The following is a 72089-nucleotide window of genomic DNA, read 5'->3' as shown; positions in this document are numbered from 1 at the left end:
ATTGTGATTGCTACTGCTGCTGTTTTTAAAATCCACAGCAACTCTTCGGGGCAACGGTTCACCCTGTTTCCTGGAAACCATAGATTGAGAACGCCACAGCTTGTCCTTCTCTACCCTACTGGGAAAGATGCTTCCTAGAGGATCAGAAGAGTCATGGTCCCAGTGATCCCTGAAGCTTGACCTTTCTTTTTCCTTGTCGCGGTGATTTCTATTAAAACTACTGTATGCATGCTTTGCAGAGCCATTAGTAGAACTCCTGCGTGAATTTGATGAAGATGCCCGGTCCAGAAAAGCAGAACGTGGGGCATCAAAATCACTTACGCCCTTAGAATTTCTAGTTCTTGTGTGATGAGCCAATGAAGGACCATCTGTAGCAGTGAGAGCACAATTATTAAACATGCCTAGGACTCTGAGCTTTTCCAAAGATAAAAACTTTGAAAGCACCAGTTTACAACATGTTTAAAAGTACGTAGTAGCATACACATGAACATATATATGTATGCAAGCATATTGGTGCATATATATTCACACACACATAAACTCAAGAGCATGCGATCAGAAACATAAACATGCATAGACATGTGTATATTTTACAAAAGCAACATGATTGCAAGTACAAGTTGGCAAATTGAAAAGTACCTGAATGAGCAGCAGTTGACGCAGAATGGTGGGCTGAAATGCCACCCCCAGTAACACTTCCAGTATTTCTCAACCATTCTGGAAATAATGTGGGTTCACTTCTTTCCATAAGGAGCACTGAACATGATCAAAAATGGAACAAACAACACTTCTCACCTTCACCAGCTCCACTCTTTTTCCACAGTTTTCAACGCAAAATAACAAAGTTTTGACAGCAATTCTGCAATTTCCTCACCCTAAACTAAACTTAATAATTATGGCCAATGAAGCCAGTCAGTTCTCCAAACACACTAACCAATATATGTATGACCTTGATGGGCTCTTCTATACTTTCACAACTAGGTATGTCCGTAGAATGTTAATCAGGATAAGAAAAATTTCACAGCGGGGTGGACCCAGAGAACGAAAACCGTCACCCTTCTGCACAGATACTAGGTTGTATCCCCAAACAAACAACCCTGCTTCACAACCACGAACCACCACCACTTCGGGACGTTACTGCCCCAACTTTACTCACCTATATTTTTGTGAACTCAAGAGATCCTTCATCAAACCCAGGCTTAATAGCATCTATTTTTCAATCAAGAGAAGAAAATTTTTCGCAGGTGAGAACCCAGAGCACGAGAACAAAGGCAATGCAAGAATATTGTATGGAAGAAAAAAGCCTATCTACATCTCCATCTTTAATTAAAGATGGATTGGCAGATGATAACAACACGCTCAGAAGACCCTCATCTCTACGGAGAAAAATCGAACCGATTCACAAAAACAGAACTAATTCAACAATGGAAGAAGAACAAGAAAGCCCAGGGTTCTTAAACAGGAGTTCACTCCCATGAAACAGAGAAGAAACCCTAACGAATAACAGAATTATAGTTTGAAGGCCAAGCAAATATGTAAAAAATAGAAACCCTAGAGCCTCCACATGTATCTGTATTACTATCAGGACCTAGGGTTTGAATAGCACAAAATTCTTACCCTAAATACAGGGAATTTCAGAGAGAGAAAGGCACTCGCGGAGGGAGCGATAGAGATGGAGAACTAACCCTAGCCTCCGTCGATGATAATTACGCCAAAACGTAACCGTCTCAATAACCGCCTCAGTCTATTCTCAACCAGAACAATGCGTCTCACAGAGAGAACCAAACAAGAATTTTTGGGACTGTGGAAAGCAAAAGCGGTAGAGAAAATTGGAACAAAATGAATTTTGGGTTTCAGAATAGGGATTAGGGTTTTGGTTTCGTACGAAAGGAAATATGTTATCGAGAGAGAGAGATAGGAGATATATAGAATGGAACGGGTGCGAGATTTCAGTTAGTTTTGTCCAGTGAGAATGAAACGTATGAAGAACAGCCTCTTCTTCTGTGAGAGAAAATTCGTGAATTTATATTTTCCTCCCTTCTTTCTCTATTATTATATATATATATGTATATATATATATATATTATTTTTCTTTTCGCTACTTTGGACCTCCCCCAACCCTATTGCCTTAAAGTTTTTACTTTATTTTACTTTCTTTTCTTCTTTTCTTTTTTTCTTTTTTTCTTTTTTTTATTTTTTTATTTTTTTTATTTTTTTATTTTTTTATATGGTCTATGTTTTTATCTTCCCACAACCTAAGGTCTGGTCCACTTGGGGGCATGGGGCCACATTATGCATTGATTTTTTTTTTAACTACTTTTGTTTTTAACAAAATGATCGAATTTAAAGAAAAAAAATGCATATTAAAGAATGAATTTTTTTTCATCAGTCATATTTACTATTCATTATTTCATATTCTATAAAAAATAATTCTACACTCTATAAAAAATAAATTATAAATATAAAATATGAGAATAAATAATCACTGATGTATAATATTCATTTTAAATAAATATTAGTATACTTTTTACATTATTCGTAATCTTAATAAGAAAAATCTCATCAGGATTTTGATAGCCATATTAATGATAGATAATTTTATTTAAAAAGCATTTACATCACACATAATCTATATTACATTATTTTTCTTTGACTGAGTGACATATATTTTCACAGCTTATTGGAGTAATGCTATATTAATTTTAGTGTATACAAGTCTCGCACATTCTCGTTAAAAAAAATATGATCTCCATTAAAAAAATTTTCTTTTCACATGAATTTCAAATTTGTCTAATTTTTTCTTAAAGAAAGTGCACTCCTTACAAATTATTTTCCTTTCCACGATGCTCTTTTTTTAATGAGTAATGGTACATAAGTTGTGGAGTGCACAAACGTCGTGCAGTCACTTTGAAAAAGAGTAGGATCAACTATTAAAAAATTAATTTCTTTTCACGTAGATCTCATATTTATTCACTTTTTTCAAAGCAACTGCACGACACTTATACACTCACGACTGCAAGTATCATTTTTTTTTTTAATTATGAAACACTCTGTATTTATCTTTATTTCATTCTATCTCTGTTTTTATTTGAATTAAATTGGACATAAAAATAATGAGAAATCTGACCACAGATATTGTCTCTAATTCCTAGTTTGAATTGGAACATCTGAAAAATTTATAATAGGTAAATGCTAACTAAACTTCATAAAAAATTATAAAAAATTTAATTCTCTACGTATATGTTAAATATTATAAAATTTTAATTTTAAATTTTAAATTTTTTTAAAAAAATGATAAAAGATATCTTATAGTAAAATTATAAATAAATATAACATTACTATTTATATTCTAACACGAACATTAAGTATAATAAAATCTATCTAGTATCTTTTGAAAGGGAAAGTCATAAAATTGTTTATCCAAAAGTCAAAACACAAAGTTAACCCCTCGTACGGTCATAATTGATTACATATTCTCCCTTGGAAAATTAATTTCCCTTTTAAGTTACATGGCCTTACATGATTGATTTAGGCTATGTTTGGGTGATTACGGCTATCTTTGGGTTGAGTTCAGTTCAGTTTATCTCAAAAATAAATTATTGATGAGATATATTATTTTTTGATTTTTTATTAAAAATTAAATATATTTTAACTTATTTTATAAATTTAAATATATATTAATAATATTTATAAAATATTATTATTTATATATTAATTTATATTATCTAAAATCATTTCAATGTTCAAACGCATGCTATATCTTCCTGTCTAATCACGGTAACATGGTTGTATATTTCTTGTTGAGATGAACGAGTCAAGTGACATTGACAGTGGCTTATGTTAGAGAAATTATAAGAATAACTGAATTTAGTCAGAAAAAGGAAACAATTATTTATTATTTAATTTATTTTTATGAGCAGGGAGGGGAAGACATTAGTTGTTGCAACTTGCGAGAGCCGTGAATATATTACAAAGAATAAATATATTTTCCCATGATAACTATTATTTCTACACAATTATTTTTAATAAAATGTAGGTATACTTAGCAAACATTTAACTCATGAGAAAACAAACACATCGGCCTGTAAAATTATTGAGAAATTGTATTATGCTCCTTAGTTTATATCATTAATTTTGTCTCTTGACGTGACACTACAATTTAGTGCTACGCGGTTTTTAAAAAAAATAAAAACATAAAAACATAAAAATAGTAAAAAGAATCTAGGGTTTTAATCTTCATCTTGTTGTTCCCTTTTATTTTGAATATATATTTTTTATTTTTTTAATATGTCATGTAACACCACATTTGTAGTGCCACGTCAAGGGAGCAAAGTGGATGGTAGGGGTGAAAACTGACGCCTTCGGCACGGTTTTTGAGCAAGACCAACGTCGAACGACGAGAGGAAATATGGAGGAGCAACCAGCTGTAACCGGTCGATGGAGAGGAGATAACCAGCCGTATCGATTATGACGGTTCTCTGATGGTTCACGATCGGTTTCTCAGTTTGAGCTAGCGACGATGGTGGTTTGAGAGAGTTACAGAAGAGAGAGAGGATGAGAGAAATTGGAAATCGATCGGGGAATAAGAAGGGAGGTTGAAGATATAATATCGAAACGATGCTGTTTGATTTAAATCAAACTGCATCGTTCAAATATTTTTTTTTCATACGTTAAGGCTAAAACGACGCCTTTTAATTTAATACCAAACGACATCGTTTCACTTAAATTTAAGTGGAACAACGTCGTTTCATATATATTAAGACAAACTAATATACCATTGACCGGTTCGGCAATTTGACAGTGGTTCAAAACTGGACCGAACCAACCAACTTTGGTTTGAGCAAATAACCACCACACGTCGACTGGTTCTCCACCGGTTCTTGACGCGGCCGATCAGTTCGCGTTGGTGGTGGTCGGTTGCGTTGGTTTCTTTTCAGCCCTAGTGGATGGTATGAATTACGAGACATAGTAACATTACTCAAAATTATTTTATATCGCCTATAAGTAAACGAAGTAATCTCTTTCCACATTCTCCAATTATAAGTATTTTTAACTCTTACACTTTACCCTTCAAATTATCAAAACTATTGAGTCAAATTTTTTTAATAGTTGAAGAGTATAATATGTCAATTTTAACAATATAGGATATAAAGTACAAAATTCAAGATAAGAGATACAATCTATGTCTACAATAATATATAAACAAGTAAAATAAAGATTGCATTTCCAATGATTGTAGTCATCTTGTTCTTTGTGTGAAGAAAATAGTGTTAGATATTAATATAGAGAAAATATATTTTTAAGTCTTATTTTTTATACACCTTTTTTTTTTTTTTTTTTTTATAAACAAACTTTCATTAATAGAGAAATCAATACATAGCAACTTGATCAAACCAAAGTGCATGATCCACAAACGTGGAGACATGTTTCCACCACATAATAATATCATCAATATTCCAAGCAAATCGAGCCAAACTATGTGCTACCCTGTTTCCGAACTTGCAAATCTGGAACATGCCTCATTAGTTCCTTAGCATCCTTTATCAGATTACCATTTGAAGAGAATAACTCCTGAGTAGCTTGTAAGTCTTGTACCAGAGATAAACCATTTGACTCCACCACCCAAATTTGGGATTCCCGAGTGGTAAACAAATTTGTAGCCATCTCAACACAGCTACCAATTCAATAGTAGCAGGTGCATATACAACATCTTCAATTTTAGTTGCTACCATGACTACTTTACCACCTTCATCTCTTAAGATTAATCCTACACCAGCTTTTTTTGCTTCTGTAAAAATAGCACCATCTACATTTAGTTTTAAAAAACTTGGAGGGAGTGGTTTCCATCTGCAGATCTATTTTCTCTCATTGGCACTAGAATTCTTCAGTTATATAAAAACTCTATGGAGGGATATCGCATGGTTTACTATAGCCATAGGTTCTATCACAGTTTTCTCCATTACCATCTTATTACATCTAAACCATAAGCTCCGATTGATCAAAAATAATAAGGCAAAATCCTCCACACTCCCTCTTTCCATAACACACATACCCATTTCCATACACCTAACACACTGCTAATGTGTAAATTTTTACATTAGCAATATTAAAAAAGGACTGGTGTGTTAGTTTTCTAAAATTATAATGAATCTCACTATAAGTAATGTATTAATACACCAACTTATGTGTAGCAAAACTTATCAATATATTTATAGAAAATATTATTTATATTTACAATTTTATATATGTAATGATATGTGCTAACGCATCAGCTTTTGAAATGGTAACAATTTTAAAATTCAAATTTTTAATTAAAAAGAAAAAACTGATAAAGTGGGGGTGGATACTTAGTACATATAATATTGTGTGTAAAATTATACGCACATGTAGCACTACTACTCTATATTTATTATTAACTAGCTTTCTCTTTGCTTAATGAAGGTGAGATTTTCCTCGAAGGAAAACACTTAGTTCAGTCGCCTGGGGGAAGCGCCGCGGCTGCTGATGTGGCAATTAAACGAAACACACCGTTTTGATTTGTTTGATTTTCCGTTCCCTCATCCACATGTTTCAGACGAAACAAGTTTCCCTCTCTACGATTTTCTTCCTCCTGACTTCCCTCCCTCTCAACTCCCTCTCTACTCCTCACGAGACATCTTTCTTTGACCCATCGAAGCCAAGTCCCTCCACTCAAAGCTGCCGCTTACGGCCTCCCTTAGTGTCGAGATTGAAAGTTTAAGACCACCCACACGAACGAAGCCTTAGATTCCTCCTTCCCTCAGCCACGTCTCCTACCGAAGGTAGCAATCCCTCCGTCATCCTCCCTTCGTCTTCATCTTCTGGGAAGAGCCCCTTCCCCTTCATCCTGAAAAATCCTAAGTTATTCGTTTCCATTCATCCCAAAAAACCCTAACTTTCCTTCCCATTCATTTCGAAAAACCCTAACTTTCGAATTTCTGGCACGCAGCTCTACTTTCGGCACGCAGCTTCATTTCCGACGTCTACTACCACAAGGTCCTATTTAAATGTGTATATTTTCTATTAACATTCCATAATTTTCTCTTAGGATTTTTTTATCTACAAAATGTGTGATTTTTTTTTTTAAATCTACAAACTGTTAGGGTTTTTTAGGTTCTTTCTCTTTGTATTACTGAATGGTATTTTCATTCTTTGGTTTGAAGGTGTGGTAGATATCTATTTTCTTTCTATTACCAAAAGGTATTTCCCATTTCATTTTGGTCCAGTCCCGTTAGTGGGGATTATAGCTTAGTTGAGTTGACTTTCTGTATTATGGTAGGTGAAAAAAAATATATTAGAATCGAAGATTGCTTCCCGTGTAAATTGGTATTTTTCTCTAATGTACACGAGTTGAGGTGACAGATTTATCAAGCTCAATTAGCAGGCATAGAATAAAATAAACGGGGAAGTGAGTACATAACATATAGTGCCATCTTTCTAAAGCAAAAGAAAGCCGGTAGAATAAGGTTATTTTTTAGTAGACCAAACAAATGTATAAAATTTATGGACCTTTGGGTATTAGCATCCACATGTTATTCAGTTTAGATGAGTAAATATACCTTTGATGCACTTTAGGATTGTTTATTATTTTTTCCCTACATTTATGTGAAAAGGTAATATATTAATTAGTAGAATGTGTGTTTTTATGAGTTTTTTGTTTCAAATGAGTGGCCTAAGAGACTGGAACTACTTTTTTCCTTGTTGGCAGGACTGGCATTCTAAAACAAATGGAGGTGATATATGGCTGCAACAATATAGTATATGATTATGTGCAACAACATATTCGCAGTTGTCTTAAACTAAAATGTATGTTACAGCTGGCGGGGCTACAGTTAATGAAATGGGTTATGCAATGAGTAGACTAGATATAGAAGCAGACCTCTATGATGGGGGGAATACCATCCATGAAGACACTAACAGATCAACGCCTTCTTGTATGTCCCTATATTTTGGCCCTTAAATTTGAAACTCGTGTATATATATAGACACACACACATGGTTTCTAAACTTGTCGAACATGATCCAATGTCTTTTCATTGCTGTAATTGGTTAATCAATTTATGTTATGATATTGCAGGTTTATGCTAGTATGTCACCTATTGTCCATATTGTTAATGTTGGGTCCCCTGAAACAGAGTCTTTAGCAAATATTACGGTATGAAGCCAGTTGTGTTCCAATTTCATTAGATTTTGTAATTACTGTGTTAATGCACGTTACACTGTGGAGTACTAGAATATCATGCCTATTAGTTGATACCATTTGCTTCTTTTCTTATGACAATCCTGTGGACTTATATTAGCTTTACATGAAACTCTTTCGCGCACTTGTATTTGGAGCCATGAAATGAAAAATAAGCCAGAGCTATTTAGGATCTTGAAATGAGGCAGTAAAAGATTCATATGATTAAAGATTCATTGCACTATTAAACCAAGAGATAGGATTTATTGGCTATACAAATTTGGAAATTAAATGCAAGTTTATATCCATGAAGATACGTGCATGGTTTGACAATATCAAAACATAACTCTACTAGGCTGTATAACCAATTGTTTTGAGAAGTTGCACGTGCATGCACTAGCAAAGATGTCAAGAGTGATATAAACTATTAAACAAACCATTGTTTTGGATGATTGCATTTATTTGTGTGAAAGTGCATGCATTGTATGAAAAGAAAATGGAAGGAAAAATTTATTGTTATGAATCACATGGCAATTGTAAAAAACATCGATCACCATTTTTGTTCATTGTTGTACCGGTTTAGGCAGGAAATAGTATATGTATTTGCTGTTTTTGCCCGAGGAGGCTTTACTCTTCTCAAATCACCATACTCCTTGACAACAGTTTCTTCATCCCTCCATTCCCCTCTCCATAATTCTTGCTTGACATTTGGAACCTATATGTTATGCACAGGAGATCCATGAAGGTTTGGATTTTTCTGCCGATGATGATGGAGGATACTCTTTTGGAATCTTCTCTGTCAAATTCTCAACAGATGGACGAGAAGTCGTTGCTGGAAGTAGTGATGACACTATTTATGTTTATGATCTTGAAGCAAATAAGCTTTTCGAAGGTGATTTGTATATTATTACCATCACCTGGCAAAGAAACTCTCAATGTACACGTATATTGCATATTTGGGACCTTCCAAAAGACAGTTTGTATGTAGATTATTGCTTTACACATATAGTTTTTGGTCATTATGATGGATTTTGTTATAGTTCAGCTATAAGGACTTAGTTAATAAAATTGTGAGTATCATCCTCTTTGACAGCCCTGTATATTTTTAGTAAAATCACATTGATACAAGAGCATAAGTAGGTAATGTCAATTCCTTTCAAAACAAACTTATTCAATCAAGAGCCAAAATTGGTGCATAAACAAACTGGTGCATAAGCAGGTAATGTCATCACCTAAACAAACTTTTTAGGTTGACTTTCTCACGTACACCAAGCAGCCAAAATTATAGGCCTAATTAGTGATATCCAAGTGGAGCAGAAACATCCTCAACTCGCATCCATGAAAATGCACATCCAGTAGTTCAATATTGTAGCAAATTAGAAAAGATCATAAGCCATGTAGAATAGGTAAAGCGGGAAAAATCAACCTAAATTAACTGGCTAACAATTCTCAAAATCGAAGTGCCCTTTCATCACTATGAATATGCAATTCTAGCTAATCAAACTTTTCACTCAAAACTGGTGCATCATCACAACAACTCAAAATGTACCTATAACTTGCATATCTTTCTTCCCACACAAATAAATTACAATTTTCACTTGTGTCATGCTTTTTTCCCACAAAAGTAATTACAACAATTAGAATAGTACTCTTGCAAGCTTTCCTCCCAGGAAAAAAAAAAAGAAATACAATTTTCAACTTGGAAGGCTTTCTTCCCACAAAAATGTACCTACAACAACTATAACTTACCAAGCTTTCCTTCCCACAAAAATAATTACAACTTCCACTTGTGTCATTCTTTCTTCCCACCAATATATTTAAAATTCAACCATATCATTTGGGCAAAGGTTGTGATCCATCCACTTCAAGTTGCATCTGTAAAGAATAAATAGCAAATATTAATGTGACATCAATTTGATGATATTAAAAATATCAAAAGTTTAGAAATATTACACTTTCTTAACTCCCAACCATATTTTGGAATCCACTAATATAAAAAACTGAGCTTATGGAACAGTCTAGTGATACATAGATAACAACAAAAATATGGCAAATATAAGTCTATCGCATGTATGTGGCAAATATTTGTCCAAGTAAGGTAGCAATTTGCAACAAAAATATATATATCTGCACGTTTTCTTCAGCAGCAAGATCTATCTCGAATGGGCCAAATAAATTCCTACACATGTTTTGGGCTGACGTATCTCCTCCATCTCGCTAATAATCAAGTAACAAGTAAAAATTCTATATCAGCACAATATTTGCATAAATAAATCAACCCAAATAAACATGTATGTGGCAAATACTATTGTTATTAAAGATATCGAACCTCTTTACGTTTTCCCTTTACATTTGCTTTTTTCGTCCTCGCTTTAACTTTCTGCATTTCTTGCTCCATCCTGGATGCTCTCTTCAGAGATGGAGGTCTGTCTTTTCCGCGTACAGCTCGTGGACTGAGTACTTACTGCGAACTATCAACTGTAATTGTGTCCTTTGTCGTAAACCAACATTGGAATCCGTTTGGGTCATTGAAGGAGGTTCTTGGTTGTCATAATATAAATCAATCATTGCATATAACTTCTTAGTTGCATTTTCAGTATGCTCTTTTGAACCTGCTGCATGAGTAATCATTCGATAACAAATATTCAACAGACTTGAATATCTGTTAGTACCTTCCCGTTGATTTCCTGTGTCATAGGTACTTTGGATTAACGTGTATCTCCGTTTGATATCCTTTATCCATCGATCTAAAATGTACCTATCTGGCAAGTACTTTATCCCGTTATATTTGAATATGGCCAAGACATGCTACACAATATCCTCTTCATCTGAAATAACCCACATGAACACTTAACTTTGCAGTCTTCCTCATTAAAGTCCACATAATATGTAACATGTTTCATGAACTCCTCAACAAAAATTTCATCTTCTACCAGGTATATCTTCTTCACACTATCCCGTCTAAGTAGAGATGTATCCATATCGAGCACACCCATAACTTGCTGCTAAACTTCATTGAATTTTGCATTCTTGTACAACTCTTGGAATCTCTTCTCGATTGGAGATCTAGATATGCATGGAATTGTAACGCTAAATGAGTGGAAGTCTGAACTGATTTCATTCTCGATTTTCTTTCTCAAGGCATTGTCAAACTGGTCGACAAACTCCTTTAAGTTTGTCTTCGCATGAACATATCCGTCGAAAAATGCATTCATGCTTTCGCTCCGTTGTGTTGTACTCATGCTAGCCCGAAAATACTCCTTCAGAAATACCGGTACCCAATGTGTGCGCGCTCAACGTACAGAATTTACAACCGGACATTCTCTTGCAAGCTGTACGTGCTAATTAACTCTTCCCACGATTTCTCAAACTCTTCAATAGTTTGAGTGTCATACACATATTTCATTAGCTGAGTTTTCAGGCCATTTTTGTAGGCACGATGGGAGCCAAGCTTCTCGAGAACTTTTTTCAGTATATGTCAAAGGCAAAATCTATGTCGACTTTTAGGAAATACAATAGCAATTGCATTTTTCATTGCTCTATCCTAGTCATTAATAATAGCTGGCGGGACTATACCATCCATACATTGCAGCCAAGTCTGAAAATAACTATGTAAAAATCTCTGTGTCCTCACTGAAAATTAACCCTGCTCCCAAGAGAATCGACTACCCATGATGGTTTACACCAACAAAGGGAGCAAAGGGCATCCTGTATCTGTTTGTCTAGTACGTGGTGTTAAATGTTACCACATCACCAAAATCTTGATAAGCTACCCTACTGCGTGGATCTGCCCAAAAGACATTCTTTAACCTCTCATCATCATCTAAATCCATCAAGGCAAAGAATCTGGGGTTCTTGTACTACATCCTACAAAAATAGTCTCGAAGCGCTCCAACACCACCTGTTCCAAGTCATAAATGTCTGGCCTTATCGATGTAATCACGACAATATTTTTCCAAAAATGGGAGGTTCTCAAATTCTTCCGCACCTACCATAAGAGATCCGAAACTCTTGTTCATTCGAATGCCAACTAGGTCGTTAGTATCTAGTACCCTTTTTACAATCTCACTAACTTCGCGATTACATCGGAAGAAGCAAGATTTCTATGGACTTAGTCCGTGATTGTGGGTATTATGAATTGTGGTCAACCATTATGAACTATAATCAACCGCATCTTTCCCTCAACTTTTAAGGCATTAATAATTGCCTTACAGTCAGTCTTTCCTGTTTGGCGTGGTTTGGCGACATTCATTGTCCTATTTCGAGCTTTCACCCCACGGGTACAACCAAGAGTGACATATCTGACACTCCCTTCGTCATCCATTTCACTCTTTTGTGTCATGGATCAAAACCCGCATTTCTTCGCATATAGCTTATAATAGCTCATTAATTCCTCAAAAGAATCAAACTCCTTCCCCGCTTTTGGCTCCTCAATCATATCACCACCATCCATTCGGTCTAACGAAGGTGTCTCGGCAGTGCCATCGCTAGTTTCCCCTGAATCTGGCCTATCCTCTTCACCTTGTTCATGAACCCTAGAGGAGGAATATGGCGCTTCAGTTTCCCTACACCTGGGTGTATCCTCTAGGAATATTTTGGTTGTTCCGGAGCTTGTAGCCATGGAAGGAGTCGGAGGTCTCATCCCATATTGAAATGGGTAACCAGTATTCTGCTAAAAAAGAACGCAATTAAACTTAAAAAAAAAACAACGAAGTTGCGTCACCATCTGAATGTTGCTTGGACATTGGTATGCATTTGGATATGTGATAAAAGCTTGTGACCATGCAGGCCCTGGTCCGTAGCCGTGCATGTAATTTAGAAAGATTGGAGCAGTTGTTGGGATGTCCTAACATAATAATAATAATGATAATTAGTAAGTACGAGGTTGACAAACTCCTAACAAATATTAAGAATCATATAACATACCGCAGTTGAGAGATTTGAGCTACATGGTGTTGAGAGAGATGAGTTTTCTTTTCCTTTTTCCATGTTGACATGCTGCATTAAAAAAAATTGTACAACCATTTTTATAGGAGCAAAAAAAGATCAAAGAATTAAACATGTTTGAAAAATAGCGGATTTTTTAAACTTTGTGCAACAATTCAAACATTTATTTTACTTCCAGAACTAATTATTTCATGTAGACAACCATAGTAGGATAGTTAAATAATTATGCTACAGGAGTTGGCAATCATCCAGATGAAAAGATAATTTATAGAGTTTTTCGTAACTACCTGTGGCGGGCACGTGCCAATACTAAAAAGTAAATTCAAAAACGTTAATGCTTTATGTGTGTCTCCTTAATTAGCATATCAAAAACTGACAAAAATCATTCAAGTTTACATGAATACACATTGCTTATTTTAACACACATCAGTACTATTTTAAGCTATATATATATATGTTTACCAGAATAGCCTCCCTCCATATATATAGCAGCTTGGACATAACATGCATGCACAAATTTCTCTGTTTTTTTTTTTAAGAAAGAAAAAAGGAAAGAACACAGCAAATTAAACCAATCCTAGTATTATTAGTATAGTGTTGGAAATATCTCTCCACTATCCGATTAAAAGAGAGTGCAATTTGATGAATCATTAAAGCTATCTCATCCAAACACCCTTTTTTCCTTTGAGCTCGTATGTAGAGGTTCTTCTTTTGACTCACACAATGGACAAGATTGTTGTACTACGGTGATGAAGATAATAAAGAAAAATGCAAGCAGCAAATCTGATAAAAACATGTAAAGATTCTTTAATAAGACGCCATGCAATATTGCATTTTCCATGTGAGGAGTAAAAGTGAAAGTAGCTCATGCAGGGCGAAACCAAAAAAAAAAAAGGAAGGAAAATTCATCCCATACATTTAAAGCACAATCTAATGTATGATTTCTTATTTCTTACCACACAGTGAAGAAGAAATTAACCCAAGTTGTACATAGCAAAACTAAGATCCCAGATCCATTTTTCCCAAAATTGTTACCATTTAATCACACATATAATAATCTATAATCACAACTAACGTGAGTACTATAAATTAAAATTTTACATAAATTTAAGAGCATAGAAAACTTACCAATTCAAGTCCTCAAAGCTTGCGGGTCGGTATATATATATATATATACACACCTGTTGGAGGATATGGTTTAAATGGTAGGTGAAAATTAAAAAACAAAAAAATTAACAAGGGATTTGTAGACCTAAAATTGAGGGAGAAGAAATAAAGTGTAAAGAAGAAGAAGTAAAGGAAAATGGAGGCTATGAGCAAGTCTTTCTGGGCAATGTGTCAAATGGAGGCTATGGGTAAGTTTTTTCCATTTTCAAGTCTGGGTAAGTTTTGCCTTGCTAAGATCATTTTGGAAGAAACTTGAAGAAGAAGCTAGCTTCTTTTATGTTTCCTGCACTTATGCTTCTTTGGTTTTTTTTTTTAAATTGACGTGACAATTAAAAAATATTAATTTAAGCGTCGATTGTGCGCTGTTTGCAACTACAGACTGCCTGTAGAAGAATTGTTCCTCAAAATATTAGGTCAACCAAGTAACCTTCCTAACAAAACAACAACCAAACACTGTAAATTCGGAGTTAATGATTTTCATTTTAATTCCAAGCATCACTTTTAAAGTCAAATGTAAAAGATTTTACCGTGTTAGGTCAAATTGGAATTTGTTGCTAAGCATTGTAAATATAAAAGATAATAAATACTTAAATTTAAAAATAATAAATGCCAAGGTAACAAAAGAACAAGTTTCATTTTCTTCACCTAATTAATTAATTAATTAATTTTTCTACACACGGTATAAGCATTTAAATTAATTAAATATTCTTGGCACCTTTCCTTCTGCTGACCGATACTTGGAAAATTATGCAAAAAAATACTTTCTTTTTACTTTGGTAACTTCTTTGCCAATACTTTAATATTTCATCAATTTCTTTCTTGCAATTTCAATTTTCAACAAACTCATGGTAATTCAATAAATTAACTCTAAAGAATTTTCACCAATTTAGCTAAGAGAAATTAATTACTACTTTATTTAATGCCATCAGGAAAAAGAACCACACAGCTTTAAACAAAGAGCACTGCTCAAGTGACCCTCAGGACAAATTGGCCTTTGTTTTTAAAATTTTTTTATTTATATTTTCTTATCATTTTAAAATAAAAAAAAATCAATACACTAATAGTTATTTTCTTAACTATTAAGTAAAAAAAAATTAAAATAAAAGAAGTGTCAAAGTAGCATTTTCCTTAAACAAAACCATGCTACATATGTGAGAATTATTTAATTAATGTTGGGATAATCTCGAGTTTAGTATGTTTGGTTTGGATAGCAAGAACCTCTCATCTCATCTCAATATCCAAATATCATAAACATAAATATTTTAAAATTTTAAAATTTTATTTAATCATTATCTAATCATTGTAACTTTTTAAAACTTTCAAATAAAACACAAAAATTATATTATAGTAATATTTGAACTTAAAATTTTTATTCAATTTTTTCTCTTTCATTAATCAAAATCTTATAAAACATCTGAACTCAAATTATTTCATTACTATTCACATACCATTCCACTACTATTCATAGATAATCTTATCTCATGCCACTATCTAGACGAGGCTGGCCTGGTTTGGATAGCAAAGTCTTCCAAACTTATTTTATTTCATCACATCTCATTTCAATATTCAAACACCACAAACCCAAATATTTTTTAATTTCAAATCTTCAATTTTCTCATCTACTTATTATCTAATTATTACAATTTTTCTAAACATCCAAACAAAATACAAGAATAAAATAAAAATAAAAAAATTCAACTTGTTCAAATCTTAAAATAAAAATTAGATTAAAAATTTATATTTTAATAATATTTTAACTTTATAATATTTTTATTTAACTTTTTTTTTATTTTTTTAAAATATCATAAATCATATTAATACAAATTATTTTACTATTATTCACAAACCATTTCATTTCATTTCATATCATTAACTAAATGTGACCTTAGAGTTTGGTACAGCAATACGTAGGCTACATAATTTAATTAATTCCTAGTAAAATAAATAATTTTCGTGGAGAGTAAAAGTTAAAGATATAGGATTTTTCTTTCAAAATATATTTATGCGTTTTTCCTCCTTTCTTTTTGGCCGAAAATTCAGCTCATTAATGTTATTTTTTTTAATGGAAAGTTCTAATAATATCATGCATTAATCTTGTTTTGACATTTCTAATTTCAGCCTTTTCAGGAATTTAAGGCCCTGAGAGTAAAAGGCTTCAAAAACTTTCTAGAACCAGCTAGATGCGCCCCACTATTTTCGAAGCCACGACATTCTACTGCATGCAATATGGACTCATTTCTTCTCTTTCAAGTAGTCAAATTTAACATTTTGTTTTTTCTTTTTCATTTTATTTTTCTTTACTTCGGTTTAGATTTAGATCTTTTTTAACATTAAACATTCAACTATTACATCACTAGACTCAAAATCTCTTTACACATGAGATCCACAATTTTTTTCAACTAAATATTTTTTTTATACACGAGATCCACAATTTTTTTCAACTTCTTATAAATATATCTTAACATTCGAACACATCTAAACTCATCTTAGGTGGGCTACACAGAATTTACTCTACCATCTCAACTCACTAATATTCGTAGAGAATTCAACTCAATATCCAAACGCAGGCTAAAGTCGACAAATATAATTTTACACACTATTAACATAATAAAATTTGATTCGATATAAAATAATAAAAATATTGAATTAGGAAGATTTAATTTAATATAGTAGCAATGCGGAACGATATGTAAAAAGATTTTTATAAATCTTCATATAAATTAAAAAAATAATTTATGCATAGAAACACAGAATATTTATTAGATAATGTTGATATTTAATTAATGATCTTATAATCTAATAGTATTTATTTATTGAAGATATTCAGAGATAGGATTCTCATAAAAAAAAATCATTAAAGTTAGCCATATCAAAACCTCATTAAATTAAAAATATTTATTAGATAGTTGCTTTTTTTTTTGAAAAGAAAATAGCTGCCTTTCATTCATCTTGACAAGTATTCAGTACATTAATTTTCAAATGGAATGAGATTAACGATACTAGTTGGTTCCTCTTCTAACCAGACTTCCTCTTCTTCACATTTTATTGCTAACTTAGCTAATTGGTGAGTTACATTGTTACTCACTCTGGATGTATATTGCAATTTCCAGCTTGGTCTATCTCTAAACACTGACTCCATGATATCTTCTATTGCTTGTCCATCCATACCACAAGCAGTACTTTGCCTTTGATCTTTTAACTTCTCTGATCACAGCATGAGCACTCCCTTCGAACTCCACCTCAGTTATGTTTGTTAAGAGGTAGCTTGAATCTAGTTGAAATAGCGTATCTGGTGTATGTTCGCTCGAGCGGTGTTTCTTCAGCTTGAGCGAAATGCAAGTTTGAGACTCTGCTCGACTGTTCGCTTGAGCGGTATACAAGTCCGAGACTTCACTCGACACCCGCTCGACAGTCAGCTCGAGCGGAATGCAAGTCCGAGACTTCTCTACGACACCGCTCAACTGTTCGCTCTAGCGGTATACAAGTCCGAGACTTCGTTCGACACCTGCTCGACAGTCAGCTCGAGCGGAATGCCAAAACACTACGTTCGCTTGACACACACTCGACTGTTCACTCGAGCCAATGTTCTCAGCAATGAATCCGCACGGTTTTCTATAAATAGGAAGCAGCGCCTCTCACTTTTTTTTTTTTTACTTCTTCAGTCATTTTTGTGAGGCAGTGATTTATTTGAGAGATTTAAAACGTACGAGAGTTAACTTCTTTGAGAAGAAGTTTTGTATTAAATCTCATGTACTCCATCTTTATTTTATAGTGAAAGCTCTTATACTGACCCCGCCAGTAGACGTAGGCTCACATTGAGCTGAACAACTTAAATCTTGGTGTACTATGTGTGATTGTCATTATTTTTCTTGTGTTTATTTCCGCTGCTATACTTATAATTAGTTTTCGATATCCGATTATTCCCAACAATGCTTATGCCAATTTCCAAGCTGAAAATTAAAACCCTCCATAGAACATTTAGTTCAGCTAAGATTGGCTGTGTAACAGATAGCTGGGATTTGCATAAAGTTGCTATCAGATCACCATCAGAATTCCTGATGGCTATTCCTCTAGGCTCCACCCAGTTTGCTCAATTCTTCATCTATTGCTGCATCCCAGTTAACCTTCAAAATTCTTCTCTCTGGTTTCTTCCATCTCCCTGCTCTATTGACTGGTCTTGTTTTTCTATCTGCTGCAATAAATGGATCAACTTGAGCCTGCTGGAATTTTTCAAACTATGTAAGATCATTGCTATACACCTCCCTTGGACTGTCAAACTTTCTTTCAAAAATGAACTTATTTACTCTTAAGCCATATTTTCCTCAGCACACATGCAACCTCACCCAGTTTTTGTATCTGCAAATTTAGGGACATTCTTTCCCAGACACTGCAGAAATCTTCCTCTGTACATTGCCACTTTTGTAGCACACTAAAATGCTCTGCCCATACATCAGATGCTGCCCCACAATTCCACAATGCATGGCAAGTAGTTTCCTCTACTTGTTCACAAATGGGGCAAAGTGTTGGAGTGAAATACCCACTTGTGAAACAGTTTTTTTTTGTAGGAATGGCCTCATTAACTGCTTTCCATATGAAGACTTTAACTGTATTTGGCACTCTCATATTCCATATACATTGCCACCCTAGTTTAGCTTGATTATTATCTGATTGTTCTCCCTCCACCTGCTTCTTTCTCTTAACTGCTAGATAATATGCACTCTTCATATTTAAAAGTCCACTTCTACTCATCCCCCAAATTAGTTTATCCTTAGAACCTAACCTGCTTAGAGGTAAACTGCAGATAACCTTTGCTTCTTCTTCATTCATCACCTGGTGAATTAATTCTGCATCCCAGCTCCTGTTATGGTGATTAATCAACTCACTAACTGTTCATCTTGGTTCAGAAGCTCCACTGGCAATTGCATCTTAAAAGTGCTAAGAGTAGGTAACCAGTCATCCCCCCTATCTTAATTTTACCTCCATTTCTGACTCTCCATCTCATACCTGCTTGACTTGAATGTGTAGGTCTCTCGATATGAGTTCCATCCATTTGCATAATTTGCTATTCATAAGCTATCTTATTTAGTATTCAAACACTATAAACACAAACACTTTTTAATTTTTAATTTTCAATTTTCAATTTTTTAATCTAATTATTATAATTTTCTCAAACTTCTAAACAAAATACAAAAAATAATTCAAAATTTTCAAATCTCAAAATAAAAATTATATTATAACAATATTATAATTTTATAATATTTTTATTCAACTTTTTCTCTCACATTTTTCAAAATCTCATAAACATCTTAACTCAAATCATTTTATTACTATTCACAAATCATCTCGTTTCACTATCCAAACCAAGCCTAGAGTTTAGAGTTAGAGTGTCTAATTAAGAATAAGAGTTCTTTTTATTTGAAATTTTAAATCGATATAATTTATGTTTCTAATTATTTCTCATTCTAAGTTTTAGTTTTAGAATAAATATATTATATATTTCATTAAAAAATACAAATTTTGTAATGAAAGAAAAAAAGTTGGAGCAACTTGGAGGTTGTAAAAACTTGTTTTAATTAAATGGACAAAAAAAGTATAGAGATAGAAATTTCTTAGAATTCATTCAATATAATTTTTTATTCAATAGATAATCACTGAAAACCTAACATTGGAGGATGCAAATGTTATGGCTAAACATATGCCACGCACGTACAGCTTAAACCAATGGATTTGTCACGCTATAAATGAAAATTTTCTAAATAAGTTTTAAAGATGGAGAAAAAATGGAAATAAAATATTCCTTGTGCTCCAAGTTTGTTAATTAAGGTCCCGTTTAGATAGTGAGATGAAATGAGATGGTTTTATATGAAAGTTGAAAGTTGAATAAAATATTATAGGATATTATTTTTAATATTATTATTTTTTTGAGATTTGAAAAAATTAAATTGTTCATTATATTTTGTGTAGAAATTTGTGAAAGTCATAATAATGAGATAAAATGATATGTAACTATTTTTATATCCAAACGGGACCTTAGATTTCATATTTAAATAGATAATTAGGAAATTTTGTTTCAATAAGGTTAGGATCTCTTAAAAGTTTATTTATGATTATTATAGTCTAAACGATGACGAGTTCAATAATATTCATTATTATCAATGAAGCCGCCGGACAAATAATCTTGTTTTGTTTAGTTGGATTAATTTAGATGAATAAAAATTCATGACAACATTAATTTAAAAATTATTGGCAGTAATTATGTGGTTCCAATAAATGTCTTTTCGTACAGTTGTAAATATTTTTTAATATTATTATTATTTAAATAATTTTACGTTTAAACGTTGAATTGAATTGAATTGAATTGAGATGAAAGTTAAAAATTAAATTAAAAATTATTTTTTAATATTATTATTATTTTAAAATTTTAACAAGTTAAATTATTTATTATATTTTATGTTAAAATTTTAAAAAATTATAATAATTAAATAAAGTAAATTAAAATCGATTTGGGATTCAAATGTACAGTTGTAATTATTATTATTATACTTTAGTCAATGCAAAGCAAAAAAAAAAAAACGTATAAGTTCAAAGGTCAAAATCTTCTGCAACTTTTTATCTAAATACTATTTAAAAAGAGTTAAGTCATAATTTATAAATTATTGAAAAAATATATGTTAAATTCTTATCCGAACTTTAGAATTTGAAGTGGAAGAGAGAGAGAGAGACAGAATGTTTTTTATAGAGCAGACTGACTGCTTGTACAATATTTATTGTTGACCATCATCCTTAAATACTTTTTAAATGTATTTAAATATTTTTTTTATGGGAGAAATGGAAAGTGTAGATTCACAAAAAAATCTTAGAAAAAATAGAACTTTTACATTATAAAAAAAATATTATAAAAGGAAAAAGCTATGCTCACTGTTGGGGGCTCATGCTGGATTGTTTTTATATTTTTTTAGTTTTTTTTTTTTACTTGGTGATTATGTAAGTATTTTTTAATAATATTATAAATTTTTTTATTTTTTAAAAAATATTTAAAGATATTAAAAAAATTATATAAAAAAAATAAAAAAACACATTATGTATTAGCGGGAGCCCTCGGCGGGAGCTCCCAGCGGTGAGCATAGACCCACCCATTATAAAAACCATCTTCTCTACAAATCCATTTTTGAATTACTCTAATAATTCAAAGAATCTGCCCAATAATTTTTCAATTTGTTCACAATCTGTTATAGTCTCCTCTCCTCAATCTGTTCACAAATTGGAAGAGAGTTATCAATAATTTTTCTTTTAAACAAGTACAGCTTTTCAGATAAAGACTTCAACAGAATTTAGAACATTCAATTCCCATATTTTCTTCCACCCCACTGTATCTCTTTTGTTGTTAGACTGTTCTCTTTCCATTGCTTGCTTCATATCAACTGTCAGATCATACACACTTCCCACTAAGAACGAACCTTTCTTGTTACGACCCAAAATCAATTTATCTTCAGACCCCCTTACTCAAAGGTAAGCTACAAATTATTCTAGCATCTCTTTCATCCACAATTTCTTGGATAAGATTATAATCTCAACATCCTCCAGATCTGTCTATCAACACATCCACAGTTGTTTCTCTTGTAAAAATCTACACAAGAGATTGAACTTCAAAAGAACAAGGAGTTGGTAACCATTTATCTCCCCGTATATTTAGTTTCTTACCATTTCCGACCCTCCATCTCATATCTTCATTAGTCCGATTTCTTGAACCCATATACTTCTCCAAATATGTGAAGGATTTTCACCAAGTTTAGCTGTCAAAATACAGCTTTGTCTATAGTATTTTTCCTTCATAATCTTAATTGCATAAGAAATAGGATTAGTAAGTAATCTCCAAAATTGCTTGGCTAACATGACCTAATTAAACTCTCAATATCTCTTAATCCCATCCCTCCTACACCTTTTGAAGTACCCATCTCACTCCGCTTATTTCACTGGATTTTCCTGTCTTCTTTTACATGTCCCCCCCACAACCTAACTATAAGGGTTGAAATATCCTTGCACAATGCTTCAATGCACTCATAACATATGTGGAGATAGCTTATATGACAGCTTTGACGAGAATCTCTTTAGCTGCCTGAGATAGAAAGTAGTTCTTCCAATTATTTATCCCTTCTTATATTATTTCTTTTATCTCTCGAAAAGATTTATATTTGGATCTTCCTACCGCTATAGGCAATCCCAAGTATTTATCATGATTCCCATTAATCCTTGCTGCTATCTCTTGTACTAACATATCTTTCGTAGCTGGACTGTATTGGAGTTGGAAAAATAAAAAAAGTCTTATGCTTGTTTAATTTTTGTCCAAATGCTTGTTTATAACTATCCAATATGTGTTCCACATATTTCCATTATGGCATGTTGGATTTACAAAATATTATGTAATCATTTGTAAACATTAGATGGTTGATTCTTGTTCCACCTCTTACCATTGAAACCCCAATGATAGCATCGATACTTTGTGCATTATAGATCATAGAACTAAATCCCTCAACACATAAAAGGAATATCTTATTTATATAATAATCATAGATACATTTATTTAAGTAAATTATAATATTTGATTTGTAAGATTCAAGATTCAAGATTTATCTTTCTAAATCAAATTAGAATAATCCTACTTGGTCACATGAAATTTATCGCTCATATAGTGCCATGTGATTTATTAAAAAAACTTAAAAACTAAAAACACAAATACAAAAGGGTTAAAGAGAACTTGTACCGTTTGTATAGTAAGTTGAGATGAGATGAGTTGAGACGAAATTTGAAAGTTGAATAAAATATTATTAGAATATAATTTTTTAATATTATTATTGTTTTGAGAATTCAAAAAGTTGAATTGTTTATTATATTTTATGTAAAAATTAAAAAAAATTATAATGATGAAACGAGAAGAGATGAAACACTTTTACTATCAAAACGAGTTTCAATTTTCATCTCTTTGTATTTTCCGACGCCTTTCTAATTTAAATATATTTTTTTATATTTTTAATAAACACACAATACTATGTGATGGTACCATGTTAAGAGAACCATCTTTACAGTAAATCTCATATGAATCAATAACAATTCTCGCCAAATTAGGCCAATAATCACTTTAATAGTTTCTAATTTACAAGTCTAAGAGCACTCTTATTAGATTATGCAAAGGACAAGTCATTGGATCATATTTAATGTTTACTGCAACTATACCAAAAACATTAAAAAAATTATTTCTTCCCTCATAAACACTCACTTTGCACTTTGATTGCCTGAGAAACAAAGTAACTAGCATAAAAATTATTTTTGAGTTTTCAAAAATTATATTGTTTTAGGGAATAATTTTCTAAAACCAATTTTTTAAAATCACTATAATGTTCACCTCTATCTTCTTTTTCTCCAATTTTCTATTAAAAGCTACCTCCCTCATGCATCTTTTACATATTAATTAGGATTTTTAACGTTTATATCTATTACTTATATGTTAATTATAATTTGATTATTAATTAATATATAATTGATAGAATTGTAAAATATTAAAAAAATAAATTAAGAAAAATATTGTTAAATTATTAATATTTTATTATTACTATAATTAATAAATAAATAATTTAATATGAGAATATATTTTAAATAAAATATTATATAAATTATGATTTTACATTTTCATAATCGAATGGAATGGTCTAGTTATCTACGTTTGATAGTCCCAATGGCATGGCAAGCGAGACATTGGCGTGGGCGTGGGGTGCACACTCTAAATACGGTACAGAATCTTTCCTTTATTTGTTGCAATCAACCGACAGATAAACACCATAGAAAATACAAAAAAATAGAGAAAGAAAAAGAAAAATGCAGCCAATACAAAGTCAGTGATCCCAGTCATCCCACTCTCTCCGGTCCACGTGACACCGCGTTTTCCTTCTCTCTTCCGACGGCGTTTACTAGTCTCTGTCTTCAACCATTTCGCCTCTGTTTCTTTTGATCACCCTTCTTCTTTTCTTTCTCATCCCCTTCCCCAAATTAAACTCTTGCTCGCCTTTCCTCTTTGAACTTTATCGATAAAGTTACAGAATTGTATGATCGATTTCCTTTTTTTTGGTTCGGCTTAGGTTTTTCGTTAAGGAGGGAGAGTATACACAGGGAGAAGTTTCTGGCAATTTTCGCGCTTTTCTTACCAACAAAACCCAGGCGGTGTGCCGTCGATGGGCTTAGCTCCACATGCATCACCTACCTCGATTTTTCAGTCATAGAAAGGTAGCCGGAGCCATGGATCGGAGGAGGAAACCGAGGCTCGAGCGCCGTAATGCGGCAAAGCACATAGACTACGACGCTGCTTCCTCGTCTTCCTCACTCGAAGACTCTACGTCTTCTTCTCTCCACACTAGATCTCTCGACTTAACTGACCGTACGAGCTTCAGAGTGGAAGGAAACGACGGCGATATCGATGTCATATGCCGGAGGTTGGGGCTATCCGGGCCCGAAGAATTTGAGATACCCGCGGTGGAGTGGGATGCGCTAAAGATCCGTTCTTCTTCGGATGTTCTACCTAGGTGGGGAGCTCTCGACTTGGAGAGTCCGAAAAGAGAGGACGTGAAATACACGGCGGAAAGTGAATCTGTAGCTGAATTGAGTGTGAGAGCTGTGGATGGTAGTAGAATTGGGGATGTAGCTGAGTTGACTTGGGCAGACCCCGCCGAGTTAACTGGGTGTTCTTTAAGCCGCGGTTGTGACAGTGGTGTTGGAGGAAGTGGAATTAAAGGAATTCGGCCGCCACCGGTCCTTAAGCCGCCGCCTGCAATGAGGCTTCCGGTCATCGATGATGCGTGCTCTACTTGGGACCTTTTGAAGGACTTGGCGCCGGATGCCGAGAAGGGTCTTTCGGGAATTTTCCATGGTGGCCATAGTTCTTCCGATGAAGAAGTGGAGAAGGATGAAGAAGAGGAAGAAGTAGTTGAGGTGGAAAGGAAAAAGGGAAAGGTGGAGAATGTGATAAGCGTTGGGGAGATGGCTGCGCTGTCGGAGTCGTGTTCGTTTACCACGTCGAATGATGACGATTGTTCTAGCAGTAGCTCGGAGCGTATGTCGAATATTTCTCCAAATGGGAGAGTTAGGCCTTCTATCACGTGTTGGGAAAAGGGTGAGCTTCTGGGACGCGGGTCTTTTGGATCAGTGTATGAAGGAATCTCTCAGTAAGTTTTCTGCCATAATACATTATTAGCAATGATGTAAATTTTCCTTCTTTTTTATTGGGGTGGGGACGGGTTTGATAGAGTTGAAATGCCTCGCAGCAAGTATTTTATTAGTATTCTAGCTCAAATTCCACCTCTTCTCCTCCTTTAAAAAGGGCGAGGAGGTGAAGAAGTGGGTTCAGGATCTATTGAATTTGGTGTGTGTCGGTAACTTAGCAGTCCAAAAAGTATTGATGCTTTCCTCCTTGTTAAAGGTTAAGGCTAATATCAGAGCAACCTATCTATGGGGTTTACCCTAATTCCAGTTAAGGCGTTATCTTTTTGCAACCCTAACAGTTAGAGATCCACATTAACGTTCAAAAAGGATGATTTTTTTACTTCCTAGATAGGTGTCTTTCTTGTATACATCTTATGTACTTGGATTGTGCCTTTGCACTATGAGATGAAATTCCTGTTATTTATAAAAAAGATGATTAGATTCAAAGAAGTTACGGACAACTTAGATTTGAATTTCTAATTCTCTGGCAGGTCACAGTCCAAAACTTTTATTTTCTTCCTTTCTTTCTACCTCAAATCAGGCCTTTAGCCTTACCTATCAAAACTGTAGAATCCCATGTATTTTTCTGCACATTTAATAAACAAATAACCCATCAAAGTAAGCCATAAAATACCTAAATTTGCTGCTGCTACATATTTGTTTTTTGCTTGAGTACAAAGGGTAGGAGGGGGCAACCAGATGTGCCTTCCCTACCTGAACGTGTCCATAGTAGCACCCTACCTGTGCTGGGAACTGGATAGGAGGGGCCTAGATGGCGAGAAGCCGCAGGTGCTCCTCCAACTCGGGTTTAAGCTGTGGTTTAGACCCCAGCCCCATTAGGGAATTTAATGAATTCTGCAACTTGTCATCCGGCGTTCCACCCCCTTCTCACCCCTTAAATTCAATCTTTCTGTGCTGCGTTCAAACTGCAAACCCTTAACATTTCTTTCCACATACCTAAACCCACCACAAGCAGACATCGATAGATTTCCCTACTCTGACCTGCATCACATCTCGATGTTGTCATTTCCTTGCTAAAATTTCAATAAGCTATGAGCAAATCTTTGATGCCATCATGGTGCCTAAAGATTATAATGAGAATGGTTGTCGCAATAATTGATATTGAACTAAAGGCAAAATTTATTTTGTGAATGGGCATGCCTTTGGGATTGGGTGATGCCCTCTCCGATGGTGGAGCTTCTAACATGTTGTAAAGGGCAATTGAGATTTGAGCCACCATCAGTGAGCACCTTTGTGGAAGATGATCCCATTGTACCTACAATGGGGTCAATGGAGAGAAAGAAACTAGCATACTTTTGTGGACTAAAAAACAATAGCAGAGTTAAGTCTTTTTTTATAACACATTGTATCATTGATAACTGCTCACCATGGTGTTGCGCTTTCTATTTCTAATTTTCAGGATTTTCTAGCACTTTTTTCTTTTGTTTTTAAGAGGATTCATGTAGTAACTTCCTGTGTATTGGAATAACACCCTCTCTCACTATGAACAAAATTTTATTCTTACCTATCAAAAAATAAAAAAATTATGCAAGTGCAGACCATATGTATTAGTGTTTTTTTAGTTTTTTTTTTTTCATTTCATTTTGGGTTTACATTTTAGTATAGTTCATTGGGTTTTCCTAACAGCTGTATATTTCTTATTTAAGAATGCCACATCCAAAATCTGCTTGAAAACCTAAAAGGGCACCTGATTACCTTTTTTCCATTTGTGTTTATTAGTGCGTTTAGTGTTCTTATTATGAGTGTCTTAGCATTAAGAGCATGACTCTGGTTGATTGCCGTTCTTTGGGCATTTTGATGATGTTTCGTACCTTTGATTTTTCGGTGACTAAGAATTTTCCCTATTTCCATTTAGATTTCACTCTCCAGATATTGGTGCTCATTCTGGTATCATGCCTAAAGTGATCTCTGATGCTGACATTAATTGATTTGGAACTAAGGTGTTGTAGATCTTAGATGTTAGAGAAAACCGAATTTTGGTATTATATTGTTTTGAACGGTGAAGTAGTGAGATCATTGGTTGTCTCCTTATTGGAATTCCTTAATCTTAATATGGATAATTGTTCCTATTACTGGCTGTGGTTGGTTAGGAACTGGTGGTCCACCTTAAGACCAGTCATTGCAACACTATTTTTTTTTCCTTTGTCAAGATGCTTACTTTTGTTTTTTCCTTCCGCTCTGCAGTGATGGAATCTTTTTTGCCGTGAAGGAAGTTTCACTTCTTGATCAAGGAAGCCAGGGAAAGCAAAGTGTTTCTCAACTTGAACAGGTGAGTCAGGTTTATGTTTTGTTCTGGTGTAATATTTTTTTATGACCGCTGATATTATCTGATATTCTGTACAATTTAGATAACATTTTGGGACTGGAAAGTATCCTATTGTTTTTTTTCCTTTCTCATTTCCTCTTCCTGTGCTTCCTTTCCAGGAGATTGCTCTTCTAAGTCAATTTGAACATGAGAACATAGTTCAATATTATGGCACAGCTAAGGTACTTTTTTTTTCCCAAGATCTTTTCATGGTGTTTTTAAGTTCCATGTCTAGACCCCATGATAAAATATTGCATTGCCCACTTGTACCACTTTAGGAAGTATTTAAGCTGGCCAAAATCATTATTTTAAATTTAAATTTCTCCTATTAATTTCATGATATGTAGGGTAACTTCTTCACAATTATTTGTTTGGCACTTCTTGGCATGATACTCATGCCTAATGGCCACTGGTTCCTGTCTGCATGTTTATAAAAGTGCACGGCTTTATCTGCTAAAAGTACAAAATAATAACATGTACTCCTTTCTGATATGCAATTCATCATTCAGTTATGATTGTGTAATTTCACCCTCTTTCTTATTTGCATACCAATTAAAACAATGGTAAATATACATGCAATATAGTGACTTCACATGCACGTATAGCTGTAGCCTGACATCTAGTTTCAGGGTTATTTTCCATGTCAGCTGTGTTCTCTATGTCACCCTATTATGGTGTTTGTATCTACAAATATCAGGATTCTTGTTTTAAAAGGATGATGTTGCATCATCAAGCACTTGGCACCTTGCCCGATCTTTTGTATAGTTGGTTTAAACTTTAAACGATTATGCTTTGCTATAGGTTCCTGTTTTGCGTAAAGTTTCTCATCAATCAAGCATATCTTATGTTTTGCTTTGTGGTGGTTGCAGGATGAGTCAAAGCTTTATATCTTTCTAGAGCTTGTAAAAGGCTCCCTTTTAAAGCTCTATGATAGGTATCATCTTCGAGATTCCCAAGTCTCCACATATACAAGACAGATTCTGCATGGTTTGAAGTATCTTCATGACAAAAATGTGGTTCACAGGTGATAAAAGTGTCCTTTTTATGTCATTGGTGAAAAATCACGAATTTAGACTCCAAATAACAAATGTAATCAATTTTAAATCTTAATAAAAATATTGTCTATTTAATTATAAATCAATTATCAATCTAGATGCCACAAGTATAATCTAGTATAGCAGTATAACAATAAACACAGATTTTAGTAACGAAGTTGAAACAACTTCTCAATTAGTAAAACCACTCTGGGGCGAGCCAACCCAAAGGTATCCACTATAGAAAACTTTTGCTACAAATTTTTCTTATGTAGAAAACCTTTGTACCTCCAAAAGATCCAACTTACAACCCTAGCAAACGACCTGTTCACCTCCCACCGAATGGCTCCAAAACCTTTGGCCTTTTTCTTTATGGATCACCTTCATGAAAGAATCTTTTCCACTTCAACCTGGAACTCCTAGTTTGGTATGAAGGGAAATAATCAAAGGAGAGAAAGTGTCTTGAAAGCTTAATGTGAACTAATGAAGTTTTCTCTCGAGGAAGACAACATATGATCTGTTGTGGCCTCTCTCTCTTTATCTCTCTCTCTCTTTTTTTTAAAGTAATTGTGGCCTCTCCCTAAACCCTAAAAGCCGTGCATATTAATCTATTTATATTTAAGGTTTGTTTAGATCACTCAAACACTTCAAATTGAAGTAAATTTGCCATTTTTGCAATTTTCACTCGAGCCAATGCTGGAGCCAAAGTCGATCAAACTTTCTACCTAATTTTCACTTGATTGAGACATCTCCCTCGTGTCTAGCGAACTTCACTTGATCAAGAGATCTTATGCAAGGTCTAACAAAATTCATTCCCAAGCTATTTTGAACCCAGTAAACATTAGAATTTGAAGATCCTTGTGAAACATGAGGCTTTAGATCTTTAAATTAGCTTTCCATCCACCAAGATCGCCTTCATCCAATATCTGGATCAAAAGTTATGACTGTCTTATTTCGACTTGGTTGATCTCATGAACTTTAGCAAACTTTTTTACAAGTTTTGTTCCAATCTAAACCTAGACTTCACCCAATATATTTACAACTCAATTGGACTAAGTTTTTCCATAAGAATATGCGACACATTATTTTTACATTAGCAATTTTTCAATATGCTAATGTGATCCTCAGATTATATTGTTGTCCCCCCCTCAACTGATTTTGAATTGTTTTGTTGAGCAGAAGATGCATTTTTTTTTTTACATTTCTTCCTTGCTTATCGCTGCTCTCAATGAACTGTGTCACAATTGAGATCCCCCGCCCCCGAACCTTTTCTTATTGGGGTGGGGGTTGGGGGTCGTAACGGGTTAGGACATCTTATTTTGATGTCAATGCTTCATGCTTTTCATACTCCATTGTTATTTTGATGTTTTTTCTGCCGAAGGCCTTCTATGTCTCAGATAGACGGATTTGAATGGAATCTAACCAACAAAAGAAAGTATAATATCCTTCAGAATTTCCAACCAATGTTGTGTATGAATTGAAAGAGTTGCATTGATTCATCCCAATACTACTCATCTTGGTCTCCTAATGTTTGAAGAATGGAAACCAAACAAAAAAATGCAGGAGACCAAAAATAGAAACAACTTTAATGAGAAGACCCACGGACCATCACTACAGGCCGTGCTTGGAAAATCTGGACATTACTTAAACAATTCACTAGCTTCCCAATGCAAAGAGTCTTAGTCGGTAGTTTCTAGAATAGCATGGATATCATGAATTAGGCCTCATATTGCATTAAAAACTTGGTTATATTTCTTTGATCTTCAAGCATGTTTTTAGTTAGCCTTTGCATTTGAGGCCTTTGAATCGAGTGATTGATGTACTTCATGAACACTTCTGTTGGCTCTAGTCTATCTCTTTCCAAACTTGGTCTTAATAGTATGGAATTTAGACCCCTAGGGGTTGGCTCAAGTGGTAAAGGCCTTGGGCTTGGGGGTATGCTCCCCCCAGGTCCAAGGTTCAAATCCCCTTGGGTGTAAACAATCTCTAGGGGCCACACTTCCTGGTGAAAAGCCAGCGATTTAATCAGTTTCGTGTAGGGAAACTTCCGAGGATGCGGTGCACGGGATCGGGGTTTACTCTGCAGGGATGGGTCCGAAGGGTCCTTCGGACCCTGCCTTGGAGAGGTTCCTCGACATAAAAAAAAAAGTATGGAATTTAGATCTTTTTCTAAGAAGAAAAAATTTTCACTAAACGAGTGTAAGGGGTGCAACCAAGTACGCAGGATGTATACAAGAGAAATGCCTATCTAGAAAGATACAAGAAAATCATGAAAATTAAGACCATTAAAATCTTTAGAGCTGTTCAAAGGAAGAGAATGTAAAATGGAAAACTTTGAGATCCTCCAATGTCCATACCTGGGGGTGGCGAGGAGACGTAGAGTGTAATGCTCCAAGGGAGGCCCAAGCCACATCTTTTATAATGCCCCCAGGGAAGCCCATGCCACATTTGGGCATATATTCCAAAAGGAATAGTTAATGATACAACTGGAGCCACATTGAAACCATTGTGAAGAGTAAAAACTTCTCATTCCCAAGTAATGTGGGATTCCATACACCACCTACCCTTATCATTCAATATGGGGTATCACAATTTCACCCTTTAAATTCCTGACGCCCTCGTTGAGTCAGTCCATTGTAAGTAGCACGATTTAAGTCCTACATTTTTGATTATTTTTTATTGATATAACCTCTGATACCATTTGTAATGCCAAGGGAGGCCCAAGCCATATTTGGGCCTATACTCCAAAAGGACTAGTCATACAATTTGTAACGGCCCAAGCAATGTGAGATTCCATACATCACCTATTGTTGTCACTCAATATGGTACTTAAAACCACTCAATATGGGGTATGAAATCCCACATTACTTGGGAAGAAGAAACTCTTTCTCTTAACAATGGTTTTAATGGCACTTCAATTGTATCGTTGACTAGTCCTTTTGGACTATAGGCCTAAATGTGGCTTGGGCCTCCCTTGGGGCATTATAGAGAGAGTTCGAGAGACCAAGCGGGCGAGAGAGGATGAGGTGAAAGAGAGAGTCGAGACAAAGGTGTGCAAAACCCCCCGGGGGGGGGGGGGACTTTTTATTTTACCCTAAAATAAAACGATGTCGTTTCATTAATTTTTTTAAAAATATATGCAATGTAATATATAAACCCGGTTGGGGGCAGTGCCCCACCCGACACCTGCCCCCGATCTCCCAGGGGGTTGGTGCTCGCTTGCCGGATGTGGGCAAACTGCCCCGCCTGCCTCAGGTGGGGTCTGGGCAGGCCAGGTGAGGGTACCCAGCCCCCATCGCTATTCGATGAGAATGGGGACTTATAGCACAATTTTAATGGTAAGATCTTAATTTAGGGTGCAAAATGTCAAAATTTGGTTGTTTAGGGTGTTCAATTGTCAGTTTGGTAACTTAGGATGCATATTGCAAAAATGGTGATAATTTGGGGTGCAAAGGGTAATTTTCTCTAGTTCTTCTCTGGGGATTTTCTTAATTTTAATTTTGCTTCACTATGGCATTGACTAGCCTTTTTTTTGGATAGAGACTAGATTGTTTAAATTGCCTTTTTGAACCTTACATTGTTTCCTTGATAATTGTTTTGAGCATGAAATCTTGACTTATAATGCAGAGAAATGGACAGACATGAACATATTTACTGTTTGTAATTCATCTTTGAAGTCTTATCTCTTTCTTTATTGTATTGAAGGGATATCAAATGTGCAAATATACTAGTGGATACTAGTGGGTCTGTGAAGCTTGCAGATTTTGGATTGGCTAAGGTTTATGCCCTTCCTCTATTATGATATTTTTCCCTCTTCGTAAATTACTTCCCAAAATGGTTGTGTACTTTCCAAACATTGATGGTTGTATTGTTTTCAGGCTACCAAATTGAATGATCTTTTATCTTGCAAGGGGACTGCATTCTGGATGGCCCCTGAGGTTTGCTTTTATTCTTTTGTTTGAAAGATAAGCTAACGAATAGTTCCAATAATATTGAATGTATTTTATGCCCAGCTTCAAATACTGGAGGAAACGTATGTTTTGAATATTAACAATGATGACAGGTTGATACTGCTGCATGCTTGGTGAAGTATCACAAACTTAGAGTCAATGCCAGCCTTTTTAAATCTTCAGCCTGAGTTTTTTTATGCAGTAATTAGATGCTCCAATGCTTTCCTTTGGGAAAATACACAGTGGACATTTCCTTACCTTTGAAAAAATTGAACTTACAAGATATGACATTTTAAAATTCTCCAGTTTGATGCTGGGGAGATTGCATATTGATTGTATGGAGTATGTCCCGGCTTGTAAATTCTACACAGTTTTTCTGATTATCAAGCTGTGCATGAACAGGTTGTTAATAGAAAAAACCAAGGGTATGGACTTCCAGCTGACATATGGAGCCTTGGATGCACTGTATTGGAGATGTTAACCCGTCAAATTCCATATTCTGGTTTGGAAAATGTGTGTCATATTCTTCTTCTTGATTTATTGTTTGTTTTGTAGAATTAAAATAACATTTTATTGATAGTAGTAAATAGGCATAGCCCAAGTACACAAGAGGTATACAAACATCATACACCTAGTTATAATAAGGAGCTAGAAAGTGATACAAGAAAGTTATTTAAGCAAGCTCCATTAAGGACACAAGATGAGGCCCAAAGAAATAATTTATGGAAGAAGAAACTTCTAAGCTCATCCGGAGAACGCTCCTTATCTTCAAAGCTTCAACCATTACTTTCAATCCATGGATACTGCATGATACATAGAGGAATCCATGTCCATACATCCGCAATCTGTGAGTTGGCCTTGCACCTTTGCCAACAAGCAAACAAATCAACCACCCTCTTGGGCATCACCCAAGCAATACCCGTTCTCTTAAAGATCTCCACCCATAACATCCTTGCCACCTCAAAGTGAAGTAAAAGGTGATCCGCTGACTCCCCACTCTTCTTAGACATATAACACCAATCCATTACGACGACTTTCTGAAATTATCCATGGTCAAAATTTTCCCAAGGGATGCTGTCCAAGCAAAGAAAACAATCTTAGGTGTAACCTTACTTTTCCAAATACACTTTCAAGGGAATGAAGTATAATTTTGACTTGACAAAACTTTGTACAATGATCGCACAGTAAACTTCCTACTCCCTGTCTTCATCCAAAGCAACCTGTCCACCACATTATTACCAAAATTCAAAGTATACAATAAACTGTAAAAATAAAAAATTATTCCAATTTCCCAATCATGAGCAGCTCTACTACTAAAACAAACATTCCACTGTGGGGAACCACTAGAGCAATCCAAAGCAATCTTGATTTATTGTTATGGTGATGCTGATGTGATTTCTAGAGTACTTGTGTGTGTGTGTATATATGCGCGCGTGTGTGTGTATTACTAGTTTTGGTTGCTTTTAAGAAAAATCTATGGTATATATATAGTACATTCAGTGCAAGGAGGTCATTTTTCTTATATAGTCAATTTCTCTAGGTTTTTCTAAATATAATTCTCTTTACTGATGCAAAACCCTGAATGGAACCTGCATGAGATGCTTTTTGCCATCTTGCTGGCATACAATTTATCTCAGTCTGTTGGTTTGGGGGTTAAAAGCATCATCTACTTTTGTAACTTGGCAGGTGTCAGCATTGTTTAAAATTGGAAAGGGTGAACCACCTCCTGTTCCTGATACTCTCTCAATAGATGCACGGGATTTTATCCTGCAATGCCTTCAAGCTAAGCCGGATGCTCGTCCTACTGCTGCTAAGCTCTTAGAGCATCCATTTGTAAGGAGACCACTTTCCACATCCTCAGGATCGTCATGAAAGATAATGAGGTGAAAACAAATACTCACTTCACTCCTTTATAATCCTGCTCTCTATACCTGACACTCGATGGCAGTGGAAACCAAAAGAATTGGAGAAGTGAAACATGAATGATACCTTTGCTTCTTGTTGAAACATGAATAACTGATGTTCATCCATATTAGTACAGTGACGTGGGTCTCCATCCTTGTCATGACATGAGAACCTCAGGACACCTAAAATTCTTTCCTATTTGTTTTGTTTAGGTGCCTGAATTTTCACCTACTTTTGAACATTGTGATGCATATCTTACATGCATGTCTTGAGCTGGGAAATAGGTTTAAACTGTCCTTTCATCGTCAGATGATTAGACTGATTAAGCTGAAAAGGAATAGAACAGAAAAAACCTATGGATCTATGTGAAATAGGTTGGTCAAGTGCCCATATCTTTCTCTAATAAGTTCTATATAATCACCACAATCTGGGTAAGTTCAAACATTTCCATTCATCTAACAAAAGATCAGAACATTCCTCTGCAGTTTGGGTGAGTTCTATAATTGCAATCACTGATACAATATCTTTGCTCGCATGAGCAGCTCGATCCTTCTTTCGATGTGCAGAAAAACTTGTTGCATTATATCCTCAAGTTGGGTATAGTGCTCTGGGAACCAGTGTTGCAGACATTAAATTTTGCTCATGCTGCAGACAGTGGACACCTCGAGAGTCTGTTTAAGTTATGGGATAAATCATTTTTCAACCACTGGTTTGGTCACATACACGGATCTATCACTGCAGAAAAGGTAGTATATTCAGAGCACGCAGATCCTTATTTATTTCATTATTTATTTAGCTGTTGTGGGAAAAAGAAAAATGGTTTCATTGATGTGGTGTTTGATGTAAAATGTTGTTGTTGGTAGTCTTCATTTATTTTCTATAGAATTCAAAATTTTAGGGGTTGAAAGATTTTAGGGGCGCAAAGGTGTGAGGGATCATCGCTGTAATCTTCAGACAACTTACACAATATCTTGTATGTATCTCTTAATTGACAAAATGGCACACACCTGTAGGCTGTATTAGTTGAAAAGTTTGTACATTCTGCCTTGTCTCGGTTATTGTTATTATTGTTATTTTCAAATAAAAGTGGTAAAAAATAAAACCAAAAACTTTGAATAGGTTAAGACAAGGTATTAATTAGGATATAAAAATATATATATAATGCAATTCAAAGATTTAATCTCATATATTAATGAGTTTTAAATATGAATTCATTGACTAGCTTTAATAAAAATATAATATAATTTCAAATAGTTTTGTTAAGAATGTGATTTTTTTTTTTCAAAAATTTTCGCTGAGAATATTTTCTTATATCTTCATATTAAAAAAAAAAAAAAAGCATCTCACATAAAAAGGAAAAAGTTCTGCGATCGAGTTGAATAATACACAAAAATCAGTCCATAGAAAACAAGCCCAGCTAAATTTGGCCGATTCACACCCCTTGGCCCTTGTTTTTGGAGTTACGCTTGAAAGACTTCTTGGCCCCGTCAACTTAATTAACATGAACCACAATCTAACAAACCTATAAAAATTTATTAAGATAGGAAGAAATGAGTCTTTAGGGAAACGCTTTAAGATCTCTCTATATGAGGATGTTATCCCAATACTTCGAGAGGTTGGGAGGGGAATATTTTTCTCACTGTAAATTAGGGTTGCTGGGCGGGGACCTGCATTTGGTCCGCCTGGCACCCTTGCCTAGGCCTCGTATCGAACTAGAGAGTACTAGGTGTGGATCCCCGCCTATATTTATTATATATATATATATAATATATTATATTATCTTTTTAAATATATATATATATATACACACACATACAAAATAATGTCATATAGGCTTGGTTTGATTACACAAAATTAAACTATTTCATTTCATTTTATATAATCATTGCAATTTTTCAAAACTTCTACATAAAATGTAATAAACAATTTAACTTTTTCATCCTAAAACAAAAATTATATTATAATAATATTTTATTCAACTTTCAATAAAACATTTTATCTTATTTTATCTGAACTGCATAACCAAACGAGTCCTTAGAATGTTAAAAAACTCCCTAAACGGTGCTATTTTGCATAGTATTATGAAAAAATCCTAGATTCCTCATTTTCTTCTCCACCCTCTCTTCTTCATTTTCTTCTCCATTTCTTACTCTTTTTTTTTAATTTTTTTTTTTATTATTATTGGAAAAAGCTTAAAGCCGGTCGGGTGTTAGTTTTCTTTTTACGCCCGCCAATAAAAAACAAGCGCATAGTAGAGTTGTAGAAATTACAGTGAGATATGCATCCAAGTAAATCCCATCTCTTTTCCATCTTTCCTCCTCCCCATGTAGCCCTTCTTCTCTCTCGAATTTCTTCTTCTCCTCTCCCCTAAATTTTTTCTAGTTTGCGATGAATGAACTGGTTTGTAATACTGGGCACGCACACTCTGCACCCTAACAAAACTGGTTTATGAAGAGCTTGGTTTGCAATACTACGCATAATGAAAAAAAATGGAAATTGAAACCGATGTCGGTTTTAGGACAGGACTGTGATATCTAAAGAACAAGGTTTTAGGACAACACTTTTCTCAGCATCCAAACATAAAATTAAAGGCAATGAAATCAGATAGAAACGCAAACAATACTTTCACAAATTTCTCGTTGATGGCCACAACTCTCTTGGACCTTGAGGAGAGCAACAATTAGAGGAGGGAGGAAGAGAAAACGCAGCAAGGTTCTTGGTTGTAGGTCACGATTTTGGGCTGAAATGAATTTGGAGAGAAAGAGAGCGACGGAGGGAGAGAGAAAGAGAGGGGGAAAGATTTGGAAAAAAAAAATAAAAAATTATCTGTGTGTGAGTTTACGCTATCTAAAGTTGTATTCCATATGTTAACTTGTGATTTGTTGGTGTAAAATGCAATTACACACCCGATCGGCCTGAAGTTGCACTCTTTTTTATTCTCTATGACCTAGAAACCCATGACTACGCCATGGCTGTGGATATGCTCCCCCATATCTACATATCTACATAGCTGTAGGTATGCCTGCTTGGAAGTCGAACGAGGCCACCCTCGTTCGGGACGAGGCCAGGTGGGAAAAGGAGACCCCTTTCTAGGGGGGTGGGTGGCGGGAGGCGGAGGCTTGGCGTCGTTTGTTTTTTTAGATGAGATAAGTTGAGATAAAATTTGAAAATTAAATAAAATATTATTATAAAATATTTTTTTAATATTATTTTTATTTTGAGATTTGAAAAAGTTGAATTAAGATTTGAAAATTTTGAATTGTTTATTATATTTTGTGTGAAAATTTAAGAAAATTGTAATGATTAGATGAGATGAACTATAAAAACAAATAAGGCTACTCACCTACTTGCATAGGGTGGGTTGCAGACCTACAATATAAATAAAACTCAGACTTAACAAAATCAAATAAGAGCTTTGAACGGTGTCATAAAATATCTTTCTTTCCAAGAAAAATAGAACAAATTTAAGGCTTTTACGTCTAAATAATATCTATTAGTACCTCATGACAATTATTCAACCTGTTTTCTCGTATAATCCAACTCACGTGCCTTTTGTAGTGGATTTCTCATCTCCAAATGCTTGTGAACGTAGGCATTATGACGAATCACGTAAACTCATGTGTTCATCTTTTTTATTACTCTGCACTTACGTTTTTCATTCACTGCCATGGACGTACCCATCGCCACCGTACAACTACATTGGAACACTGTTGGGGGCTTCAAACAACACCGAACGAGGCCTAAGTCGCCTCAGTGGACTACGAATGACTATTTCTCTCATTTCGACCTGTTAAACTATTTTTACCACATCAACAAAAGATATAACTCTTCTTATAACTCCTAATAATTATATGATACATTAACTTCTTTCAAAAAATCACTCTTAAAAAAAAATAAAACTAAAAATAAAAATAAAAAACTAAAAAAAAAAGGTGACTAAAATTTTAAACCTAACCCATTGGTATCTCTAGCAGTCCGCATCCAAACTGTTGGAGTAACTGCAGCAGCGCACACGAGTGCTTTAGATTCTAATTTAGGCCTTCATTGGATAAAGATGATTTGAAACATGTAATTATTATAATTTTTTCAAAATTTTTGAATAAAATATAATAAATAATTTAAATTTTAAAATATAAATAATATTATAATCATATTTTATTTAATTTTTAATTTTTATCTCAACTTAATTCACTGTCCAAATTTAAAAAATTCTATTTATTATCTTTGTACCATACACTATACATGATTTTTAATTTTTTTCTTTAATAAATATATAGTCTATAGATGATGAATAGATTAATTCGATTAGTTTAGTATGAATAAAATTAAAAAATAGAAAAAGAAAAAAAAATGCGTTGCTTAGTAGCAAATCTCAATTAGAAGTCATTTGTCTGATGAAAATGATATAAGAACAACTATACTATAATTTGTTTACAATTAAGTATAAAAAAATTATTATTTTATCTAGTTTGAATTGCCCCGAGTATAAAAGATTTGAATTAGTTTTAGAGAGAGACTCCTCATTCTCTCTAGAAACTATCACTAAATCAAAACCTGGGCAGACTACTCTTCCCCCCTCCCTCCTCCATGTCCTCTCTAGTTTTCTTCTTATATTTTTTTTTTGGTTATTTTTTTAGGGCTAAGTATGGTGGAAGGCTGATTTGTTGCTTTCCGGCGTCCGAAGATCACCATGCGCCCTACTGTAGGTTTCTCAATGCGCCAATCCTTTAGACGGGTGAAAAATTTTGCCGAACGGCGTTGCACGTGAGCCACATGCGCAGTCCAAAGTGGACGTGTGAAATTCACACGCCACTGCCAATGGTGCTCTTTTACTGCCACGTACAGCTTTTCTGGGTCTAGGGCCACCCGTTATTTTAGATCTGATTGGCCGCCATACTCCCAGGGTAGCGCGCCATCATTGTCACTTTATTTCTTTTCTTCTAAGGTTGAAAATGTGGTTCTATATATTTCCAAGATGTAATTAATTTTTTCTCATGTATCTTTAATTCTGTTATGTCTTTTTGTTTTAGAAAAATAAAAACAAAAAACACAGTCTCTTGGACTTTTGTCCATAGAGTGTGTTTCTTGAATTTTTGTCCATAGAGTGTGTCATCTACTCTGTTTTCGACAGAGTATGTGATTTATAAACTCTGTCTTGGTACAGAGTTGTGGTATCTCTCAGACGGTGGTCTATAGATGTTTGCATCATGGATTAGACCATGCCAGTTACAATTGTTTACTGGGAGCTATTAAGGTTGTAGTTGGCTTAAGCACTCCCAATAATTTATGTATCATATGCTTTAAAATATATTACCAAAACTCATTTATTTATTTATTTTATATACTGACTTTTACAATATACCATATATCAATTTATCTATTTTTCTTTACATAATTTAAATGTTATATTATTTAATAGTTTGTTGGAAAAAAAAGTACAAACAGAGATAAACTATTGTGGTAGACAAAGTACATGAAAAGAGAAAAAATAAATAATTTTTTTTTTATATTTGTGTACAGTTCACGCTACATGTAGGTGAACACTATAACAAAATAAAAAATAGATTTCAAAATACATAATTCGTTGGAGGCAGTTTTGTGCTACTTTTCTACAAATTTTATATAAAAATGGATTTTACAAAACTCATTGGGAGTGCTCTTATGTATATTTCAAGTTAAAGTTGTAATGTCTATTATTAATGAATGCAGTATATTTTATAAAAAAAAATAAAAGATTTGAATTAAAGTAAAAAATATTAATATTTTAATATATAATAGTAATTGAGTTGTAAAATACTTGGTAGTGTTTCATTTTCCTTTCTCTAATGTTTAAGGAAAATGTTATTTTGACACTCAAATTTGACATCTCTTTTATTTTATTTTTTTATTTTTTATTTACTTAATAGTTAAAAAAGTAATGTATTGATTTTTTTTAATATCTTTTAAAAATATTTAAAATGATAAAAAAATATGAATAAAAAAATAAAAAAAAAAATAAAAAAAGTCACTGAAGCGGTGCTGCTCAATGTTTAAACTCTTTTAAAAGCAGTAGCCCACGCAACGCACCCGCAGCCTAGTGGGCGAACGAGAGCGACGAGATCCCTTAACTCTTCGCATCCTCTTCCTCCGTTTCTGCACTCTCACGCACACTCGCACAGAGGTTCTCTCTCTGTCTTTCTCTGGGGCTAAATCGACGAGACTCAGAATTCTCGGAGACGTCAAGGTACGATCGGTTCCAGATCTCAAACTTCCGTTTCAAATCTTATGATTTTTTTGTTTATGCTTCGACGTTCATAATCGTGCCTTGTTGAGGAAATTTTCCAGCAAAGTCTTCCACTTTCATGATTTATGTATGTGGGTTGGATGGTATAACTTGTTCCACTATGCATTGGTTGGAGTGATTTGTAACTTGGATTCGCGATGAAGCTCAGGTTTTGTCGGTTAAATTAGGTTCAATTTAGTGATCAGACAGAATCGGTTGCCTGCTTTAGAGATCGTCTCATTTCGAAATGGAGTGTTTTATTTCAACAGTAAGTTTAATAATGTCCGAGTTGGTATTGCCGGCCTCTTTGAAAGCTCTCTCTATTTTTTTCCCCTTCTTTTCATCCCACTCTTGATCTCTGTATTGTCTTCTTGGAATTATGAGTCGATTGTTACCAAATACTTGACGAGAAGCAGAAGTATGAGTCGATTCCGTGCTTGGATTTCTACACTGTTCTGGCTGGTGGGGTTGTGCATCCGGGGTATACTCCCCTTGTTGCGTCTGAAGGGCCCTTCATTGGTGAGGTCCCATGTCATAAAAAAAAATTAATGGAAAGTTAATCACTTTAATGTAGAATATAGAGGAATGTAAATTGCTAAGTATTTTGGGTGTGTGGGTGCGTGTATGTCTTTTAAATTTTGTCTGCATGACCTTGAAATGTAAGAACTTGGGTGATTTCACTTCTTTATCGTCAACGTGGTTTTCAGAGAACGTGTATTAATCAAGCTGATGGACAGTGTTTATAGAACAATGAAATATAAGTAACGGGGCCAGAGTAAGGGTAGGAAGCCAAATAAGAGATGGAAGGAGTTGTGCTTAGTTGGGGTTGGTTGCTTGATTGATTCTTGGAGCAACGTCAAACAATAGACAACGGAATCATGAGAAGCTTGCATCCAGATATTTATGTTACATAAATTGTCATTGTCTTTTAGTTATTTTTTTTATGGGCATTACAATACTACCACACGATGATTTATCAAAACAGAACTACCATACCAAGACAAATTTAGAAGAGGAATCTTATCTGTGACTAAATTATGTATAAAAAAAAGTGTCTTGTTTGCATCCCAATTTGCTTGTTTGGGGAACATGAACTTGTTTGGTTTTTATATATACCATCGAATCAACTATGATGATGAATGATTTGGGGTTGGGTCGTAATGTAATGTTAAAAATTTATCTCTTAGAATTGCTTTGTAGGAATATCTTGTTTTTAAATTTCTTTCCTTTCATTATTGGTTTACAAGCTTGGTAAATGCCACTCATTTCCATAAAATAGCTTCAGTTTTTATCTTCAAGCCAGCTAATTGATTGCTCATGGTAGGTGTGGATGTCTGATTCCACACTTAGGGGTATAATTGAATGATAAGGGTGCAAAAGAGGCATGGTTGTTGAGTTCCAAACATTTTGGTTCTCTCATTTCGTTGCAGCTGATTTTCTTTTAAAACCCCTAGGGGTTGGCTCAAGTGGTAAAGGCCTTGGGCTTGGGGGTATGCTCCTCCCAAGTCCAAGGTTCAAATCCCCTTGGGTGCAAACAATCCTTAGGGGCCACACCCCTTGGCGAAGAGCTAGCGATTTAACTAGTTCCGTGTAGGGAAACTTTTGAGGGTGCGGTGCACGGAACCGGGGTTTATTCTGCAGGAGTGGGTCCGAATGGCTCTGCCTTGGAGAGGTTTCCCCGACATAATAATAATAATAATAAAAAAAAAACTTTTAAAATGAAGTTATTGATTTATCAGTAGCATCTACTTTAGTCTTAGGTAGGTGAATATCTGATGCTTGTAGATCCCTCTTGCTTTGCAGCATATTGGAAATTATTTATATTCCTAAATGGAACCAGTTTTTGAAAGTTTTTATCTTCTTCCAATATGAGCTCCTTCCAGAACATCTACACAATTGTTAATTAAGGCATATGGTAGAGCAATCATTAGGGCATATTAGTTTGTAGGATTGTTAAGTTGTTAAGTTGAATGATTAGATTTGAGTTTGTGCACCTTTGCTTTTCTTTGAAAATGATAATAGAGCATCTATAGTAAAAATCACCTTAGGCTTTAGGAAAATTGAAATTATAAGTTGTAATTAATAAAGGACAGGATTTTCCTCCAAACTGGGTTGGAGGAAACTTCCTCCAACCCATCTATGAAAATGATGTGTCAATTAAGCATGTGAGAAGCACATGTTTTTTAATGAAGGGACTTAAAAAGCATGTGCTTCTCACATGCTCAAAAGACACATAAGTTTTTTAAATGGCTTGGAGGAAAACTTTGTCCATTAATAAATATGCTGTCTCAGAAAAAAAGAAGTTATTTTTTAATCATTGGGTGTATTCGACCTTTTCTATTTCTCTTCTGGTAGTGATTGAGAAGAACCAGAGACTTACCATGCTCTAACAATTAGACAAGCTTAGCTACTATGCTGGAGGTTTAGGCTTTCTTTTATGTGGGAAATCTAGAATTTGGAGATTCTAGCTTTGATATTGTTTCTGAGGTTAAAAATCTAGCCTAATGAGGTCCTTGTGGGTACACCTATAATTTTGGAAAAATTAACATATTATGATGCATTTGTTTCAACTTAAAATGGGGAATATTAGAGTGGAGCATGTTGGTCATCATTGAAAGGAGTCGAAGGGTGATATCTAAGTTGGTTCTGGGTTTAACAACAGTATAGTGGCTGGCCAAGGCCATGGAAGCGTGCACAAAAGATGAGAATCAAGATTTTTTTCTCTATTGTCCGGGAAGCTAGACACAGTTTCACGGCGCATCATTGCTCGAATGCTTGAGGACGTTATATGGCGGTGGAGGAGTATGGAGGTGGAGGGAGGAATAATTTTATTTTCATTCCTGAGGAGGCGAGCAGTGGCTGGAGAAGGATGGTGGAGGTGTTGCGTGATTTTTCCTTCGGCAAGAGAGGGAGTGACGGTTTGGAAGGGCAAGGTGCTGTAGGATATGGCTCTGTCAAGGAGCCGCGTAGCATACATGTGGCGAGGCGATCCTATGCAGCAACTCTAAAGATAGGTCAGGCTTCGAGGGTTCAGAGTGAGGAGAGTTTGCAAATTATGCCTCAAGACTAGCTTGTCGAGATGCACAATTCTTTAAAAGAGATGGAAACCCAACTTGGCGAGTTGAAGGTAGCGATAACCATATTGTCTACGAAAATAGATCGGCTTTCAGTTGGAGGCAACAAGGTTGTAAGTAACAAGATTTGCCCAAATCCTTTAAACTCAGAAAAAGGAAAACGGAAGATCAGATTCGGCCTTGTCCCTATAACTAGATCCAGAAGAGTATGGCGGGTCAAAAGGAAATCTAGGTTATTTGAAGCGGGGTCTACATCGGGTATCGGCGTAGAGACATCAGTGGAATGCCATTCTCCTCATGTAACACAAGATAGACCGATAGTCGGTATTACACCCTTGGTCCTTGAAGAAACTATGGCTCCCTCGTCAGAGTTGAATGAAAATTGTGTACTGCCGAGGTTTGAAAGAGATGTAGGATCTGCTATCATCCCAGAGGTGAAGGGACTTGTTGTCGCCCCAGAATCTCTAATGGAGAGAACCAATGGAGTTGCTGGAGAACTTATGGGTTTGGCATTGGTGCCTTGTGTAGAGTCGGGAGTGCAGTTGGATATTGTGTCTGGGGATAACGTTGCTCCCCTAGTCTCTTTTCCTCCAATAGCAGACTGGCTTCTGCCTAACGTTAACGAGATTCAGCAATTTGTGGGAATCTCACATGGAGGATGTGCAGATCAATTTAAAGAACTAATCACTGCGATTGAGGCAAGCCACGCACTTGAAACCAAATCAACTTTCAAGAAAAGCAGGGAGTTACAACGTCTTTCTTGGGCAATTAACAACGACACTAAGGGTGGTAGCTCAACTAGAGGGAAGTCTAAAGGGGGGGTATTGTGAAGACGGGAATCAAGGGGTTGGGGTTGGGTGTTTAGGTAGAGTTTTAGTTCTAGGGGAAACAAGGGGTTGGAGTCGGGTCTGGTGTATATTTTGGGTTGTTTTTTCACTGGCTTTTTGGGTCATTAGGGGCTTTTTGGGTCATTTTGGGCAATGTGTTTTCTTGTATACATTTAGTGTACTTCGTTTCTCCTTTTGATATATATAATTTTTTACTTATAAAAAAAAATATTAGAAAATATTTAGATCTGAAAATGTTCTATGAGAAAACTATTAATTTCCTAAGTTTGGATGACACTGAAAATGATTCTGAAAGCAATTTGTGGTGTGTGACTAACAACCAAAACATGTTCTTGAAAATAATGTGTTGTTTCATCCAAACATATGGGATGGGGTGATTGAAAAAATTGCAAGGAGGTTAGCTGGTTGGAAGAGGATCTACTTGTCTAAGGGGGGAAGACTAACTCTTATGAAAAGTACTTTGTCCAACCTGCCCACCTATTTCCTTTCTCTTTTTCCTCTTCCGGCAAGGGTTGAAAAGAGAATTGGGAGTTTATTTCGAAACTTTTTATGGGGTGGCAATGGTGAGGAAAATAAGTTTCATTTGGTTAGTTTGGAAGAATGTTTATCAACCATTGGATTGTGGCGGTTTGGGGATTAAAGATTTAAGGGTTTTTAATAGAGCTTTACTTGGGAAATGGCTTTGGAGATATCAATTGGAGAGTAATGCTCTATGGAAAAATGTGATAGATGTGAAATATGAAATTTTATGGGGAGGTTGGTGTTCTAAAGAATCTAGTGGAGCTTACGGGGTTAGTTTGTGGAAATTTATTTGAAAAGGATGAGATTCCTTCTCCAATGATTTCAGATTGAAGGTGGGAGATGGAAAGAGGATACTCTTTTGGCATGATTTGTGGTGTGGGGATACTGCTCTTAAGCTGGAATTTCCTGCTCTATTCAGAATTGCAAGGGATCAAAATGCAGCTGTTTGTGATTCTTACTGCAGCAGTAATAATAAGGTTGAATGGAATGCCATTTTTAATAGGGATGTTAATGACTGGGAAGTGGATGAAATTAAGGCTTTGCTGGTTAAACACTACAGCTCAAAGTTGGTGCTAGAAAGAGAGGATAGCATGGTGTGGATTCCTACTGGAAATGCTAAGTTTTCAGTTTCATCTTATTACAGAATTTTGTCAAGCCATAGTAGTTGTGTATTCCCTTGGAAAAGTATTTGGAAAGTGAAAGTTCCTTCTAAGGTTGCTTTTTTCTGTTGGGTGTCTTCTTTGGGCAAAGTATTGACAAATGATAATCTTAGAAGGAGAGTTTTGTTTATTGCTGATTAGAAGGAGAGTTTTGTTTATTGCTGATTGGTGTGTTATGTGCAAAAGGGATGGAGAATCGCTAAATCACCTTTTTCTTCACTGTGAAGTGACAAGATTCTTGTGGAACGAGGCTTTGAGTTGGACAGGATTACATTGGGTAATACCCAAAGAAGTGGTAGATTTACTGGTAGGGTGGAAGGGTTTGAAGGGCTGTAAGAAGGCGGCGAGTGTTTGGAAGATGATTCCTCCTTGTCTTATGTGGTGCATATTGCTCGAAAGAAATGGGAGATGCTTCGAAGATAAATAACACTTTTTGGGAGATCTTAGGGATTTTTTCTTGAGTACTTTGAGTTCTTGGGCTAAGATAATTTTCTGAAGCTGTTTTAGTTTTCTGGTGTTAGTTTCTTTTTGTTTCTGGAAGTTGTTGGTATTTTCTTTGTACACGTCTTGTGTACTTGGGCTTATGCCTATTTCTTTGAATAAAATTATTACTTATAAAAAAAAAAAGTGTTGTTTTTCTCGCATCGAAAAACCATGAATAGTTTGTGTAATTTCATATAAGAAAATTTATTAATAGGAATATACTATTGAATAATTGGAAAATCAGTAGAATTTTTTGAAGCTTGGCAGACAGCATGTTTTTTTTGAAAAAATATCTTAAAATAGTTGAAGCTTGGCAGACCGCATATTCTACCTAGACTTCATATAGATTGGATTTATTTATTTCTTTCTTTTGAAAGCCTAGTGGCTAATTTTTTTCTTTGTGCCCGTTCATGCTTTGTTGACCTTGCCAAAATGGGGCAAAACTCTACCAGCATTTCTGTCAAGATTTCTATCTGATGGAATGTCGAATCCTTATTTTGCATATATATATATATTGATGACCGGTGAATCGAAATTCATAGGGTCTTATTTCTGTTTGTCGCTCCTATCAGATACTTGCTATCAGTGAAGCAATTAGTATTGTGTATGAGTCACCCCTTTTTGTTATTTTACAATTTTAACCATGTGTAGCACTGTGAGTCTTTGCACTTCTTGGAGTCTCAAGCGTCAAGGAATCAGATGGAAGAAGAAGAATACCTTTTGGATTTTTCCAGCCAAAACCTTGCTCCTTGATTGCCTTCACAGAAGAGTTTTGTTAGAGTCTAGAGTTCTTTGTGAAGAAAAACCGGTAGTGTAGAGTCCCACTCACATACGCATAGAAAAACACTGGGAAAATAACTTACTCTCCTAAAAGAGGGTAAGTTAATTTATGCCTCAACCCTCTTATTTTCAATTGACCAACTTTTAGCCTTTCTTTTGACCAATGTTTTCAGCCCCACTCAAACCAAACTCTAGAAAATATTTCATCCTAAACGAACACATCCTAAATTGGTATGACTTATCCTTTTGGATGTCTCAATTTAAGTTTCCAGAATGAGCTACTTAACAAGTGTCAGTGAATTCTGTTGGTTGATTGAAACTTGGGTTGTGATTATGATGATGAAAATAAAATCACTTCTAGTTTTTTGGTATCGTTTGTTCACTCCTTATTTTTTTCTGTTTTTATAAGTAATTCCTTATCCTTGTTTCTTTGCTATGTCTAAACCTTGACCCTATTATTAGTCAAAATTCCAGTGTATGCATTTCTTCAAGATGTGATTACTTGTGCTCTACTTTTCAGAAATTAGTTACGGATGCACATCTGGAAATGAGATTCCCTTCGATTTTGGACTATTAATGCTGATTGTTTGTGGCATGTGCCATTCTGCTTATGGCTGGTAACACATACATAGATCAAATGTTTGTGTCTGACTTACCGATCAAAAAAAAAAAAAAAAAAATGTTTGTGTCTGACTGTCGTTTTATAGTTTTTTTTAGAAACATTTCCTATGCAGGGTGGATCATGCATTTTAAACCTACAGCCACTTAATTCATGGACTCTGTTAAAGCCCGTGGGCAGGTTTAGTATATATTAGCTGCCATCCAGTACATGTACATGGGTTGGGGAGGGTTAGGGAGGTGTGAGGGTATATGACAAGGTAAGGGTGCTGACCAACCTAAAGCATCTAGGTTTCTGTAGGAAACTGCATCTTTGTGCTTCATTTTTTTATTTTTTATTTATAAGTAAGAGTAATTTTATTGATACGAATGAAATAGGCATAGCTTGTGTACACAGAAAGTATACAAAAGAACACCTAAATACATACTAAGATCAAGAGATTAAAGACGAAGTCATGCACATTGTTTCCATCAAGTACAATGGCTGAAAACCAAAGCATTCAAGTGTGTACGAAAAACTTCTGCAACTTTGCCATTGTACGCTCCCTATCTTCAAAACTCCGCCGCTGTGCTTCAAATTGATCTTTCTTTCTTTTTATCAGTACAAATTTCTTTGTTCTGAGGCAACTTGTTTGATGGTGCGTATCCCCAATAGTGTACAGCATGGAAAATCTGATTGTTTACCTTTTACAGTCTCACAGTACTCCATTTTGCCTTAATAATCCTGTAATGTGGTTCTTGTTGGATGTCATTAGCTTTTTGTGTATTGTATAAATCTTTATTTTTATTTTTCTGACATTCTCTTATAAATCAGAATGTCTAATTAGCTTAGTTAAATGAGATTCGTTTCTTGTATCGGATGTCACCAAATATTCGGGTTATAAATCATAGGAAACAAGGATGGCACCTAAACTAATTTAGACAGGTACGACTTGTTGGGAAATGTACTTCAAGGTCAGCATGCTCTCACTTAGTTATAACTCTGTTGTGTATATAACTCCTTAAGGTTTTATTGGGATAGGTGATAAACAAATTTTGTTTAAATGTATAATAGTGAAGCTATTTACAACAATTTCAAAATGCCTGTGTTAAGAGGTTGAATTGAACGAAAAGATCATTTAGATGCTATTAGAATGAAAAAGTCATCTTTCATTTGTATTGGCCAAAGTTATTTTGTCAGCATGTCTGATCTCTGTCTCCCCTTCCTTTCCCCTTGCTGGCAAATGAATTTCAGGTTTATTTTGTAAATGGGTAAAGTTAGCAATGTGCGACGAAAGACTTACTCCCGCCATCACCAGGCTACTCTGCATCCATTCCCAGCTTGCTCTCGGAACGTTTTTAAAGATGTTATCCTTAAGAAGAGCCGTTCAAAAGCATCAGAGAAGAAAGATTGGAAACATGCAACCTGCTCAGTTTGTTTGGAGTACCCTCACAATGCTGTCCTCCTACTTTGTTCCTCTTATGACAAGGGTTGCCGCCCTTATATGTGTTCGACTAGCCATCGCTATTCCAACTGTCTTGAGCAATACAAGAAAGCCTACACAAAGATGACTCCAGTTCCAAGTTCTCAGCATTTAGGCGGGATGATGGAAAGCTCAAGTTCTGGTCTGGGCCATCGCAACAAAAAGATCGAAGTGGAGCTTTTATGCCCTTTATGTCGCGGGCAAGTGAAGGGTTGGACTGTGGTTGAGCCAGCAAGAAAGTATCTGAATGCAAAGAAGAGAGCCTGCATGCAGAATGATTGTTCATTTGTTGGAAGTTACAAGGAACTCAGAAAACATGTTAGGGCAAAGCACCCATTAGCATGCCCAAGGGCAGTGGATCCTATTCTTGAAGAAAAATGGAAGAGATTTGAGTGTGAGAGGGAGCAAAACGATGTGATCAGCACAATTATTTCATCAATACCTGGGGCTGTGGTGCTGGGGGATTACGTGATAGAGCCTAACCATGGTGGCAGTTATAGTGATTATGATTCTGATTTGGATGACTATTCGGATGACTCTTTTTTCCCCTTTGCGTCATTAAATCATGGACAGAATCGTGGCATTTCTTCGCAGAGTAGATATAACAGGGACCGTGAGTTTGTCAACTATTTTGGGAGACGTCGTGCTACTGCTTTTCGTTCTGATGCTTCATATGGACGAAGTTCAATGCAACACCCATTTGTTGACTTTTTAGGGAGGCCCCGTACTGCTGCTTTTCGTTCTGATCCTTCGTATGGACGTAGTTTCCTGGTTGCACGGTCAAGGAGGCAATGGAGGCATTGAAGAGCAAACTGTCTGTTACAATACAGAGAAGTGGTGGTGAGAACTGGATTCAACTCTTCAATGGTTTGGTTTCTATATTCATAAGCAATTGGTGCGACATGGTGCCTGTGTATTGGTGTGCTAGAGCACTGTCCTCATATCATCGATGAGAGTAGCAGTTGATGCAACTATTTGGTTTAGTAGGTGGAGACGGATAGCTAGTTTCAGCACACTGCTGGGGTTAGGTTAGGAAACAAGTGTAGGAGGCGCCATTGCCTCCTGATTTTTAGTTGTCTAGAAAAGAAGCAAAACATTTTAGCTAGGTGGTCCCTTGTAGTTGTGCGAATTTGCCATCATTATTTTGCGATGCATATTGGCCATTTGAGTACAGGGTGATGATAATGGCTAAAAGAAAAAGACTTCTATCAAATGTTTAGCTTTAAATTTGTTCCGTCATTGTGTCCATGATGCTCTCCACATGGTCAGCATTCCCAACAGCTCAACTCCATGTAAAAAACTTGTTTATTTGCCCTTTCCTATAGATTATTATTCTTATGTGGATGACTGTCTGGTTCATGCTGCTCATTAAGAAAAAAGAATGGTTTGCTTTTTTATGATGTTTCCAATATTATATGGACAGCCTCATTGATATTTTTTTTTATGGTTTCCTTTTCTCAGCAGAAGCACTCTTGTATTTCTTTCATTTTAATATTGATTAGCAGGCCACAAAGACTTCGTTCGAATTATTAAGTTTGGAGTAAATAGACGCAAGATCAAGTGGGTCTTACAATTTTTACTGTTGTATGTGTGAATCTCCGAGAGCAATATTAGTGCTGACTAAACTTTTTGGAGTTCACTATGTATCTATTTACCTTCCACTCGAGGCTTAGTCCGTTTGGATAGTGAGTTGAGATCAGATTCGTTGAGATGATTTATGAATAATAGTGAGATGATACGAGACGGTGATTGAAAATTTTGTGTTTGAATTTAGAAGTGAAATGAGATAGTTTTAACTTTTTAGAGATTTGATAGATTTGAGTCTAACCAATCATTACATAGTATTTGTAATGATTTTTTATAAATAAGTAATAGGAATTAATAAATTACCTATCCAAAATTTCATTTTTATAATATATTTCGTAATAATATTATAAGATAACAATATTTTTATAAATTTAAATTATTTTTAAGAAATATCCTATAAAATATTTCTTATTTAAAATTTAGTTAATTAAAATATTTTAAAAAATGTTGTGCGTAAAATTATTTTTCATTTTTAAGTACTGACGCTTTGTACGGAAATCGGCAGATCTTTCTTCTTGGGTTGAAAGTTGGTTCAAATTATGTGCTTATTGTAAAATCGCAATTTCTACGGTTGATATGGAGAGTTAGGTGGGAAATGTGATATGCGGAGCGTTGTGCAGAAATGGTAGACTGACAACCAGATAACAATTTGTTTACAATTGTGTAATAAATTTTAAATGTTATTTTGACTTTTATTTTTGATTTGATGGGCTTAAATTTAATAAAAAATATTATTTTAAAATAATGATATACACACAATATATTATATAATAATATTATAAAATGAGAATAATTTTATAAAACATCTTATAAAATATAATTTTACAAAAATACTCATTTAAAATATAATTGTGTAAAATATTATAAAAAATATTACGTATAAATAATTTTCCAATACAAAAACCTCATATCCAAACTATGACAAATATTGCTCAGACGCGGAGAGAAACAATAACAGGCATAATATTGCTCCCCTAATAGTATTGATATTGGCTTAGTCAAATATAAGTGAAATTTAAATTTAAATTTTTTTTGAGATAAAACTCCTACTTTAAACTTGCCAAGGGTATATTTATGAAACTTCGAGCTACAATAATTTAAGGCCCTAGCCATATTTGGAGAGTCACTATAAAAGGACCAAATTAATATTTTATAATTTCTCCATCCAACTATCTCTCTTTCCCTTGCTCTTCTCTCTATCTCTCTCCGCTTTCATCCAATTTTACTCTCCAAGTACGATTCATACCTCAACTCAAATATTGTTTCTTCTAGACTTTGTTGTAATTTGATGTTTGTAAAATTGGTATTGCGTATAATGTGGATTAAATATTAAATTTTAATATTAATATAAGTGTATTTACAAAATTTTAATTTTTTAAATATTATTAAAATATATAATATTATATTACTATTTTGATTAAGATAGATAGTCCAATATACATTAACCTTTCCAAAAATTTTTATTATAGTCAAAACTTTAAATTCTAGTTAAAATTTGAACTTAGACAATGCTACTCTATTGCCAATGCTCTAATATCTATATAATATGGCTAAGGTGCAGACAATCTTATTTGACTCGTGGGTAGAATGCTTAATGCTACCTATACACGTGTAAAGATATTAATATAAGAGTAATGTTATATATAGTCGTGAAATACGTAAATATCATATATTTGTTTTGAAAAAGAGTGGGATCTACTCATAAAAAAATAATTTTTTTCATGTAAATTTTATATTTATTCATTTTTTTCAAAATGACTGAACGGCATTGCACATTTATGATTATAAATATTATTTTTTTAATATAATAATATAGGATGAAAATATTCGGTCTATCCGTATTCGCTACAAAATCGAGGTACATATTGACGTGGCACTGCCATTTGTCATGTCATCTCGGACACGGGAGTTTATAATTAAGTGCTAAAAATGTAGAGCATACTTGTTCGGAAGTGAGTGGCTTCAAGGCAAATCGGGATGCGGCTGTTGAACTGCTGCAATGGATGGAATTTTCTCTTACAATTTCTGTATAACAGACACTTGAACAGTCCTCACTCCTGCTGGTCCTGTTATACAAATTTTGACTATCGACTCCTCGATTGCCACAAGTTCAAGCGACCCACCAGCTGGTCCAAGATACGGCCTTATTTCTTGGAGTACCTTCTCAATATTTTCCTCGTTCAGCTCAAGTCCAGTTTCTTCATCAGCTATGGGTTCCATTGCAATTATTTCAAGGATCTTTTCCATCAAATGGGACTCAATACCCATTTTCATTGTCGTAACAGAGCTGTAAACCTTTTTTTTTTTTCCTTGAAGACACTTGATGAAGAATGACAAAGAGATAAATGTTGTTTTAGTTATGACCAAAAAATAAGACGCACCGTTTTACTAAATTTGAATCCACATCAGCCATCGGTGCGCAAAAGCGCTTGAAAGAATCATTTTCCTATGCATCTAGAGCACATTTTTCGTAGATCGTTACCCACCATCATCTTTTTCAATAGCTTTAACAAGATAATGCAAAAACGCAAAAGAAATTATGCATAGTAACGCAAAAATGCATTTGTTGTTGTGAAAATTAATATGGTAAAGAGAGATATAAGTTGGTTTGGATTTAGAAATGAGATGATATGGTTTTAGATGAAAGATAGAAGTTGAAAAAAGTATTGTTAGAATATTATTATTATTTTAGGATTTGAAAAAATTGAATTGAAATTTGAAAAAGTTGAATTGTTTATTATATTTTGTGTGAGAATTTGAAAAAATTATAATGATGAGATGAGATTATATGAAACACTTTCTGATCAGGGCCTCAAAGCAAATCAGCATGTCAATGAGTTTTACTAGGCCGGCCGGGTGGCACCCTTGGACCTTTATCTTATAGCCGCAGATATATGTTTTTTGAATTAAACGACAGATCTGCTTTTTCCGCCTTTCGAAGATCTTCTACCGAAACGCGCTCATATCTCCACGGGCTACTAGCGCGTTTTAGCTTCTGATCGGAGGGAAAGCATATGCCCCGTCGGCGCCACTAATCAACCATTTCCATTTTTTCTGCCCATATATGACACCACAATTTGGTAAACGCAAGCATATAATATTGGAGATGATTATTTATCACAAAAAACAAGCTCATAAAGGTATATTAGTATGTACCATTAGTATTAGATTAACCATCTTAGTAGGCAAACTTTACCTAATATATACCATATTTCTTGACTTTTGCCTATCCCATTCAAGACTTAATCACATATTATATGTTTAAACTCCATATAATAATAAAGTACGATTTATTTTCAAATTCTTTTTTTTTTTCTATAACTTTTATCCGTCATACTTTACAAATCTACTACTGATTATGTTCTTAATTAAACAAAATATATTTTATTTTAATTATCATAACTTATAACACATATTTTTTCGAGATTTTATAATTAATATCATAACAATAGTATCGTTCATTCTAATTAAGTTATTATTTTTTGTTTATATTTTTAAAGCAAGATAATCGATAAAGAATGAGCACATACTTTACCTATATATATTTGAATTGGAGGAGAGACCGAGAAAAATGAAAAAATTTATAGATATATGAATCAATTTTGCTCAAGGAATGAGAATCAAGATGAGAAAAATAACATAACCTCTAATGAAGGGAGAAAAAAAAAAAAAAAACAAGCTTAAAAAGCGGATGCAGGCTAAATTACTGTTCATCTACATATATAATGAGCTACTGTAGTTAAAAGTTTAGATGATTATTGGATTAACATATCTATTCATCATCTTCTCATTATTCTATAATGTGATATTAGATGATTAGATGCTATTTATTATATTTCACTTATAAACTAATCATCTAATTTTATATTATAAAATAATAAAATAATAATAAAAATAAAAATAATGAATAACATTACTCGTAATTACACCAATAACAATGCTCTGGTGTTGCTAAACCGAGAACTTTTGGCTGGTACTAGTTTGTGAAAAAGCTCAACCTTGCAGAGTAATTAGAAGCTGGAGGCATATCATTTGGGCCAAATGACCACGTGGGCTAGCTGATCTAATCAAATAGTTGTTCACAGGTTAGGATTTATAAGCACGCGAGCTTCGTTACTCATAATTTTACATACTATACATTATATTTATATTTATATTTTATTTTTAATATATATATATTTTTTATTCCTTCTAAATTAATTGAATTCTTCTATTCATTATCCATACACTACATATTTAATAAGAAAAAAAATAAAAAAATCATGTGTGTTGTGTGGTGTGAGAATGATGAGTAAAATTTTTTTAAGCACGTAAGGCGTGTTGGGATCAATCCATATTGTCATTATCTTATTTCAACTAAAAAAAAATTGATAAATCTGAGATCCACGTGAAAAAATTATTTTTTTCAATGGTGATCCTAACTTTTTTTTCAAAAGAAATACATGTGGACTTCACATTCCAAAACTGTATATAATATTACTCTTTTTATAATTAGTAGAGAGATAGATATAATATGTGAATTTGACCATATTAAATTAATATCAAGTACTATGAAGCTAGCATACTGTATCTATCTCTCTCCTATTTATTGAAAATATTGAACCAAAAGGAAAAAAAATCTAACGTACACATGCATGTTTTGGAAACCTTTAGAGGCAATTATAGCATTTCAATTCCTTATCAATTAGAATTATGGTAATCAATTTTAATTTGTTGGTAGGACCTGTGGATTCTATATATTGATGGGAAATCAGAGGCAAAAGAGAGAAAAAAAACCAAACAGAAAAAAGAGAGAAGATGATCATCTATAGGCTTAAATAGAATAGAAATCTAAACAACATTGAAATGAAAAATCCAAAATAAATGCAGTGTTGACAAAACAGGAACAAAAATTACTTGTTTGAACGAATGCCTATCCAAGCAATGCCTTGTATCTGATTTGAGTACATGAATTGTACTATCTTTTACATTTGCATGACCTAAAGATTGTGTTGTGGGAATCATATATAGCCCAGACAAATCACAATCGCCAGATTTTACACTCACGAAGTTGTTTCGAGTCCAAAATTATTATTTTTTAGGAGAAACGATGTGTAAATACTGCGCATTCCTTTAAAAAAATTAAGTAAATATGAGACACATAAAAAAATAATTTTTTAATAATAAACCACATTTAAAAAAAAAAAGAGTGGTATTAAGTGTTTTTGAAAAAATTTCGAATAATTTTGGGGTATACAAAATCTCAGCAAAGAGTTTTTCCATTATATTCTATAATACCTAGGCCCAGGGCCTCAGCCTAGACCTAGGTCCAGACGAATCCCAGCTTGAAGACCAAAACGGCACCGTTTGGTAAGTTGGTTTATTTTTCCCCTTCCTTTTAGTTCTCTCCTTTCCGACGTTCCCTCTTTCCCGTTACCCATTTTCCTCGATACAAACTCCCCACTCCCCTATTAGTTTTCTTTTTCCTCCATGATTTTCTCTTCCCCGAGTCCCACCCTCTCCCACGCCTTTTCAATTAGTTCCCCATTTCTACCAAAACCTCTTGACAAACTCACACTCTCTCTCCCTTTCACCCTTCAAGAAATTATGTGATTAAGAGTGTTACTATTCGTGGGTCTACTAGGATCGGTGTTGCCATCGAATCTCCTCATCGGAATGCCATCAAAAGATGGTAAGTCCTTCCCCCATTCCTCTCACTCACTTCGTCCTCTGTGTCACCGTGTCCCCTCACAAAAATTTCTCTCCCTTTCTCGCATAGGTCATTCCCTCCCATCACCATGCTGTGCACCTCTACTGTCCACATTGTCGCCGGATGACTCTCCTCACGTTGATAAGCTCAATTTTCTCTTCCTCTCCCTCTAAACGTCCAAATCTCTCTCTCTCTCTCTCTCTCTCTATGAGTGTATAGTTTTCCTTTATCCCAAGCCCTTATCTCTCCTACTGTACACAGAGTGTCAACACCATCCGTGGGTTGCCATTGCCGATGCCTCTATCACTATTACACACTGCCAACATCGATGAGTCTATTGGTAGTATCAATTTTTTCTACCTAGATTTACTTTCTTGGTTAATTACCTATGTCACTCGTTGCTCTCTCTAACCCCTCGGGTTTTGGCTTCCATGGTCACATCCCTTTTCTCTAAGATTTAGGTCGTGACTGATTGTAGCCACTGGAGATAACCTCTCCATGGTAATTTCTTTCCCCGCATGGTCTGATTTTTGTTCTTTGTCACATGACACTGAATTAGTTCCCGAGTAGCGTTGGTACAGTATCAAAATTCAACATATCTTCACTCTAGGACTAAGGTATTCATGAGGGCTAGCCCCGTAACCATTGAGTTTGTTGTGACTTGTGTAATAGTGTCTGTTATAAATATACATTGCTGCTGTATGTACGTTAGAACTGATTAATTATGCAAACGTATGGTGAATTGGGTTATTTTTGGTTGAATCGTTGTTGTGGAAGGCCTCATGGTTTGTGAAAATTCTTTTGGCGTAAGATTGGACGAGTTGCAAGTTGTGGCAGGTTATGTTGGACATGGAGTTGGATATGATGGTTGTTTGGATTGAGTTAGGTGGTTGTACGTGTTTGCGATATGATGGTTGTTTGGATTGAGTTAGGTGGTTGTACATGTTTGCTTTATGACTTTTGTTGGTTTGATGTGTGTTGGGCTGGTTGTATTTGATATATTGTGAGTTGTGTGGATACTCGGGATTGAAGTGTTGGGTGGTTTATAAATTTAACTTCTTGTAAGCTCGTTTTATTCTAGAGTATGAATATGAAATTTCTATTAGTTAGGTTTTTGTGCTCATATTGATTTAAATGTGTGAGCGAATAAATTTCTGAATTAGGTTATTTGGATTCAGCTAGAGCACGAACTCAAAATGTAGCTAATACACGAAATTTAGGTAAGCAAGGTTTATATGCTAGACTTTACATAAAAGAAATGAACTGATAATGATTTTTAGAAAATATGCATATTTTGTTATGAAAAGAAATTTGAAACAATCTCAGTTATTTATTTTGCATTACTCATGAAATCTGTATTAAAGAGAAAAATATTTTTGTCATGACTGGTGTAGACATGAGAAAAACTTTGGCAAAATAGTTTCTGAACTGTACAAAAAAACAAATATGAAATCTAAGAATTTGTGCATGTTATGTAAAGATGCTTTGAATTTGTTTTGATTATGTGAAGATGATATGGATCTATTTAGTACTCTATTTTGATATGATATGGTATCTTAAAAACCTTTGGCATGATATTCTGATTTTGTTTCTGGTTCTAATTCGATGATTTTGATTCTGTTTATGTTTTGTTCTGACCTTACCACATGTGTAAGACTGTGGCCTCTGTTATATGGTTGGTACCAACATCTCTGTTTCTGAGTGCACCCACTTTGGAAATAAAGTGATTTTTCTGTGTAGTCTTTCCTGTGTGCACACTTGGGACTCTGAGAATGAATAAGAGGAAGATTCACATTCTGATACTGTCTAGTTTGGCTACCGGGGATAGCACAACCCTATCACGAGGGTTAAATATGGTTTCTGTTCTAATATGATGCGCTGATATGATATGATATGATAAGATGATGATGTTCAGTTTTGATATGCCAAATGATTTTTGAATATGAACATTTTGAACTGTCGCCATAATACTCTGATAACATGTTTTTGGGATCCGCATTTTGAGACTAAATGTTTTGCTTTGCATTCTGAACTCTGTGAAAATGCTCATGTTTATATACTAATATGTGTTCTCTATTTACTAAATTGTTAATAACTCACCTAATTATCTTCACAATATTTTCAGATGATGTTAATGATTCAGCTAAGGATTAGGAATAGGAAACGTGAGCAATATTAGCTGAGAATAGGAAGTTGAGTACCTAAGGGTACCCTTACTACTAGAGGATTTTATTTGGTAGTTTGAATTTCATTATGTTATTTGGTTTATTGAAACTTATGTAATTATTAGTTCATTATGTTGAGGTTATTGGGAGATTGTGAAACTATTGATTTATGTTGTTGGATTTATCATATTGATGACCTTATAGAGGAATTTATGCATTAAATTAAAATAGATGAATTTCTATTGTTGTTTTGGAACCTTTGGAAATTATATTTGTATTGAGAGATATGATTTTAGGTGACATGTAGTATCTCTCCAACCCATTAGGATACAGGGCGTTACACATTCAATTTATACGACTCACCCTGTTATCATTGCACCCCATAGTGTTCAAAAAAATTATTGTTATCCAAAGCGGCTGGGTTTAGATACACAAACCTACTTATTTCATCTCATCTCATTATTATAACTTTATCTAATTTTCATACAAAAATATAATAAATAATTTAACTTTTTCAAATTCTAAAATAAAAATAATACTAAAAATTATATTTAACAATATTTTATTCAACTACTATTCAAAACATCTTATCTCATCTCATCTCATCTCATATAAACTGTCTATCCAAATCCAACCCGAATGGTCCATTGCATGCTCAAAAGCAGAGCTCAAATTCATTGACTTCGAATCTCTATATATTTGATTCAAGGCTTTTTATCATAAATTCTTAGAAAGTTTCACAGCCTTTTGTAAAAAATTCTTAGAAAGATTTTATCCTTTTAATACAAGCATTTTTTATTTTTTTTTTGTCACTACAAAAAAATTATTTATTTGTGACTATTTTCTGTTAAAAGAAGTTTGTTTTCGTCATAAATAATCATTCTTGTTATAAATAATTCGTCATGCTCATTTTTCTTGTTGTGTGTAATAATACATACAAATAGAAAATTAACTTTATAAAAGTCCAAAAACTCTTATCAAAATGTACTTCCGCACACTTTTCGAATGGACTGCTTTTAATTATAAATTTTAATAAAAAAAATATTTCAAAAACCTTCTCAAATATTTTCAAAATATAAAAAAACTTAATTTAAGAAACTTTGTACCAAATCTTCGATGGAAACAAGTCATTAACTAAAAGTAGTAAAGATTGCATATTCACATGAGAAATGCTTGGCCATCGAGAGTGGTTCCGAGATATTTTTCTGATTTAATTTTTTTATTTAATGATTAAGAAAATATTTTTTAATGATGTTGTATTTTTTTAAAATATAAAAAAATATATATAAAAATAAAATAAAATAAAATGGCCTTATCGGTGGCTGTAGTGCTACCTTTTCATATATTTGGTGGGTTTAAAATCATCCTTCTTTACTATTTAAAAGTAGATTTCTTAAAATTCCTCGGATATCCTATAATATTCTACCAAACCTTTGAGTTACACGAAAGAACAACCCAACCAATTAACCATGACATGGCCTGCACAGACTGGAGCCACAGCAATCAACATTAAAACAAGATGCTGCTTTTGTGGTTTGTTGTATATATTAGCCGCCCCTGGCCCGCCTCCTGTTTCGTTGAGTTTTGTGACCCTGCCGCCCATCATCTTTATCTCAATATCTCAGCTTCTTTCTGTTCCGTATGCATGCATAAGGTCCATGCATGGCTCATTGGCCACGCACATGACAGGGAATTTGAAGGCCTGTACCCACTGATACTCAAAACGTACAAAGTTTTTGACTAATTTTGAGTGTGCACGAGATTTTTGTGAAAAAGTTTGCGGCAATAATATTAATACGAATGCAGTCTAAGATTCAACTTGCACCCACTCATCACCAACTCCTCTATTTTCCACGATCGGTCAACGATGAAGTCCCATTACAATTGGTTATTTGCAACAAAAATTCGACCATTGGCAACGACATTTTTCATTGCAAAAATGATAATATCTTCTAGTGACTATATATATATATATATATATATATATATATATATATATAAGAAGTACAAAATTCAAAATGGATCATTTTCACTATCAATATACAAGAACCAATTAGAAATATTATCTAAGCGTAGTTCTAGTGACTATATATGGTCGTGCATGAAGAGTGCGGTAACTCCTCATGATTAACATGACGTGGATCCACGTCATTGCTCACCACGAGTAGTCACAATTTTCTTTTTAGGGTATTTATTGTAATTTTTTCAAATTTTTTTAATCACAAGTTTTTTTAAATATAATATAATCAGATCAAAAGATACCAAAGTTTTAGGACTCTTCACTTATCTTATCTCATATAATCATTATAATTTTTCTAAACTATCGCACAAAATACAATAAACAATTCATTTTTTTTAAATCTAAAAAAAAAAATATTATAATAATATTTATTTAACTTTTATCTCATCTCATCTATGTAACCAAACGAGTTGAAATTAGGATTTTATCATTCTAATATCCAAGTCTCGCAGCTACATGGGTTATTTTTTGTTAAAACTAAGTTGCTCAACATGTATTTTTCCTGAAAAATATATACGTAAAAAAAAGTTAATTAAAACTAATATTAACATATCCTTGGATGTAAGGTTTTCTTGAGGATTTCTAAAAATATTGAGACAACTTTTATGGATGGATTTTATACATGGGATTTTGTATGAGTAATGATATATGTTTTGATCAAGAAAAATCTTTAGAGATGTTTTTAGTGGGATTTTAGTTCTCAAATATGTTCTTAATTAATTATAGCTGTGAGGGGAGAAATCCCCAGGGGTCAAGCCCGAGATAAGGCCCGAGCCCAAACCCACGTATAAGGTCTGGATTGGGCCTGGGACACAGGGTAGGGTATCTTGACAAAAGGATAGGAGAAGAGCAGGACAACCTGACACTATAACTGGCCGACTGTCAACAACATCCCCGTCTCTAACACAGCTGTCTGAATGGCACGGGAGGACGAACGTGACTGACCAAGGTCATGTTGCATTTAATAGAACAAGAGTGGGCACGCCTTGACAGGAGTCGTCGTATTTAATGCATCCCGGGGGTTGGCACGCTACAGCACGCCCTTGGGTGTCAGCGACAACCTTGGTCAGGTCCGGCAGGTCTACAGGGAAGCAAGAGGCTAGCAGGGACACCTGATCTCAATACTGAGCCGCATACTAGTCGCCATCACCTCGGGGCTCACCTTGACCAGGTATAAATACCCATTTCTCAGCCGAGAAGAGGGTACTTATACTCTTAAATACATCCACTCTCATTTCCCCTAAGCTCTCATTTTCTCTCTTCATCTTCTACCTTGGACTAATTTGAGCGTCGGAAGTACCACGGCCCCCAAGGCCCCCAATCTCCATCTTAGTAGGAACTAAGCCGATGCCTACAGCGTAGAGTTACCCAGGCTGCAAAACACGACACCAACAATAACAACCATGAAAATATTACTAGGTAATTCTAAAATATAAATGATGTGTTGCTCTCAGCCTATAAGAAGTTGATATGACATAAAAGTTATTTACAAAAACACTACTTTTTAATGATATTGAAATTATTTGTACTCCAAAATTATTAACAAAACCTTGGCTAGGTGACCCTAAATAACGATTTGGCCAAGATAAACTCGAGTTCCAGTACTCCTGTGGGGGGATGCAACATGAATAAGCAAGGCTCATTGACAGACATCTCGAACTCTATTAGTTAAATATGATTGATGCTCGATTCATTTATTTAAATAAGTTCGTGGACACAAAGTACTTGTTATAAATTATTAAGTGATATTACTTGTATAAAAATCAACTCAATCCAGTTAATATTTGTAGACATGCTCTAAAAAGGATAAACTCCACTCGTACTCATATATATTATAATACACGCAAATTTATATCAATAAAAATAAGTTATATAAATGTAGGTATAATATATATATATATATATATATATACATAAACATGATATATATATATATATTAGTTATAAATATAATTACTGTGCATAAATACAATTATGTGACTTATTACCTAGTGACTAACAAGCTAATAAAAAATTATGATTTTAATTCATTATTATATATCTCTCTTTTTAAATATTGTATTTATTATATTTTAAAATAGAAAATAAAATATTTTCTAAAATTCTCAATTTCAATCAATCAACACCCATTAATTACAACTTAAATTTTGAATCGAGCTCAAGTTTAACTTTTCACAAATGGACTTTAATACAATTTTCAAACCCTAAGGTGTAGTTTGGATAGCAAGAGCCTCTCATCTGATCTCATTTAATCTCATATCATCTTAATATCCAAATATCACAAACACAAATACTTTTCAATTTCAAAATTTTCATCTAATCATTACAACTTTTCTAAACTTTTAAACAAAATACAAAAAATAATTTAACATTTTTAAATCCCAAAATAAAAATAATATTAAAAAATAATATTATAACAATATTTTAAATTTATAATATTTTTATTCAACTTTTTCTCTCTCATTTTTCAAAATTCTATAAAACATCTTAACTCAAATTATTTCATTGTTATTCATAAATCACATAATCTTACTATCCAAATGAGTAGGGGTGTAAGTTGAAACCGGAAAACCGGAAAATCGGTCCGGACCTAACCGGACCGAACCGGATCGGTTTTACAGGTTTCGAACCAGTCCGGTCCGGAACCGGTTTTTAGAATGTGAAAACCGGCCGGTTTCGGTCTGGTTCCAGTTTTAGGATTTTTCAGACCGGAGCGGACCGGTTGATAAAAAAAAAATATAAAAAAAATATTTATATTATTGTATATATAAATTTTATACAAAATATTATATATATATTAATATATATAAGTTTTATATATTATGTATAATTATAATTTTTTATGTGAAAGTTTTATATATAATTATATATATTTATATATGAAATAATTTCTTATTATAATTTATAAATTATTACATAAAATGTTAATACTAAATCACTAAAATTTTATAACTAATACTAATATTAAATATATAGTTTAAAACTAATACTAATATATAACTTATAATAAAAGTATAAAACAATATTTTTTAAATTAGTTTTTTTTTTTTATAAACAAATTTATAATGACAAATTGTGAAACTTACATTTTAAAAAAACTGAAAAATCGGACCGGACCGGACCGGAAACCGGTAAAACCGGAAGTACTGGTTTATGAGGGTAACCGGTACGTAATCGGTTTTGAAAAATACAAAACCGATACATTCCGGTTATGTCCTAGATTTGTCCAAAACCGGACCGGACCAGACCGATTACACTCCTACAAATGAGCCATAATAAATTTTCACACCCTAACTTTATATAAGGCTACAAGCTAAATTTGAGTTCAGTTTGAAGATTGCTATAATAGAACTTGGATAATCCAAATTGATCATAACTTGACCCAAAATATGAGAAAAACTCAAGATCGGTCGGGTGAGGTTATTATTTTCACGCCCATCAATAAAAGTTGGCCACGTAGGAGGTGCAAGAATTAAACTTCTACATCTGCATGCACACAGAGTTCCTCTTCCCCCTCCCTCTCTCTCATGCATTCCTCTTCTTCCCCTCCCCTTCATAGAAAAACGACGAAAGCAATTCCCTTCCCCTCCCTCTCTCTCACGCATTCCTCTTCTTCCCCCTCCCTTAAGAGAAAAACGACGAAAGCAATTCTCTTCCCCCTCCCTCGCCCACATGTCACCAAAATTCTATATTCAAATTGATGACCATTTGATGTACCGAGCATAAGCAAAAATAAAATTTTCTAAGTGATCCAAACCACCTCCAATCAAGATCCAAATATTATATTTGCCATGAAATGAAATATGAAGTCTAATGGTTGCAGAAATTGAGAAATGAGAGTTGGAGACCAAAAAGGCAAGTTAATTGACATTATCGTATGAAAAAAAGAAATCCCTCCCACATTTTCTCAGCAGCCAAATAGATTTCTCCCACATTTTCGCAGAATCCAAAAAAATTCTCTCCCACATTTTCACAACACCATACACATAAAACAAATGGATGAAGAAGAAAGAAAACTAGTACATCGACAATGGAAACAGATCTCCCGGAAACCTTGTAGAGAGTGTATTTTATAGCCCAATATTAGAGAGAGAGAAGAGAGAGAAATGGGGGATAGGCAAGGGGGATCAAGACGTGGATGAGGGGAGGGAGAGAAAGAGATCATCTGTGTGAAAAGAAAAACTCTACATACAGTCAGTGTGTGCAGTCAAAATACAATCGTCTAACATTGGGTCCCACTCTTTTCTTCCTTGAAAAACTCTAAACGCAAGCGACATTGCACACCCGTCAGACATGGGACCCACAAAATGAAAACTCATCTCTTTCTTAATTCCACCCTTAGCAGCATCTGAAGCATAGACTTCTTCACCCCATGCTTTTCTTCCTTTGCTTCCTTTACTTTTTTGCCTTGGTATCAAGTCCGTTCTGATGAGCCTGTACTTGGGTTGATTTTTTTTGCATTCTTAATAGAAACATAAATCAACCCAAAATTAGTTGATTTTTCACCTCCAAAATGAGTTCGAAACTTGGAAACAAAGATTGAGTTTGGGTATTTTACTTCGTACATCCTTGCCAGCTTCTCCTTTAGCTCAGTTTTGGAAACATTGGGCCTTCCTGGATGAAGGACATCGATGGCGAATTACTTTCGGGAGAGGAGCCTGTTGGTCATGTACTTCCTAGTTCTGATGGTTACTGCCTTGGCAATTTTGATCTCATCCTCGAGCTCGTTAAAGCGGTTGTTTAATCTTCCTAACTTGATGTTTTGCTGGTCTTCCCAAGTTAAAAAAAGGTCCGCCGTCGTCATCTTCGTCAGTCTCCCCAGCACTACTTTGAGCTGGGCAAGAAGGTTTACGGGAGCCTTAATGGGTTTGCAGAGTAAATCAACCACTCTCAACTTTTTTCTGCCATTGAAGCGCTCAAGTTCAACTGCAATATAATGAACCAAGTTGAATGCCGAAGAAAAATTGAACCGAGTTTTTCAGAAGTTTGCATTAGTAGTCTGATAGTCTCTTCTCAATGCAATTTTTATTTTTTTTAATAAAACAAGTTGCAGCCACCACGTCAGTCTAGGTGCGCAAAACCGACTGTACCTAGCAACTCTGTTTCTTCCTCTCTCTTTCTCTCTACTTCTTGTTTCTGATGGCCCGTCCTCTACGGGATTGAAGACCCCACCATTCTAAGTGTCAAAGAAAACAAGTGAAGATGTCATTGATTCCAAGTTCATTTTGTGGCAGACGAAGCAATGTCTTCAATCCATGCTCGCTCGAAATATGGAATCCTTTTAAGAATTCTCCACTCGCTTCTTCTTCTCTATCAGGATCTTAGTTTGCGAGGGAGAAATCTGCTTTCGTCAATTCTCGTGTGGATTGGAAGGAGACCCCAGGAGCCCACAAAAGTTTTCGAGAAAGAAGAAAGAGAAAGAGAGATGGGGTCTGGTTTGTTTTGTCCTTTTTTCTTTTTTTTATTCTCGCGTTTACCAGCCGCTTGCATATACCAGCTGTACCTAGCAGAATTTGTGTGAAAATACATTTTGCTGAGATGTCTATGTGGTAGCTCCTGATTGACGGGTGTAAAAGAAAACTACACACTTGACTGGCTGGGAGCTTCACCCCGAAAATATATACAGGTTACTCCCATCAAACATATATACCTAGACAACCTTAAGAACAATAAATACAAAAAAGATATCTTAGATTATTTACTAAAAAATTTAGAATATCACACTTTAATCCCAATGGAAAATATTTTGTCAATAAAGTAGTTATGCAAAAATAAACCTATAAATTAATATGGTACGACATATTGTAAAATTATTTTTATTATAAAATAGATTTAACGGATTTCATGAAATCACATCAATTTATAAATTTATTTTATGTGATCTTTTGATATCTATAATAGTTCTAAAAAAATTCTAAAAATAATAAGAGATCAGTAATAATTACCAAATAGAATAAAAATTTAACAGGAGGATGGTTGACGAAATTATTTTATTTAATGTAAATTTGATACAATTCACTCTACTCTGGTGCTCCGCCCACACGACCCATCTCGACAAGCTATTTCTAATAAGGGTCATACTACAGTCTCCGTTGGGAGTATAGTATTATTTTACATGTGTTTTGTTTAAGTTATTTTTTATATAAATCTTTTTATATTTTTAAATATTTAAAAAAAAATTAAAATATCATTAAGAAAACATTTTTTTAATCAAAAAGTAAAAAAAAATATTAAAAATACTTTATTAATTATGAAGTAATATAAAAAAAATTTTATAATTTTTTATTTTACTTCATAATTAATAAAATATTTTTTAATAATATTATAATTTTTTATTTTTTAAAATATTTAAAATTATATAAAAAAATTTAATAAAAATACATAAAAATAAAATGCTAGAACCAGCAGGCTCTCAGCGGGAGCCCCCACTGAGAGATCTGGCTCCCGCTGAGAGCTCTAGTATTTTCCTTTATTGAGCAAAGAGCAATCATAGCATACCATCCATTTATAATTTTTTTACAAGTTTTTTAATAAAATAATATATTTTTTAAAATTTTAAACACATAAAATTAAAATAAATATTTAAAAAATATTATTTTATTAAAAAATTGCAGAAAAATTGTGATATCATTCCTCACAAAGTAAAAGAATAAAATGAAGTCAAGGTCTGATGGGACCTACTTCTCTGTGTGCCACGTCTCTACCCTCACGAAGTAATATGTATCTCCATCGGCACCTTTCTTCCACGCAAAGAACAGCTCAGAGAAAGTGATACCTATAGGCTATAAATTGAAGTGTCTCACTTTTTCTTTCGAAAATAAATCAACGCCGACATAAATTTTTTTTCTCTCTCTTTCTGTCTTCAATGGCGGCTTCAGTGGACAACCGCCAGTTCACTGGCCTCGAACCCAACATGAAAGGTGCGGTTCTTACCTTCAATCCGGTTGCCAACAGCCACTGGTCCGACTCCCCGGATAGTGCGCATGCGTTGAAACAAGTCGTGACGGCGGAAGATTCGTCGAGCGAGGAAGAGAATGAGAAATATTACAGAGAATTGATACAGAAAGGGAACAGCGAATTAGAGCCGTCGACCGTGGACCCGCGAGACGAGGCCACGGCCGATAATTGGGTGGAGCGCAACCCCTCCATGGTCCGGCTCACGGGGAAACACCCCTTCAACTCGGAGCCGCCCCTGACTCGGCTCATGCACCACGGGTTCATCACCCCGGCGCCACTCCACTATGTGCGCAACCACGGGGCGGTCCCCAAGACCAGGTGGGAGGACTGGGACGTCGAGGTCTGCGGACTCGTCAAACGACCTGCCCGGTTCACCATGGACGAACTGGTCACCGACTTCAAAATCCGCGAGTTACCGGTCACTCTGGTCTGCGCGGGAAACAGACGGAAAGAGCAGAACATGGTGAAACAGACCATCGGTTTCAACTGGGGAGCAGCCGGGGTCTCCACATCGGTGTGGCGTGGTATACTGCTCCGGCATGTGCTGAAGCGGTGTGGGATCTTGAGCCGTAAACGTGGGGCCCTCAATGTGTGCTTCGAAGGGCACGAAGACCTGCCAGGTGGAGGTGGGTGCAAGTACGGGACGAGTATTAAGTACGAGGTCGCCTTGGATCCGTCGAGGGAAATCATGTTGGCGTACATGCAAAACGGTGAGCATTTGTCTCCGGACCATGGGTTCCCGGTGAGGATGATCTTACCGGGATTCATAGGTGGAAGAATGGTAAAATGGCTGAAGCGGATTATTGTGACGACCAAAGAATCAGACAGCTATTATCATTATAACGACAACAAAGTACTTCCCTCTCACGTTGACGGGGAGCTTGCTAATTTTGAAGGTGACAGCTTTGCCCTTATTTCTACTACACATAATACTCTTCGCACGTGATCTTTGACCCAATTTTTTTCATACTTTTGTTCAAACTATCATTCGCATCTCATTTTCCTCGGACCCCAAAAAATAAAGAAATCTATTATTTGGTCAGTGACGAACAGAAAAAAGATTAAAAAAAAAAAGGGAAAATGAATTGGAAGAATGACCTAAAATAACTCGAGATCTATTGTTAACAGAAATTATAAAAATCATTTTCCACTTTGAAAAATATGAGATCTTGATTTTCTTATAAAATTTAAGAATTGTACTACATATATTTACAGTTTTATTTATAATATTTATTTTATTAATTTTTTTAAATTCAGATTTTAAACTAAATTTTTGTAATTTTTTTCAAAATTTAATATGAAAAAAAATAATCTACATATATGTTTATTTCTTAATTATAAGGGTTTCAAGCATGAGTTGTAATAACCTTTTTCATCGATCATGTGTCGACTCATGTACAGTAAGAAAAATAGATTTTTGTGATTAATTTATTATAATTAAAAAATTATTTATAATTAATTTTAGTTATAAATAATTATTTTGTTAGAATTAACTGATCATAAATAAGTAAAATTTTTTTTATAGTGACGCATGAGACTACAGATGTAATATAAAACTTGGTAATTTTTCTAAAATTAATTAGTTGCGTTTGCTTTCTTTAATTTGTTTATGCAGCTTGGTGGTATAAGCCTGAGTATATTATAAATGAGCTGAACATAAATTCTGTGCTAACGACGCCATGTCATGATGAGATATTACCGATAAATTCGTGGACGACCCTAAGGCCGTACACTTTGAGGGGCTACGCGTATTCAGGTGAGTTGCGGAAGTATAATTATATTTTTACGTACTTACTCTTTCGTTCACATGGTTTCCTGACGTGGTGGTTACAAATTTTTATATTGAGAACGGCTAGACATTAAAAAAAAATTATATAAAAAAAATTATAAATTAATATAATTTTATAAAATTTATTAGATCTATTTTATAATAAAAATAATTTTATAATTTAATATATTAACCAATCAATTTATAAATTTATTTTTATATAATCCGTTTAAAGTATCTTCCTTATATTATCGATGAATCGCATAAAATAATATTGCACACTTTCCGTTTCCTAGAAAAAGCTGCATGTGTTTTGTTTGGAGGCTTTTGGCTTACATCAAGTTCGACGTTGGAACTTGGAAGTTTAATTTCTAATGATCCTCTCCTATATATACATACAAATATCTTCTTCCATAAGTAAGGAGCTTTGAGCAGACTCGAATGATCTTTTGATCAGGAGGTGGGAGGAAAGTGACTCGTGTCGAGGTGACTGTAGACGGTGGAGAGACGTGGCGGGTGTGCGGGTTGGAGCACCCGGAGAAGCCGAACAAGTACGGCAAATATTGGTGCTGGTGCTTCTGGTCATTGGAGGTGGAGGTGCTGGATCTGCTTGGATCCAAGGAGATTGCGGTTCGAGCCTGGGATGAAGCCCTCAACACACAGCCCGAGAAGCTCATATGGAATGTCATGGTACGTCGTATGTCGACCATGCACTTGTCTAGTTTCTCACACTTTAGTGGTCCAGTTGTATTTGCTAATTGATTGGAGTATGCACGTTCCTCATTTGGTTGGTTTGGTGTTCGTCTCTTCTCATCATGTATATATATTCGCTTTTAATTTGTACGAATGTGGTTGCGTAAAAGTCAGAATTGATCACTACCATTGGTTTCTCATTCTCCTTTCCGCCCCCCACAAAGAGTGGAGTTTCTCTGTTAATGATCCTGTCAAACCAACTTATCTCTTTCACTACTGCATTATTGGGAGCTAGCCTTGCTTTTTTGTTTTAATGATTGTAATTAAGCTGACCCGATTTTATTGATCTTTACATGACTTCAAGGTGAATATGCTCAATTACTCATAATGGATAATGGGTAATTGTATCAAAATTTTGAAATTCAAACATCAGTCCTATATTACGCGTGCCGGCCGGTGGTGTTAAAAATACCATCTTTAAAATAAAACAATATGAATATCTTTGGAACTTGATCAGGCTCGTGGGGCGCTAATTTATGCTAGAACAAATTGCAAACAGGGAATGATGAACAACTGCTGGTTCCGGGTAAAAATAAATGTGTGCAAGCAGCCACACAGGGGAGAGATTGGAATCGCGTTTGAGCACCCGACTCTCCCCAGCAATCAGTCTGGCGGATGGATGGCCAAGGAAAAGCACCTTGAGAAATCATCCGAATTTCTCAAGAAGAGCGTCTCATCACCCTTCATGAACACGTCCTCAAATATGTACTCAATATCTGAGGTCAACAAGCACAGCTCGGCCGAATCAGCTTGGATCATTGTCCACGGCCATATCTATGACTGCACCCGGTTCCTCAACGATCACCCCGGTGGTGCTGACAGCATTCTTATCAACGCCGGCACCGACTGCACCGAAGAGTTCGACGCCATTCACTCCGACAAGGCCAAGAAGATGCTCGAGGAATATCGAATAGGCGAGTTCATTACAACGGATTATGCCTCCGACTACTCGACCACCTCTTCGCCCAACAGCTCAGTGCATGGCGCCTCGAACACATCCACTCTCGCCCCCATCAAAGAGACTGCGCCGCTCAGATGTGTCGCGCTAGTCCCGCGTGAGAAAATCCATTGCAAGCTCATGGAGAAAAAGTCAATATCCCATGATGTCCGGCTCTTCCGGTTTGCATTGCCGTCAGATGACCAGGTCTTAGGTTTACCGGTAGGGAAGCATATCTTTTTATGCGCTACCATAGACAAGAAGCTGTGCTTGCGGGCTTACACTCCAACCACCAATGTTGATGAAGTCGGATACTTTGATCTAGTGGTTAAGATTTACTTAAAAAGTGTGCACCCGCAGTTTCCAAATGGAGGGCTTATGTCACAGTACCTAGACGCACTTCCACTAGGTTCGATTCTTGACGTGAAGGGTCCCTTGGGTCACATTGAATATACTGGTCGTGGTAGCTTTTCAGTTCATGGAAAACCCAAGTTTTCGAAGAAGCTAGCCATGCTCGCCGGCGGGACAGGGATCACACCCATATATCAAATAGTTCAGGCCATTCTGAAGGACCCAGAAGACGAGACAGAGATGTATGTGGTCTACTCGAATCGCACCGAGGATGATATTTTGCTAAAGGAAGAGCTCGATGCTTATGCTCAGAAACATGACAAATTGAAGGTGTGGTATGTGGTTCAGGAATCTAGAAAGGAAGGGTGGCAGTACAGTGT

General features: G+C 34.7%; 4 protein-coding genes across 6 annotated transcripts in view; 3 read left to right on the top strand and 1 right to left on the bottom strand.

Moving 5' to 3' along the window:
• LOC109006420 overlaps window positions 1-2005 on the bottom strand; it is a 6641-nt gene extending 4636 nt beyond the window's left edge. Inside the window, exons 1-3 of one of the 2 annotated variants that reach the window (XM_018985689.2) lie at window positions 1686-2005; window positions 640-1209; window positions 1-368 (exon numbers count right to left, since the gene is read on the bottom strand). The exon at window positions 1-368 is cut by the window's left edge and continues 369 nt beyond it. In XM_018985689.2, coding sequence (XP_018841234.1) covers window positions 1-368; window positions 640-748 — 477 coding nt within the window. In that variant the 5' untranslated portion in view covers window positions 749-1209; window positions 1686-2005. Of the gene's footprint in view, window positions 369-639 lie in introns of both variants that reach the window. The other variant, XM_035684265.1, reaches the window with a different exon arrangement.
• A 22184-nt stretch (window positions 2006-24189) lies between these two features.
• LOC109006418 (mitogen-activated protein kinase kinase kinase 1-like) lies at window positions 24190-35812 on the top strand. Its single transcript, XM_018985685.2, has 9 exons — window positions 24190-25521; window positions 27764-27848; window positions 28004-28066; window positions 28754-28908; window positions 32624-32696; window positions 32797-32856; window positions 33271-33381; window positions 34555-34751; window positions 35316-35812. The coding sequence occupies exons 1-8, from the start codon at window positions 24551-24553 to the stop codon at window positions 34738-34740; spliced, it is 1704 nt and encodes a 567-aa protein (XP_018841230.1). The 5' UTR covers window positions 24190-24550; the 3' UTR covers window positions 34741-34751; window positions 35316-35812.
• A 4998-nt stretch (window positions 35813-40810) lies between these two features.
• Window positions 40811-50844, top strand: LOC109006419. 2 transcript variants are annotated; one of them, XM_018985686.2, is made up of 2 exons: window positions 40811-40996; window positions 49254-50844. In XM_018985686.2, exon 2 carries the CDS (start codon window positions 49267-49269, stop codon window positions 50284-50286), a length of 1020 nt encoding a protein of 339 aa, XP_018841231.1. In that variant the 5' UTR covers window positions 40811-40996; window positions 49254-49266; the 3' UTR covers window positions 50287-50844. The 2 variants fall into 2 exon arrangements, with proteins under 2 accessions (XP_018841231.1, XP_018841233.1); XM_018985688.2 differs by lacking the exon at window positions 40811-40996 and adding an exon at window positions 41024-41554.
• A 16929-nt stretch (window positions 50845-67773) lies between these two features.
• The window catches only part of LOC109006417 (nitrate reductase [NAD(P)H]-like), a 4734-nt gene continuing 418 nt past the window's right edge, over window positions 67774-72089 (top strand). Inside the window, exons 1-4 of the mRNA XM_035684050.1 lie at window positions 67774-68796; window positions 69516-69656; window positions 70126-70358; window positions 70921-72089. The exon at window positions 70921-72089 is cut by the window's right edge and continues 418 nt beyond it. Coding sequence (XP_035539943.1) covers window positions 67809-68796; window positions 69516-69656; window positions 70126-70358; window positions 70921-72089 — 2531 coding nt within the window. The 5' untranslated portion in view covers window positions 67774-67808. The remainder of the gene's footprint in view (window positions 68797-69515; window positions 69657-70125; window positions 70359-70920) is intronic.

This window comes from Juglans regia, chromosome 13 (genome assembly GCF_001411555.2).
Source record: "Juglans regia cultivar Chandler chromosome 13, Walnut 2.0, whole genome shotgun sequence".
Classification (NCBI taxonomy): domain Eukaryota; kingdom Viridiplantae; phylum Streptophyta; class Magnoliopsida; order Fagales; family Juglandaceae; genus Juglans; species Juglans regia.
This window is presented reverse-complemented; position numbering and strand designations above follow the sequence as displayed.

What these genes read in the sequence shown, in the direction of transcription:
- LOC109006418 (XM_018985685.2), top strand. Translation starts at nt 24,551, where the DNA reads ATGCATCACCTACCTCGATTTTTCAGTCATAGAAAGGTAGCCGGAGCC. An exon ending in GACAAAAATGTGGTTCACAG is followed by an intron (nt 28,909 to 32,623) that starts GTGATAAAAGTG and finishes ATTGTATTGAAG; the next exon opens with GGATATCAAATGTGCAAATA. An exon ending in CATATTCTGGTTTGGAAAAT is followed by an intron (nt 33,382 to 34,554) that starts GTGTGTCATATT and finishes GTAACTTGGCAG; the next exon opens with GTGTCAGCATTGTTTAAAAT.
- LOC109006419 (XM_018985686.2), top strand. Translation starts at nt 49,267, where the DNA reads ATGGGTAAAGTTAGCAATGTGCGACGAAAGACTTACTCCCGCCATCAC.